At 40.4% G+C, this 62,406-nt stretch overlaps 4 protein-coding genes across 4 annotated transcripts; 1 reads left to right on the top strand and 3 right to left on the bottom strand.

Moving 5' to 3' along the window:
- Positions 1–29,170: 29,170 nt before the first annotated feature.
- Positions 29,171–31,605, bottom strand: org (oogenesis-related gene). The gene is made up of 6 exons (XM_042483915.1): positions 31,484–31,605; positions 31,296–31,367; positions 30,999–31,218; positions 29,838–30,001; positions 29,395–29,499; positions 29,171–29,301 (listed from the first exon to the last, which is right to left on the bottom strand). The coding sequence occupies exons 1-6, from the start codon at positions 31,538–31,540 to the stop codon at positions 29,254–29,256; spliced, it is 666 nt and encodes a 221-aa protein (XP_042339849.1). The 5' UTR covers positions 31,541–31,605; the 3' UTR covers positions 29,171–29,253.
- A 7,575-nt stretch (positions 31,606–39,180) lies between these two features.
- Positions 39,181–42,714, top strand: peak3 (PEAK family member 3). Its single transcript, XM_042512272.1, has 4 exons — positions 39,181–39,288; positions 39,495–39,643; positions 39,975–40,516; positions 41,248–42,714. The coding sequence occupies exons 1-4, from the start codon at positions 39,224–39,226 to the stop codon at positions 42,331–42,333; spliced, it is 1,842 nt and encodes a 613-aa protein (XP_042368206.1). The 5' UTR covers positions 39,181–39,223; the 3' UTR covers positions 42,334–42,714.
- Positions 42,715–44,330: 1,616 nt separating this feature from the next.
- On the bottom strand, positions 44,331–52,549 carry oaz1a (ornithine decarboxylase antizyme 1a). The gene is given in 7 exon segments (XM_042481961.1): positions 44,331–44,415; positions 44,417–44,472; positions 46,500–46,585; positions 46,984–47,159; positions 48,055–48,141; positions 48,143–48,209; positions 52,358–52,549. Coding segments are annotated over 7 exon segments (666 nt in total). The 5' UTR covers positions 52,477–52,549; the 3' UTR covers positions 44,331–44,340.
- A 4,444-nt stretch (positions 52,550–56,993) lies between these two features.
- On the bottom strand, positions 56,994–61,232 carry amh (anti-Mullerian hormone). Its single transcript, XM_042482243.1, is given in 8 exon segments — positions 56,994–57,400; positions 58,012–58,421; positions 59,179–59,278; positions 59,351–59,462; positions 60,411–60,460; positions 60,463–60,579; positions 60,692–60,946; positions 61,112–61,232. Coding segments are annotated over 8 exon segments (1,572 nt in total).
- Between the last annotated feature and the right edge of the window lie 1,174 nt (positions 61,233–62,406).

The raw sequence follows: 62,406 nt of genomic DNA, 5'->3' as shown, positions 1-62,406 counted from the left end.
ACACAGCCTCAAAAACTATCATCACTTCAACACAAACTGAAAAACAAAGCTCCACAAAAGTTTTTCACTGCAGCATCATCGCTCCAAGCATCTACAGCCACCTCGACTGAAGGCCATTAGCAAAGATTTACCAAACCCCTCTGCCAGTTTTATATCTCTAAGACTCACCCACTCGTACACACAAACAACAAGCTAATGGCCTCGGGCAACTTAAAGAGGTTTTGCCCATCAATGCACACCCACTCACTCAAAACAAAACACATCACAAAGAGGAAAAGTGCAGATTTGAGTGAATGGAGGACAAAGAGGAGCACAGCAGTGGGATGTGGCACATGCCTACTTTACATTTCCTGAAAAGTAATTCTACCAGAGCTCAGAAAGCGAGTGGGTGAGTGAGGAAGTTTGAAAGTATTAGGGGAAGAAAAAAAAAGCATCTGAATGCAATTCTATTGTTGTTGTTTTTGTTGCTTTTTTGTGTAAATCACACTAAAAAAATCAAGATATGTGAGTGGTTCTGATCCTTTTTTTACTCGGCCTTTTTAAATGAAGCAATGCCTCCTCACACAATGACAAAGTGGGTTTCTGTTAAACCTTACATTGCACGAATTGAAATTGCAAATTTAAAATGTACCTAATGGAAACACGTCAATAAAAAAAAAAAAAAAACTATTTATAGCAAAAAAGTTTTTACGCTTGCATGAGGTGGAATTTGATGAAAGTATGAGTATGAGTAAAGTACTTCAATCTGGCCAAATAGGGGGTCACCCAGCAGCTTTTGTCATGCTGATGTCACAAAGAAAATTATCTTCGTTTGCTGGTTTTCCAAGCAGTTCTCTAAACTGCTACAAATGGTACCATAAGTGATCTTTCATCCAAAGCTGACTTCGAGAACTGAACAAACTTTGACCTGATGATGGCACAAGAGGAAAAGTCAGAGGCTCACCAAAGTTATCAAAATTTATCCTGAGGGAGAAATAAACGTGTGTACCAAATGATGTGGCAATCCATCCTACAGTTGTTGAGGTACTTTAGAATAAACCAAAGAAATAGACCATTTAACTGGCATTGCCACTAGCAGGGCTGAAAATAAAGATTAGACAAAAGCCAAAAATAAAAAATTAACATAATTTGTTCCCCCTATCATGTTAATCATCTTGCAACGGCTCAAATTCAACTTTTAACTCCTCCAGGGAGTCATTTCCTCACTTAGTGGCAACATAATGAAACACTGGAAATCACGAATAATACCTTTGAAACGGCACATTATAATAAAACAATAATAATCTGTGATGCACTTGTAAAAGCCAGTGTTGTGAAGTGCTTTCACATTAAGATAGAGGAATAAAATTAGAACATAAGCACACAAGTTGGTAAATGGATGTGGATGAAGCATCACTTTTTTGTGCATCCATGTGTGTCACACCTGCTTTGCATGCACACCAGTGTGTGTTCAGAAGTGTGTCCTGCAGCCTTACACTGAGTGCCGTGCTGAGCCCATCTGGCCTTTGGCTGCTGTTGGACTGGCCAGACCGCTGCAGCTGTGAACCACCGACAAGAAGAGCAACTACTTACAGAAGCTCTCAATGTGTGTGTGTCAGTGTGAAGGCGTGCTAGCAGAGTGTTAGATCTTCACTGCAGCCGTGAAAAAGGCTGCGTGAGTAATCGTTGCTGCTCAGCTCGTCTCCCTGCTCTGGACTGCCCGCGGGTGAGGCGAGCTCAGAGGTGGCACATGTACTTCACCAGCAGAGCAGACATACTCAGGCAGCAAGTACATTCATCACACCACAAGCACGGATGTACACAAACACATACAAAGTGGGCTCAAGTAGCATCTGCCTCTGCTCGTGTGGCGAGCTGCTGATTTCTCCTCTGTGCTGTCTCAGGCACGATTAGGAGGACGTGTCATGAGGACAGAAATTAAAGGGATACGTCACCGATTTTAAACCACTCAAAACAATGTGGTTAGTATCTGTAGTTGAACAATGGAAACCTTATCTCCATCTAACCAGAACCCAGATATTCCTCCTCTACCCCCGGCATAAATTACGTCATTTAGGCATTCGGCAGAGCTGATCAAACATAAATCAAGATTGTTACTGCACTGCTTCTTCTTCTCCTGAAATGTTTTCAGAAACATATTTTAATGCCGTGTTTGTCTTTTTGCCGTGGCAAGAGTTTGTGAACAGGAAGCAGGCACCGCACTAAGCATTCAGCATTACATCTGAATGCTGAAGGGGCGTCTGGTAAGGCGCAATACATTCTGGTAGTTGTAGGTTTTCTACCTCTTGAGCAAAAGTGCCTGTTTTCTCTGGTCTCGTAGCACCATTTTCGAAAGAATTTTCGTCTTTCTGCTGCAGAGACGGCCTACTTTTATGTGAGCACTCACTTTATATCTGTGAAACAATTCTTTAAATGAGAATGCTGCATGTAAGACGCAGGATTCATCAGAAAACGATCCAAAATGAGACATGAAAGAAATTTCGCGCGCAAACTAGAAACACGATGCAATCAAATACAGTGGATACAAACAAATCGTTAAAGTCTATATTTAACCTTCATGTCGTGTAGCTCCAGCTTGTGACTCAGCGTCCTCATCACTGCAATGTCTCCTCGATTCCATGGCTCTGTGTGTGTGATGTGTGTGAGCGTGCTTTTTAAACTTTCCTTCTTAATATGATGTGATGACTTGAAGTGAGGATTTCCATGCTGTAGCCAGGCAGAGGCAGGATGAGTAATAAGCTGGTGCTTCAGTGTTTGTGTGACAAATAGTGTGTATGTGTGCGTGTGTGTATGTGTGTGTTTGTGTGTGTGTGTGTGTGTGTGTGTGTAGGCTGGACAGTCCCACACCCGCCGGCTTGGACAAAGGTTGGTGACTCACCAGAGCTCTGCCGAAGCAGGAAGAAAAACAAAGTGATACAGAGAAGGCAAGGGACTGGATTAGTGGTGGCTCAGAGGAGAGGAGAAGATGGAGGGATGGAGGTCTTCAGGGAGCCCAGAGACCCAAAGGGAGAGGAGAAATGTGTGAGCAGAGAGGAGAAGGAGGAAGAGGCAAAGAGGGGACGTCTGCTTCCCCCTGAAGACTGATCTGTGGGGAGTGAGAGATGGACGGAGAGTGAAGTAAATAAACAGAGGGAGAGACCAAAAGGGGACGCTAAGCAGCACCCACTGGGACTCTGAAGGAAGGAGGAAGAGGAGAGGAGACAGCTTGGAGGAACTCTGGAGACAAAAGACACACAATTTCTTTTGTATGTGGGCAGGAGACCATATTTGCTCGAGTAAATACATAGACTGTGTCTCTGTGTATGTGTGTGTGAGTGTGTGTGAGTGTGTGTGTGTGTGTGCATGCGATTACACACTTGCTTTTCTTACGACTGTGTTTACATAAACAGGAACCACAGACTGCAGTGGCTGCGGGCCTCGAGCAGCTTCTGACTTCTCGCATTATGTCAGCCTGCTTTGCAAATCAGCGCAGCCAGAGCTGGAGAGGTACGTTAACTGTTTCCACCGGGACTAACTGTGATGATTAAACAGACTTCTTCTTACTTTCTGTGCTGCGGAGCCTGAACATCATCTTAAAGGTACCCTCCGGTGTTTCGACCTTGAGTGGTGCTTTACATGTAAAGCAGAGTTTTGGTGAGTGGATCTCTGAGGCGAGTTGTAAATAACAACAGTCGGTGGTTGTTTCTTAAAAGAAGAAAGATCAAAGGCCAATGGAGAAAAAAAAATGAACAAAATACATAAAAATAGTAAAGTACTAATTGAATTCAATGTGTAACGTACCAGTCAAACCAAACCTACATCTAAGAACCAGCGGCGACAGAGGCTGACTGTTGATTTAACGTGCTGCATCCGCCAATTAAAAGCCAAAAAGGGCCGACTTGTGCCAATGGTGCCATATGGACCATCATACATTACATTAAATGTAATATATTTAAAACTGAGATAGAACAGTACATTACAATTGTATGGCCGATTTCTAATGATTATTTTTCCAAAGGCACTTCAATATTTTATTAGTGGTGTACTCAAATGACAAAAATAGCTCATTTCAAACTTAAAAAAAAACATAAATATGCTTCTTTTCAACTCTGCCACAAATAATAATGCAATGACGTGTTGGAAAACCTATTAAAATGTTTTGTCTTTATAGAAACCTTCAGTCCCTCTTGGTAGCCATAGAAATGGACTTCTCTAAGTTAGCGTCTCTTTTGCTTAATTTTATTTGAGTTGGGCAGCTATGAATAACCAAACCTCTATTAGTGATAATACTATTTTAGTGATAGCTTTAGAAACACACTGAGCATGGATATCTGTCTAACTCACTTTCACATTTTCTGTCACATCACACGTCACAGCTGCAGTCTAGCCTGCAGGGATGGAAAAACCAAAATGTTCAACCCCTCAAGGATGAAATCTGAACTATCCACACTTTCCTTACTACAACACACACACACACACACACACACACACACACACACACACACACACAATAGTGAAGTAAAACAGGCTGCAAGCTGCATGTTTCTGGGTCAATGTCAGCCGTGTTACAGTGAGAGGTTGGCGCTGCACTTGAGAGACGGTCCCTAGCCTTCAGTGTTGAGGGTCAATGCCTCCCAAAAGAGATGTGGAATATTCTCTCCAACTCTGCACACATCACTGCGTCACATGAATAACCCCGGCAGCTTCCTGCCAATGTCAGGGACACACAGGGCATATAAACACCCACAGCGACAGCAGGGACGGGAACCAAGAGCGACATGAGGACACATTTATGACACATCTCTGATTAGACACAGACGTACAAATATAGTGTTTGATTTTTTTCCCCCTATGTTAGTCTGTGGAGCTGACAGGGGAACGGTGAGCTGAGGACCACAGATCCGGAGCCATGTAGGCAGCTTATATGAGATGTTAAATAATTGATTGTCGCCTGCCAATAAAAATATAGCAGGTGTGAATGCTGCTGATGGTATATGAGTGGCTTAGGCAGCGTATGGATTTTGTAATTAAGTCAAAGCTTCAGGACCAAAGCAAACCTTGTAAATTCCCCAGCTAGGTTTGCTAATTAAATCACAGCAATAATTTATGAAACAGACATAGTTAAGTTAAATAAATGTTTAATTTTAAACCAAATGTAGGGATGAGTGTGTGGATGTAAGAGAAGGCGAGGGAAAGATGTAGTGTTAGAGAAAACAGATGAGAATTTGTTATCACACTAAAGAGAAAGAAAACAAAAGGTTGTGCTGTTGTGGAAAACATATATATAATGTAAAAAAAAAAAAAAAAAGTAGACAAAACACGACTGCAACTCAAGGATAATACACAACAGCTGAGATTATCCATCATATAAAGCTTTTAGCCCCGAACAAGCTGAGGCAGCAAATGAAGGTGCAGGTGAAAATCGGTCACGGATTTGTGCCTCAATAAAGCTGAGGTTGGCAAAATGAAGTGAGCGAGGTAAACGGCAGTGAAGGAGGTGGAGGGAGCAATATACAGTAAACTACAGGAATGTTAAAATCATGGAAGCAACAAAATAAACAGCCCGAGTAAAGAGAAAACCAAATTATGTTTACCTATACAATGCCGTGTCAAAAACTATTTGTTCAAGGCTTTTAACAGACTGACAGCTCCGGGTCATCATCATCCTTGTGTGTGTGTGTCTCTCTCTCTCTCTCACACACACACACACACACACACACACACACACACACGTGCGCATGCACAAGTCTAAGCAGACAGCCATGGCATTTTGTGTTTTAAAAACGGCTCTGATTATTGCACAGCTATGACTGTAAACAAACAGGATGCTTTATCTGCATCACGCTGACTTCAGATACATCATGCCAACAATGCACAGCTGGATGTTTATTTCCAAGCCACATGAAATCATGGATCATATCAAATCAAAAAGGGTAGAGCGTTTATTTTAATCTCACAGGTCTGGAGCTCTGGGATCCGAAAGCTGCACAGAGAGGATGGCGTGTGGCAGGGGAAGTGATTATTTGGTTTAAATGCGGTATAGTCGCAGTCCGGGAGTCGCCTTTAATTGCTTCTTTCTTTATTTGACACGCACATTTAAAGTGTGAGCATGACACAATGGTTATTTTGCCCGTGGCAACATAAGACTCTCTTATTATTAAAGCAACAAGCTTGACATTCTGCTACACGGGACTCTTGGCGGTGCAGTCTCCATTTCTCGCTGCCTGCAGTGATTGAATGTTAAAAGTTGACAGGAAGGAAAGGAAATTAGCCGTTCACAATAATGGCAAATCATGTGTTAGTTAGAGATTTGTCTTTTTCCACATGTTCATTTCACCTCCTGTACATCTGGCTTTGTTTTTTTTAATTAAGTGAAGTTGAGATGCTTGTTCTCAGCCAACACAAATTCGTCTATTGTGCTTTTTGCACCATCCGCTCCGACTGATGCACAAGGCAATCAGGCCTTCCACTCTGCAGTAAAATACACACTTCTGTCCCAACAACAGACTCTCTGTGCATTTCAGTACCCATTTTACCACAGTATTTAGTATGTCAGAAGAAGATTTATTATGTTCCAATATATATGTCAAAGACAGAATGCCAAAAATACCAGTATGTCCAATTGTATCCAGTCATATTTTGCAGTGTGTTAAACCAGTATGCATGTCTGGCTATCCTGACCCACAATCCTCTGCACAGCAGATAGTGCGTCACATTGACTGAGCTGCAGACAGATGACAACTCATCGACAACCGACAGCAGCCGTTATGACTACAATCAATCAATTACAAACAATCTACAATGTAAATGGACCTGCACTTGAATGGCGCCTTTTTAGTCCTTCCAACTACTCAGAGCACTTTTACCCCACATGTGACACTCACCCATTCACAGACCGGTGGCCGAGGCTACCATACAAGGTGCAACCTGCTAGTCAGCTTTAACATTCACACTCACACTGTGTGAGCAACAGAGAGCAATTTAGGGTTCAGCCCGAGAAAACTGGCTCCTTCTCAAAACGCTGATCTTCTGATTAGTGGACAACCTGCTCTACCTCCTGAGCCACATCTGACCATATGTATGCGCACAATAATCATCTAAAAGTTAAAACTACATACATTGCAAAGTAATTACAGCAGAGCCCTCAGAGTCTCTGACGAGCTTGGTGTATGGTGTTTTGTTGTTTCCCCAATGTAACGTTAATAGTAACGTAAAAATCTGCTTCTGACTTCAAATTTTGCACTGCGGGCCCGGGGTATATATATTAGCAGGACGGTCAAAGTTCAAGGCATGAGCTTATGATGAAGTGGTATGTCCAAATTGCATCCATACTCTCTTTAACAGTACATACTTTCTGGTGCATGTTGTTTAAGAAATTGCAATACCACTGCCCCAATACCAGTATCCTTAAAGTGTCACCGATATCAACAGTGTATTTTATCGTTGCATTTTGTGTCTACTTCATTCAGTACCCATCATGTGAGTTGAAACATTCATTTGTGCTATGTCAAATATGGCATGCTCGACTTGGGTTGTAGCTGCTGAAGTACCAAGCCAATCACACATCAAATTAAATCGAAAAACGTGTTTAAGTGTTTGGTCAGCAAAACCACGCAAAATTTTTTTCAAGATGTGGGTACAAAAAAGATCAAATATCAGATCAGGTCATCATTTCTCTGGAGAAGTTTCAATACAGCTTGGTACCAGTTTATTTCAGTTGGTACCTTAAAGATTGTGCATAAAAATACCTATCCCTCCTACTTTGAGCTACTAAAGTACACAGTGAAAGTAAAAAGACACAGAATGTGATTATGAATGCAGCGTTTGTGTCCATCCTACCTGCTGTTGAGAAAATTTTATCTTCTTAATAGTTTTAAATTAACAATATTTGTATGTCTGTACATGTTTTTCTTGTTATATATTTTGTTATGTTTGGTTCTTCCTTGTTATTTAATAATTTAATTATTTATTTTCTTGTCAATTTGTGTGCTTTACTTTTATCATTTGTATTATGCTTTTTTACTTGATTCTTGCAAATGTATTGTTTTTTGATGTTTTGTATGTGTTCGGTTAGTCAAAAAAAAAAAAGTTAAAAATTAAGAAGCTGGATTCTTCTTTGCATACAGCATTATTTCTAGTTTGGACATGAGACTTGGACTAGTTATTGTCCAATCTGTCTCTCCAATCCTCTATTTAAACCTGCTTATACAAATAGCTTATTCCCTATCTAATCTTTTGGAAACATTTCTTTTTCCATTTTTGTTCTATTTTTATGTGTATTCTGTGGATCCACTGATTATTGAGAGCAATAAGGAGATGCAGGCACACTTGCAGAGGAGGACTCTTGCGGCCCATTTGGGCCCGAGCACTGGTTCCCATGTTCATCTCTGTTTGCTGGCCCGTGTGCCACTGGGGCGGCTAATGAGCAATGTGAAGTCCAGCCAAGCGCTCGATCTGCTGCCCACAACATCATGGTAGAGCAAGTCTAGGCACCGAGCCAGGACTCAAACAAAGTGCCTGGCTGTCACGGCCACCCTGTGTATATGCTCTGGCTGCAGGCTATAGGTGAGTTCTCTGTCATCTCTTTAAGAGCGAGGATGTGAACAGACACGGGCGACATTTGTGTGTGTGCGCGAGTTTAAGCTTGAATGTGTGTGTTTGGAGTGTACCGAGACAATCTGTTACTCAGTGAGTAAACAACAGGGAGGGAGATATTGATTACTTTTTTTTTGCTCAATTTTGGATCTAGATGTCGATGCCCTTTGTGTGTTGCTGTGTGTATGTGTGTATATGTAAGTGAGTGAGTGAGTGAGTGCGTGAATGTGTGTGTGTTCAGACAGAGCCATCTGTTCCAGTCTATAGATTTAATGTATTATCCACTCTCTCTGTCAACCCCTGAGTCTACAAGTTGAATTATGTGCAGCCGTGCCAGTAAAACTAACTAGATAAATTTAAAACAGGGCCGCAAACTCATCAGGGGTGAAAGAGGAGAATAATATACAGGGGGGTGGCTGGTATCAAGAAGGAGGCTACAAATGTATGTGTTTTTCGCTCTTTGCAGCCACTGAAATTGCTTTTTGGTCAATCAATAACCAGGGTTTAGATATGATGTTTATAAATTGATTTCACAACAGCTACAACTGAAAAAAAACAACTGTTACAAGGTCATTTCAATTCAACCTCTAATTTTCAGCAAGCCTGGCAATTGCCCCCCTTTTACACTTTTTCTATTGTTTAGTCACGTCATGGTTTTGATAGTATTAGCCCTGCAGATAATATCTTCATATAAATACAATGAAACAATCAAGGGGCTAAGTGGTGCCAATGGGCGCAAAAAGACTTTTTCCTATAGACTAACATTTTCTGTAAATCAGTGAATAAATGTTTCTGAGTTGTTTCACTATTGGGATTTAATCCATTCAGTCCGATAAGATTTCAAAAGTCTAGCAGAGCTGCAAAACTAAATCATTTCATCCCCTCTGAAGTTAGCGGTGTGCTAAACAAAAAGTAAGCCGCTTGGACAGGGAGGTCTCTAGTGTACTCCATGGGCTCAATGCTGCAAAGGATTCAGGTAATTTTACACCCAGAAAGTCAAACTTTTGTGGATTCATGCACCACTGAGCAATTTTTATAGAAATGAACAGTACCCCGCCTCCAATGCTGTATCTAGTTCTCTTTTTACATACATGACCTTAACAGATGTTGGAATCATTAGCAAAATGTTAAGAACATTAAGGTCAACTTTATTGTTAATTCTGCCATATGTACAGGACATAGACAGGATTAAAATGTCATTTATCCCAGATGCCCGGTGTGAACATGTAAGGCACACAAACAAAACAATAGAAAAAGTACAAAAACTGGTATACTACAGTAGCCATGTATACTACATGGCACACTGACTAGCAAAAAAACCCCAAAACAATGACAAATTTGAAGTAATCTCAGTCCAACTGATGATTTGAATCTCCAACTTTTAGTGGGCAGCCCTAAAAATATGCTGTTCCTGTTTCATTGGATCTACAGAAGTCACACAAGCAATCAATTCTGGATTCAAAATGGTGATTTTTCACCTAAAAGCGACAAGTTTGTACCCCTGCAGAAGGTTGAAGTGAGACTGAATGTGTCGATTTAAGCCAACTTTTCTACAGTGACTCTTAAAAACCCATGTGTGCTTCCTCCTGGAGGTAATCCTCAGATAAATCTACATCGCTGAAGTGGAGAGAACAGAGAAGGAGGTTCAGACAAACAGCCTATATTTCCTCGCCAGGCAGGAGCCTTTGCTCCCATCTTATCAGACAGTAATGACAGAACTGTCTGTAGCTGTCACCCAGAGAAACACACTGGCCTTGATTAATCCACCTCTTCCCTTTCTCTGTTCTCCTAATCCAATCTCAACTCCACTCTGTCCTCTTTTTTCCCTCCAGTCTTAACAAATGGACTGTCCAATCCAGAGAGAGAGACAAAGCGAGAGAGCAAGGCTGGAGGGTTCGCAGAAAACAAAAACAATGCCAGGGTCGGCTATTGATGAATCCCCGAAGGAAGCGAGCAAGCGTGGACTGCAGGGAGATGGGGAGAAAGAGAGATATCAGGGGAGAGACAAGAGGGGGGAAAAAAACTCAGCCCACTGTGTAAGGCTAGTCTCTAAAAGTGAGCGTGGCTGAGGAACAGTGTGGAAAATGTGATCACAGTTTCAATTTGAAGCTGTCAGGAGTAAATAAGGAGTGTGTGGCGGGAAGGCACAGAGGGCAGGATTACTGAGCCCCGCTCTGCTGCAGTTCATTTCCACCTTTACTACAAAAACACCCAAAGAGTGAGAGACTTTAAACTGCTTAATGCCAGCAGGAGGAAGGATAAGCCAACAAAAATATATGGATCCTCTGCTGCATAAAATTCAAAATGATCACGGTGCAAACTCATGAGCTAAATGTGGATTATTATGGAGGAAAATCCTGCGTCTTTTATGGGCTTGTGAATCTGCATTTCCTTTTTGGAGAATCAGCTGCAGATGTGATGTGATGTCACACTCTGCAACCTCTTAACCAAGACAAAAATAACTCCAACTCGGGTGTAAAATATGCAGCCTGTGGAACGTGTCAGAGGGGATTATGGGAGCTTGGTCAAAGCGATATTGAGCAGTAAGTTAAAAATCATCTTAGCGAGGGGGGAAAAAATGGGGAAAGTTGCAGTAATTTTGTCACAACTTTGGACTTTCCTCTTAGCATTTTTCCAAGCTCATACTTGAATCTGTGAGGTCAAGCGTTATACTTAGATGCACATCCAAATTCAGACATGAACGCAGAGTCTGCACGCAGCTGGAGGCATGATTGTTCATAAAGACTCCTCTGAGCTTTCTATCACTTTCGGCTTGTTGTGAAAAACATGCTGCGTCAAAAAAAAGCGAGCACAAACATATTCCCCGTGTGTATTAGTGTATTACAATGCATCATCATTTTAAGAGTATCTTCAGCCTCTGGCCATATTTGCTTCACATGTGCAATAACAACAAAAGCTTTTTATTATCCTGTTTGTTGGGAAACATTTTACTGCAGAAATACCCAGAGAACAATGAAGTGCAAGCACTTAAAACACACTGTCAGTCATACAAAAACATGCAACACAGTAGAAATCTCTTCCTGCACTTCATTTGGGGCCGCTTTTGGTAGCCTTTATTGGATGATAATGTGTGTGAGGTGTGTGTGTGTGCCCGTATTTCATGTGGCATCAGATCAGTGAGTTCACACAATAGCCTCCCACATCGTATGCAGATCGCAGCCGAGCAGAGGATAGTGGGTGGATTAGAGAGCTCTGGGGTTATGTTTCTCTTTACTGCGGTTTCCAGCCGGTTTTAACAGCTCAGACAAGAGGAATCCAAATCGCTGCACATGATACAAGCGAATGAACCACGTAAGATACAATAAAAACCAATTAGATCAACACAAAAGGAGATATTTTCCATGCTGCGGCTTTGCTGAAGTGAAAAAAAAAAACGTTATCAGTAAGTGTACATTTCAGAAATTGGATTTTTAAAATTACTTTAAGGGATTTGAGAGATCATGTCCTCCTTTCGGCCTCTGATGTTTCAGTCATCACTTACACAATGTATGGCTGTTATGTATACGGCAATATCTATATGCAGCATGTCTGCAATAGGAATAGAATTCACAAGAGAGGACGTGCGGACTCTCATCTGCATGCCACACACACATTATAGCACCAGTGGTCAACTGCAGGGTGAAAATATCCGTGACGGGCTGATTTTTCTTGCTGACCACTGCTCTGTTTTTGCTTTAAGCTCGTTAACGCTCAGGCCAGGAGAGCAGATTAGGATGGGTGGCCAGTGGAGTTAAGCTGAGCGCAGTGATGCACACAAACATCCCCACAAATGACAGGAAGTGATGGGGGAGAGTGCAGGGGGATTACAGAGGGGAAAAAAGATGGTAAGTCCACCTTTATAAACCAAAGACGTGGGTTTTAGTTTAATATTGGTGAGGATGCATATCAAGCAAGGATCTGGGGGTCGGCTCACAGGAAACTTTGTGTCAAACACTTCATCTCCTGCATTCTAGTGAAGTTTTATGCATCAATTTAAAGTGAAAAAAGTCTATTTGTATGTTAAGAAAAACAAAAAATCTGGCACCATGGTGACAACTGAAAATAAATGTCGGAAAGTTATTCACCAAGGCTCTCACACATTCTGCATTGCTTTCAAAAATATATTCTCCTGCAGGCTGTTTTCACAAAATGTTTTCCTATTAAATGTAATGCAACCAAATTTAAAAATACCCCACGTATTTTGAAAGGCTGCGATCACGTGACCAACGCGCTGAAGGTAGCTAACAACAAAGCGGTCCCCAGCGGTCTCATAAGGAGGCAGGTTGAGGTGGTGGAAGGGTCAGAAAAACCATGTTTCATTGCCTAAACCTAACCTCAGTAAGTTTATATTAATTACGTTACTGCACGTTAAGGACATGACATCATTCCTGGGTGCTAACTTGTAGGATATAATGTGAACTGTATACATATATTTACATACATGTTTCTCATAAATTGTTAGGTTTTAAATCTTAGCACTCTTGCATGATTTTTTGGGGGGCTTTTTGCCTTTATTAGACAGAACAGCTATAGCGTGAACAGGGAGACAGAGAGAGGGGGGATGACATGCAGCAATGCGCCAAGGTTGAAATCAAACCTGCAGCTACTGCAACAAGTGAAGCTGTTTCATTGTTAGTCTGGTTTTTAGGGGCTGGTCTCTGATGTTAGCTGCTGCTGCTGTTAGCTTGAGACAACCGGGCAGACATTGACCTGACTGAGGCAGAGAGAAGGGGGGATGAAACACTAAACGAAAATACAGTCTGAATGTTATGAGAATGAAGTCATAACCTTTCCAGAAAAAATCTACCTGCCTTATAGTCCGCTGTGCATTATGTAATTGCTCTGTTGATGTGGTAGTTTCCCTTCAGACTGTCTGACAGACACAAAACTATTTTGGTACTCTCTCTGGATGAGATTAAGTTAAAGCAGCAGTGTGCTGCTCTTCATCAGAGGGGGAGTACCCAAAGTAACTGAAGCACTATTGATCAGCCTTAATACATGACTGTCCTTTATTTAAAGAAATGTACTCAGTGGGATGTCCAGATTATTTTTTCCAGACATGGCTGAAGTGGGGCACTGACTTGGGGTGGCATGATGTGCGAGTGCAGCTGCGGGCACATGCATCGGCTTTAGCTTTAATTTACCATTTTTGTCTCCATTACCCATACCTACTTTAATTACTAACACTGCAGTGTCTTAAACTTCTGTTTATAGTTTAAAAGATAAACAGACCTACAAATCACAACACAACAGAGTGATACCACACAAGTGTAAAATAACACTTCCATACTTTATGAAAGAAAATGTGCCAATAACACTTAAGTGCCAAAAAAAATTTAAAAATAAAAAAAACTAATTTCATGACACTACTCTGGCACATCACTCCCTCTAAGGTTTAAGACTAAATTGCACCAATAAATTAAAACTCAAACAGTTCAAACTAAGTGGGCAGACAGCCAATAATTGTTTTTTTTAAGATTATTTTTATGGCATTTTTGCCTTTATTAGATTGGACAGAGTGATAGCGTAAATGGGGGAGAGAGAGGGGATGACATACAGCTGGAATCAAACCCACGGCCACTGCAGCATGGACACTGCCTGCATATAGCATAAAGCATCTCCAGCACCTGCTTTATCCACTGAGCCACCGGACGCCCCCAGATAGCCAATCATAATGGGGTGGTATCTAGGGTGGCCAATCAGATTTCAAGGGTGGCCCATGCAACCTCAGGCCACTCCCTAGTCACGCCCCTGAATGCACGGCACCTTACTGAATTAATGTAAGACGTGGTTGGTCATATTTTTGTGCACAGAGCTGTAAGAATGAGGACAATATCAATGGGTTCACTGGCAGGGACAATTCTGTCCAGATGCAAACCCACTCCCCTGCTATAAATCAAAAGCTGTGCAATCACTAAAGGTACAATAGACGGCGTCACAGCAGGGCGCCGTGACAAACTAAAATCAGCTCGATGAGTCAACCAGAGATTATTTCCAGCTACTATCAAAGCCGCACAAAAGACTACTGTTGGCCCCTGAGCACCCGTCCTAGAGATGGGAAAAAAGGTGCACCCATTGTGCTCCCACTCACTCTCTTTGTCACCACGTTGTTCTCATCTCCCGCTTATTTTTAGACCTGCCAAGTGGCCGCTGCTTTGGTGCATCCAGGTATCAGAGGAGCTCTCCGTGCCCAGCAGTTCATCAGTCCTGCTCGCATGCCTCTGGCTACTCTCCTCCTGCTTTTTATGTTATGTAAGGAGGCCGGAGCCAAGTAGCACATCTACAGTTGCCAGATTATGTTCCTGCTACTAATGCTACAAAGCTACTCTGACGCCACTCTCCATCGCTACATCGCTCTCTCTCTACGAGCCAGTTTTTAAAAAGCGTGCAGAGCCCGACAAGTCTCTGCTCGCTCTGGATGCTTTAGTCTTTTAGTGTGTCATGCCTCACTTCTGTCCTCAATTTAAATTCAAATAACAAACTCTCTTTTCTAAAGCTCCATCAGTGTGGCTGCAAAGGAAATAAAGAGGCCAAACAGGCCATTGCCCTTCATGGCCTTTCGCAGTTAAATCAATCACACAGCTGAAAAACCTTTTGAAGGATCGGAGGTATAAACTCACTGTGGCCAATAACCAGTAGCCAGACAGCCAAGGTGAGAAGAAACGAAAACCTATTAAACGCTGGGGTCTCCAGACAGCAGAGTTTCCAAAGAAATACGTCACACACACACACACACACACACAAAAAAAGTCAGTCTGGAAATGTTATTTTCTGTAGCCTAAGGCCCTTCGAGTTGTCTCAACCTTGAAGTGCTGTTGAGGCTATGAGGTGTTACCTCCCTGGTTTAATTTCCCGTCAGCTCACCAATCACAGATATCATCAACGCCGACAGGAGCCTGTGGGGATCTGAGGGAAACATTAATATACCACTTAAATCAATAACACACAGGGAGCATGTACCTGAACCTTTCTGTCTACACATCACCATCTATTACTGAGACAGAAAATCAAGGCTGTGCTGTCTCGTGTCACTGTTTGCTCTGCACTCACGAGAGAAATTCATATTTAAACCTTGAATTACTGCCTTGCTGATGTAAACCTCGTGTACCAGTCAAGTTGTACTTAAAGTTTACATCTATGTCCGTGCATATGTGGATGCTTCACACACATCTTCCCCTCAGCAGCACAGAAGATCTGTACAATCAGCTCACCAAAGATATGAGTTACCGATTTAGCATCTGACCAAAGGTCTCCCCTTCTGTTTCAGATTTATAATGGCCAGAAAGTGAAACTGACTTTGGACCTTTTAAATACTAAAAGTCACCACTTCATTATATCTTATTAGACATTTGTATGAAATTTTGTCATCATTAGCACATTAATTCTTGAATTTTGTGAAGTCATTGTGACCTTGACCTTTGACTTTCAACAAATCAGTTTATTCTTGAGCAAGTTGAAGAAACTCCCTCAGGGCCTTCTTTAGACACTAAAACGGATGCAAGGTCACAGTGACCTTGAATTCTGAATGCCTAAATCTAATTTCAGTTCAAGTGAACATTTGTGACAAATTTGAAATAATTCTGTAAAGGTGTTTTGAGACTTCACGTTCATGAGAATGTGACAGATGAGGTCACAATGACCTGCTTAGTTCATCCTTGACCAAAAGTGAATTTTTGTGCCAAATTTAAAGAAAATCCCTCAAGGTGTTTTTGAGATATTGTCTTCACAAGACAGAGACGGAGGCAAGTTCACAGTGACCTTGACCTTTGAGCACCAAATTCTAAACAATTCAACCTTAACTCAAGGTGGACCTTTGTGCCAAATTTAAATGAAATCCCCTTAACGTCAATGAGATGCTGTGTTTACAAGAATGGGATGGACAACCTGAAAACATAATGCATCCCATTAAGAACAGTTCATTCTTATAGCTACAATTCTACAATTCCACAATTTCATTTAGCAGACGCTTTTATCCAAAGCGACGTACAACACAAGCAAGAATTTAGACTTAAGGAAAAAACCCTTAGTAAGTGCAAAAAGTGCTTCAGGTGTGATTGGTCACAGGTATTGCCGTCTAGTGGCAGAAGAAGTGCCACACAGCCGCCCCCCTCCCCTTTTTTTTTTTTTTTTGGAAACCAAAGTAATAACCAGTTGCCATCTCAGCATCTGAGATTCAACAATCTCAGTTTCACTACTTACGATGACAATCAACATACAACATCACACAACTTTGTCAGTGCTAGATAAGCTGAGGGGGACGTTTGTGCCAATTTGAGGAAACTCTCTCAATTTGAGGAAACTATCTCCTTCTTGAGATATTGCATGCATGAGAATGAGGCTGACCAAGGGTCACAGTGACCTTGACCTTCAACCACCAAATTCTAATCAGTTCATTCTTGACTCAAAGTCGACGTTTGTGCCAAATTTGAAAAAAACATTCTCATATTCTTGAGATATTGCCTTTACAAGAATGGGACAGATGGAAGGTCACAGGAACCTTGACCTTTGGCCAATAAAAACCTTTTCAGTTAATTCAGAGAAGACGTTTGTGCCAATTATAAAGAATTTCCCTCAAGGGGAGCCAGGTGAGCTGTCATCCCCTCTCTATCCCCTTTCACGTTTAAGCTGCCCCAGCCAATAAAGGCAAAAGCCACAAAAATAACCTTTTTTTTTTTAAAAAAAAGAAGAAATTCCCTCAAGGCATTCTTGATATATTGCGTTCACAAGAATGGGACGGACATATGGACGGACAACAGGACAACATAATAAATCTGGCAACTGCAATCACCGGAGTGGACGCATAAAGAGCTGAATCACTGAAAGGAAGTCATCAAACAAGCTACAGTTACTCAAGCTGCAGCCAGGAAACATGTTCTTTTACCTCCTGCGTGTGTGTGTGTGCGTGTGTGTGTGAGAGAGAGAAAGATAGAGAGTGTGTGAGTGCATGTGGGGATACACGTAAACACTGAACAAGGACTGTTATTCTGTCGCAAAAGATGACAAATCTCATTAGTGCCAGTGGGCACATCAAAGATGCAGGTTTAGGATGTGACTCTCTCGCTGTGTTCGTGTGTGTGTGTGTGTGTGTGTGTGTGTGTGTGTGTGCGTGTGTGCGTGCGCAAGCTCTCCCTGTGACTAAGAGGAAGCTTAACATTCACTCTGCATGTTATCACTACTGTCACTCAGCTGTGCTTGGCACATTCTCAAAAAGCGAAGGACTACACAAAGCTGCGGGGAAAAACATAATGACAAACAAAACGACAGCAGACAGTGAACCACAGAGAACATATCGAAACAACCTCGGCGTCTGGGAGATGCAGAGCTACATAAAAATGTGTAATTTCTGCCTGATACATCAGGTTATCTCGCCGCAAAATAAATACTGTTTTCATAAGACAGAAAATCTGAAGCTACAGTAAAATCCCCTGCAGTGGATGTTGGACCATCACAGCCCCCCATCCTTTTATTTCTGTCCTACATTCTGAAACCAGCAACACAAATTCCACACATGTAACAGAAACGGTTTCTCCATAACAACAAGGAACAGAAAAAAAGATATGGGTTAATTGGACAGCTGGTAATTGGAGCGTATTAGTCTCTCTGCTGCCACAGACAGTAATCAGTGGGAACAGAAAAGCGGGGGATTTGGGAGAATCTCAATGGCCTAAAAAGCCTCTGGTGTGATGTAAAATATGTAAGAAGTGTGGCCTTTAAAAATGAGACTGGAATATCACAATCCAAAATAATCACATCAAAGAACCAGCTGGTCCCACACACTACAATTTCACTGTCAAACTGATTTAAACATCAGAGACAACAGGGATCAACATTGTTTTTCGCACCTCTCTCTCTGAATGAAATACGTTTTTCCAGTGTCCCAGGATCCTGCAATTTACTATGTTCATTATGTTAAGAGTGTTTACAGAAAAATGTAATAAAAATGGTTTAATTCAATATAAAATTAATCATTTACAGCAGCATTTGTTTTATCACCCAAAAGCTTCTCTGCTTTTGTCAGTGCCCAAAATCCTTATTATTGTTATTATTTTTTAATATTATTTTCCACTCTGTTGTCTCTCACTGCATGCATTTTGAGTGGTCGGCTTTCTAGGTTTTCAGCAATATATACAGTATTTCCTGTTTCCATCAGTGCTGTATCTTGATCAGCTGCATCATTTAAATGTTACTTGTACTTCTACTTTAATGCTTCAGTAGTTACAAATTAATATGTTACAAAATAACACTGTCACATTTGTGTTATTTACTTTTACTTGAATAATATTTGGACAGCAGGACTATTTTTACACTTTTGTATTTATACGTTGTATGTGGCAGGCAACCTCTGAGGCTGAAAAATGAAGCAAATGCGAGAAGTGCTAAAAAAAGATTTTTTAAAATTAAAACGTTTCTCCAGCAGCCACTTGAGGCTCGTTCCGAAACATGTTTAAATGCCCAACTTTACCGCATAAATAAACATGTTTACCACTTTGTACAAAAAATGGTTTTGGTCTCTATAGCTCTTTTTTTTCCATGACAACTGTATGGGCACAAATTTGGAAAACAATGAGATTCGGGAGCTCATCACCCTCCGAGCAGAGGACGAGATCAGCCTCAGTATAACAAGGACAGTAAATGATTGTTGTTCCATATTATGTTTTTGTTGTAATTTCAAATTTGCTGCTCATGCATATGTTTTATGTTACACTAGAGGCAGACAGTGCTGTGTTAAACATCACGCCCGTCACGACTGTTTTGCTTCCATGTTATTTAATATCACACACTGGAGCGGCATGATGCCGCCATCGTTGGGTTCTGTAAAAATGCAAAGGCAGCATAAAGAAGAGTCAGATCCCCCCTCGCTCCTCCACAGCTCCAGCCTTTTATTCAAATATGATGCCAAATGCCAAACTTGAGGCTTTAAAACAGGAGTCCACAAACCAGGAGGTGACGTCACGATAGCTACCTCCATTATTTCAAACGGTCTATGTACTTTTACTTCAGGAGATCACCTGAATACTTTCACCACCACTGCCTTCCTGCGAACAACAGATGCAATGTGGATAGAAAATTTAAGTCAGGATTTATTGAGTCATCTGTTCCTTCAACGCTTTCCATTCCCAGTTCACTCAGACTCGTATATCATCACAACATAATCTGCAGTGCTGGTAAAGACAGGTATTTAGAGACTGTAAATCTGTCACACCAGACATCTGTTCCTGCAAACTATCACAGCAGAATGATTTTCTGTAATCTGTAGGTTACTTATTATCTCAGTAAACTCATACAATACACATAAACCTCTACACATGCTGTATATTACAAATGAACAAAGAATAACAAGTACTGCATAATGTTTTCAGTAATTCGATGCATTCACACGTTCTGAAAAGCAAAGCAGTACATTTGAATGACAGATACACTAATCTCGCCATTTGTTTTATGTTGGTGAATGATCAAACCAATTGCCAGGATAAATGTTGGCACATACAATCCTGCAATCCACAGATATGTTACATTTGTATGTCATTAAGCATCGGATACATTAAAACAGAACACCTTTTTAAGTTTCAACAGTGCTGTGGTTAACATGTGGTTATGTTTAGGTAAAAAAACACCTTGTTATGATTTGGAAAAGATCATATTTTGGCTAAAAATGCAAAGTTTAGATGGCACAATCTCTGCTGGAAAGGCAGCTTTTGCCACTTTTGTGGCACTCCTGACAGAAAACATAGCAGTGGCTCTGTAAAAACAACTGCTCTAACTCTCACACCATCCCTGCTAAAAATACAGTGATGGGTCACTAAAAAACAACCGCTTTTGGTGACTAAAAAGTCACTGGAAACACAGCAGTGACTCACCAAAAACCAACCGATGGTTGGTTGCTCTGTAACAGTCGTCTGCACCTTGGTAGCGTGTAGGTGACACACCATCTACCATCCTCTCCACCTCCCAGTGACAACATCTATGCATATATTATGTCACTTTAAATACTTTGATTTGATATGCATGAACCATACTGATGTAACATATTTGTGGTTTGTGAACACATGCAATGCCAGCATTATCTTCTGGCGACTGGGCTTGAATGGTCTGCGATGGGAAAATCACTGCAGTCCCATTAATCAAGCAGGAAGGGAAATCATCAGTTTGCGCAGTATGTGAACAGGTGTGGGCCCTGTGTGCGGGGTCACAGGAAGCAGCTGCCTTCCCATCGTCACTTGAGGAACATAAAGACATTGATATGTTTGACTGAGAGGGACACTAGTCACTGCAGACACTGCATAACTGTGACCCGAGTGGCCAAAGACGGTCCACTCTTCACTGCACCGAAACATCAAATTAAACTGAAATTTGTAGCCTATGTTTTTGCTTTAAATAAGGAACATCTGAGTGTGAACTGATGAAAAGACAAAAAGCTGAAATCTCTTCTCTCTTCATGAAACTACAGTGTGTTACTAAGCAAAACGAGCTGGTGAAGTGATTGTTTGGGATTAAAACTTGCTGACGCGTGGATATTTAGAAGCTGAGAGCACATATGCAGCACGACCTCTGCTGCAGCTGAAGATAAACTCCAAGTGGAAAGTGCCAAAGTGTCTTTATTCAAGAGCTGCACCGACTGTCAGTTTTGTCATTTTACAGTTTTGAGGTGCTGTCACTTCACACTTTATTTTTTCAAGTAGAAGATTTTATTCTTTTCAAGCTTTGACTTTAAGAGTTTTTCTTACTCTTACCTGTGACGTGTTTTGCATTTTTTTTATACTTTAAAGTCCTTGACAGTGCAGTTTAAGGCGTGTTGAGACCATCTATGTCAAAATATCTGACATTATTGTATCAATATATTTATCAATAGTTTTGATAAACATATTTAGTTAATACTTCTATACTATTTTTTTGTATATTCTTACCACAAAGAGAACTCTGTCTATAAAACATTTTTAATCTATTTTAAATCACAAATATTTTTAAGTAAAAAAAAACACAAAAACTAAATGTACCCTAAAGAGTGACTAAGAAAGGCTTATGAATCTTGCATATCTAAAAACTACAGAATAATAAACTTCACAAAACTTCATGAAAAAAAGCATCTGCTGTCTAGAAGTGTTCAATATAAATTCAGATATTAAGTTTTTTACATTTGCAGCATCTGTCAGACGTTTTCATCCAAAGCAGCTTACAGTGATTCTGCTCAGTATTCATGATTAAGACACCAACAGATTAAATGAGTCATCCCTGTTGATCAGTGTGCTTTAAGAGAAAAAGCTACTTACGGAGTAAAACTTGTGTGCTGGCGACTTATAAGCTTCAAGTAAGATCTTTAGTGTAAATTTCCATTTCAATTTAATGTTTTTACCCCACTTTTATTTTTTAAATTGCAGGATTATGTCTGGTACCAAATGCTAGTCTGTATGATGGAGTATATCTGCTATTATGAAATATTGTTTAGTTTGTCACATTGCATCGGTCTAATACAGCCTGTCCAAAAAAAAAAAGCCTCATTTATGGAAGTGCGTGTTTCGCACCATGTCTGCATTTGCAAACATTTAAATTAGCACAAATCCAGCAAAGTTCACCTGATAATCAGATTGAACTTTACTGGAGTTCTTGTGGTGGGGAAGTATGAGTATTTAGATCCTTGATGTAAATAAAAATAATAATAATGCAATGTGAAAATACTCTGTTACAAGCAAAAGTCCTGCATTGATAATGCTACTTAAGTAAAAGTATGTAGGCATTATCAGGAAAATGTACTTAAAGTACTAAAAATAAAAGTAGGTAAGACAGAAAAAATGATCCTGTTACTACTACGCTCTTATATTTGACATGATTACACCATTATTGCTCAGCGAGTTAGAAATGATCAGAGGTTCTCTTAACCAAACACTTAACAATGTTTTTTTATCAAACCAATAAAATAAACTTCAAATTATTAGAGATAAATTAAAGTTACTACAAGAGACAATCTTGTGATGAGATCACTCCAGCTACAATACAGCAATTCGCAGCTTAAAGCGAATGTAGAGCAGGGTTGTAAAGCGGAGGTCCTTTCCTACTCTCAGCCTCCTTGATCAGACCACACTCATCGCTGATCTTGGCCTCATTTTGTTCTCAACTACACACCTGTAAAGTTTTGAAACGGCATCTCTAATGCAGTGACAAAATCTTTCCATAGGCAGACAGATTGAAGTATAAACATCTGGCAAAAACCCAAAACCACTTCTTTGGTGGTTTCTGCTATAACTGGCATCACCTCGACCACATGATGCTGTCCGGCCACATTGGACACAGAAGGTGGCTTTGGGTGTCATACTCATACGCCGCAAGTATAGAAAGACGCAGAGCTATTCGATGAGTTTGGAGTGAGAGGGGGCTGTAATGATGCAATACTAGCCGTTGAAATGTCATTTCAGCTGGTAAAATTAATTACAGCAATTTCTCACAATATAAAGCTGGAACCATTAAATGTAGCAATGAAAACATGTTAAAAAAAATTAGTAAAATACAAAATAATTTTCATAAGCTTTTTGTATGTTTTGTGTTCAAGGATCTTAATTTGTAAAATAACTAAAAGTGTCAAATAACTGTAGTGAAGTAAAAAGTAAATACTTCCCTCTGAAATGTAGTAGAGAAGAAAAATGAAGTAGCATGAAAAAAAGCCAAAGTAAAGTACAAGTACCTCTAATTCATACTTAAGTACTTAATTATATTCCACCACTGTGGAGCGCAGAGCTCGTTCAAAGAAACAACATGCTTTGAAACAAAACCTCCACATCACCACCAGAGGGCAACAATACGCAAAAATTTTAATATTTCAGCTTGAAAAAATTTTGAATTAGTGGACTATAAAAACAATGTAATAAAAAAAACACAATATATACCCAGTTTGCAGAGGAACAGCAGAATTACAGTTTAAAACAGACAAACAAATGATCTATCAAAGTCAGACATTACCTGAGGAAATTTAAAATAGTAAATAGGTGGCATATTCCCAAATCTAACATAAGTAAATGCTCCACCTCTGTCTCCTCTCTGGAGCAACATTTCCCATATAATTTCAGAAATTATTGAATCGAAAATTGAGCCTAAGCCACAAACTATTATTTTTTAATATTTCTAAGACATCAGAAAACTACACGTTGACTCAATGAGGACTTGCAGCTGAAGAGGAAAAGATATATTAGCAATGAGCAGGTGAAATTGTTTGATGCCATCTGACAACATTTTATTCAATATTTGGGGGAAAAAAAACAACAGTGTAGTACCATTTGATCATTTTTGCTACGAACTGAATGTGGGATTCTTTAAATTGGGTGTCTAGGTTGGGTGGGTTATGTTTTGTTTTGTTGTTTCTTTTTTGTATATATATGTTTTCTTTCCCTTTTATTTTCTATTGTCTTATTGTTTTAGTTTTTATTTTAACAATCCTGTTGAAGAGCGGTGTCGTAAATGCACTAATTCTTTTCATGCTGCATTTGTTTGTGTATCAATAATTTCTATATTTGTGTATATTTGCTACAAAATTGAGCAAATTGACCCCTCTAAATAAAATGCTTTAAAGAATGCTTTAAAAAAAAAAAAAAAAAACACATGACAAAAACGTGAAGTTATACCCTACAGTTTTTTTCTGTCGAGACATTCATGATTGACATTTGACCCCTCTGAGTCAGTCACATTCACACTGACTTGTGAACACAAAGTGGCAGACTTCCTCCAGCTGGTGCAAACAAACTGAACAAGAAAGAGTCAAAGGGGAAAGAAATCAGATGCTCCTGATTGCGAAAAAAACTAACAAGCTGCCTGACTTCCTGAACTTTTCCCGCCGGTCTCGGGGCCGGCGTCTCAGAATAGCATCATAAATGTGTGAATGGATTTGCTGACTTCACACACTTTGAGAGCCCCGCACAGTTTGCTGTGAGTCAGAGGTGTTGGCGACCTTCGCGCAGACAAGGACGATCACAATCACAGATAGCTTCGCAAAGCCTTTAAATCCTGCTGGATTGATCAAGGAGCGCGGTGAGACGTAAAATACACTCATCCAGATGAGAAGCCGAGGTGATGCTGCCGGGTAGCTCACAGGGGGACTTTTGAGGATAAGCTGGCCTGTGATCGTTCAGGGCATCAGATCATCATATAAAAACTATTTGAAGGGATGAAACCAACATTAAGGAAATGAAAAGCCGTGTCAAATTATCTCTAAAAAAATGTACTCTTTTCTGTCTTGTTCTGACAACTTGATTTGATTTTAAGAGACAGTGCCCTGAGGTAGCGGTTACTCATCCGCCAACAGTTGAATCAACATCGATTACACGAGATCTGACTTCCACGCAGGTTTTTGAAACTTTCCTCGCTACTGTCCTCAGCATCAAAGTGTCCGACCAACTGAAGGCCCCATCTGTCTGCTTCATTTTTCATGCCTCTTTTCTTGCTCTACTTCTCTGAAGATGATGGATGCTGTTGAAATCTACGGGGACAGCTGGTCGTTAGGCTGGAGGTAAAGAGAAACACGCTGACTGTGTTGAGAGGGTTGTGGAGAAAAAGCGAGAGGCAGGGGGGGGTGAGTTTGAGCGTTTCTGTTGGCTGACATTACACAGCCACATTGTAATGCGGCAGATAATAGCCCGCAGGTCAGACCGGGGGCCTAGGGGAGCAGCCGGCACCTGCTGCCATTCATTCAAGGTGACAATAAGCCGATGTCAAGCCCTAGTTGTGGCTCCGCGGTGTGTCCAGCCGCTGGGTGAGTGGTGTGTGAGAGGTTTTATAACAACCTGTGCTGCATCAGAGCAGCTCACATGAAATCAGATAAAAATGTGATAAAAGCTGTGACATATTATGAAAGCCCCCGCTGCCTGCAACATAACCACCCTGCATCTAAACTGATCACCTCAACAAATCACTCCGCATGCAGCCGTCCATTACAGAACAACAAGACCTCCACAACATCCTCCGCATGAGCCAGGCAGCCTTTTGTTCTGCAGCTCACCTGGGACGGTGCATGAAATATAAACCCTCCCCCCCACCTCCAGATGCTGTGTTTTCACCTTGCTTATTGAAAGGCAAAGACAGAGCTTTCTGGGTTTAAAAGCAGTCTCCAGCTGGCTACAAACACCCAGAGATAGAGGTCGATGCTCTCTATATCTGCCTCCACTGAGCAGTCTACCCTTCAAACGTTCAGACAGCCATGAGAGCCCCCAGAGACCATCAGTTCCTGTTCTGTATCCAGCTCTCACTGCTGCCCTTCCCACAAACACACACACACACACACACATCAAGCATTTAATTCATACCAATGTGCTGCTTCAGTAAGGTGGCGGCTGCCTTTTCACCTGAGCGCCAGGAGGTGAAAAACATCTGAGAGCCAAAGAAATAAACAGACGCAAAGTTCACTGTCAAAACAACTTCGAGCGTTTTCAGGAATTAACTGAATTGAAGGCGGTTGGATGTTGGTGTCAACAACTGAATGACCTCCGATAAATACTGGATCTGGTCTCTTTTGAACTGTAAGCCCACAAATAAACAGAGTGGATAAATTAACTCAGACGCCATACAGCACGATTCAGTTTACTGAAGGTCTAAATGTTGAATGCTTGTCGAGATCATCCGGGAAGTTAACTTTTTAAATTTTTTTTATGACACTTTGCCATGTTATACAATTTTGCAGCCATTCTAATTGACATGACAATTCAGGCACACCTCCTGCATACACACAGAGAGGTGTAAGACATGCCATTCAGGCACAAGTATTTATAAAAAAGCTGTTTCACAAATCACTGCACAAAAATATTATATATATAAGTATGGCATATTTTAGATCTTCAAAACTACACCCACCAGCGATATCACAGTGCAGAAGGAGCGTGCATTTACTCATGGACGGCAGCCTCGTGCTTGTAACAATGCAAGGCGTAAACACTAACATGTCCGTTGTTATGTATGTATGTAATGCTGTGGTTAACATGTGGTTATGACACAAAAAACTCTTAAGAGATCATGTTTTGCCTTAAAGTACCCACTTTTGGTGGATAGAAAGTGACTGAAAACGCAGCATGTATCGCTGAAAAATGACTTTTTGTGGCACAATATTGGTGTATATACAGCTCACAAAAAACAAACAAGATTTATGGCTGAAAAAAAGCTGAAAGATGCAACAATAACTACCTAAAAAAAACAGGTTTTGTCTTTGTTGGTCTTTGACACTGATCTGCAGCTTGGCATGTGACATACATGCACCATCCCCTCCAACCCCCAGCAACAAAGTCAGCTCATATACGTTATTTTAGTAATGCTGATATGTTATCAGCTCCAAAGCTGTAGCAGGCTCAAGGACAACTGTAATCTCAAGATTAATAAATCACCCTTTTGCCTTCTAATTTCTTCTACCTATATGTATGAAACACAAATGTAACGCATCTGATGTTTGGAGAAACATACGATGCCGATATTTACTTCTGGTGACTGGCTGATGTTTTCACAGACTGAATCCTCCTCATGACAAACAAACTCACATTTATGTGTAAAATCAGTTCTCCCTCTAACTTCCTAGATTATAACAGCTCAACACAATGTTAGTTTGCTGAGTGCTTCCTCTCTCACTTTCATCCTCAAGTGTACAATTTGCATCTAAACCAGATAAACAAAAAAAGCAGCAGCTTGTACAGAGGAAAGAAAAGGCCAGCATTAGCTCATCTCCACCCGTGATCTTCTCTGCTCCATCCACAGAGAGAGAGAGAGTGGGTGCTGATTGCTGGACAAGGACAAGCACTGGTTCAGTCCTTTTCAAGAGGTTCGCGGGGCTCTTCACTGCAGTCTGCCACCTACTCCCATAAACACAGCTCTCACTCAGCGGTGAGCAGAGACGCTGCGTGTGTGCAGGTGGACAGAAAAAGGTACAACTCTGTGGGCAGCACAAAATTACACTCCTCATCCTCTCCTGATGCCAGTCATCAGAGAGCCACATGGCAGCAGCTTAGCCCTCACCTGCAGCACAGAGCCGGTGGGAGGGTGAGCGCTGCGATAACACTCGTTTTCTGCTTGGATGAACTCGGGCCAAAACCCAAAAGTCACATGCTTTAAGTCAAAAATAGCACCAGTTCATCCCCTGTCACAGGTTTAAAGTCAGCAGAGCTTACATCTTTAGCCATCCATATCCACCATCAGCCACCCAAACATTTGAATGCAGCACTGCTCTCTGAAGCCAAATACGCATTCTTGCTAAAACAAGATTGTTTTGTTGGCACATCAAAAATGCAACACTGCCGAGCAAAAACAAGGTCCAAATCATTTGGCGAGTTTACCAGCTTGTGGATTTTTGTACCTAAGAAACATCTCTCCTCTGATGATTAACTCCTAAGCCTGTATGACACAGTTTTTGATGTACACTCAGTCAGTCTCAGCACACACAGTTTTCAGAGGCCAACTGCTTTGACTTTCCCTCAGTCTCATCATGGCTTCTTTGGTCTAAAATGCACAGTTCAAAATTCTGTTTCCAACAGTACAGTTACGTATCAAAGTTAAAACTTGAAGCTGAAGAAACTCGCTCAAAGTGTTCTTGAGATATTGCTTTCACAAGTATGAGATGAATATACAAGGTCAGTGTGGAGGAAATGAAACCTATGGTCACAACAGTCACTGACATCGGGTGTATAATACTTTTGAATTTAAAAATATATATTCAAAAATATGATTAATAAACAAAACCAACTTGTGAACACTGGTGTATATAAAGTTTTATTAGAAACTTTTGGGAATATATAATTTACATTTTGTTTTTCTCATTTACTTTATAAATCTAAGGGGAACAATACAAAACTATTTAAAACTGGTATATGCAATAAACCCAGGCTCAACTTTTCAGTCAGCATGAACTTGCTTTTTTTTCTTGTGCATCTGAGTTGTTTGAATTGAAAAGTTGCCAAAAAAAAACTTCCAACAGTAAATTAGTGAAGACAACAACTCCATTCTTCTGGGGACCCCAAGGAACTCCCTCAGGGACCCTGCCTTATATTTTATTGGTGTTGAGTATAACAATTACATGCTCCGATGGTTCAGTAAATTCTGCTGCTTGTATTAATTACAGCCAAATATACTGAAATAAAGTCTGCATCTTACCAAAAACCTGATCAACATTTAAATACTTAAACACATTTAGCAATTTGTGATTTGTAATTATAATGTGAAGACCTCCACGATTACATCTTAGTCATTTCTGACGAAGTGGCAGAGATCACATGCAAAGACAGCATGACTGCACTGCAACACTAAAGCTGAAGTTTATTGCAATTTCACAACTGGAAAGGAAATTACCATTAACTTTTTAAAAAGCTGACAGCACCTGTAATTAGATGCAACATTATCCTTTCAATCACATAACCAAGGGGTCCAAGCTGTACAAATCCACTAACATTTTAGAGTAACTGCTAACAGGTGCCACATTAAGCAGTAAGAGGAAAATTGCAATATCTGCTGACAAAAGTTTAAAAAATGAACTGATTAGTATCAACTGCATTCAAAATAAATACTGATGTGCATCAACATTTCCTCACTTTGGCTCGTTGTTTAACGCTGAATCATTACTGTCATCTAGTGGAAGGCCATGGCAATGTCAAGGCAAGAGACAATATTTTATTGAATCAATATATAAACATACAAAAACACTGGAACAATACATTTTGTCAATATGACACATTAAACAGCAGGGCAAGAGACTTCAGATGGAGTTGACAGCTCAATATCCTATAAATAAAAGCAAAAAGTCAAGTTAGTGCATTACTCGCGTCTTCATTATTGACACATATCATTTTTTGTAAGCGTGTCCATGGTTCTTACCATTTTCACATCCTCAATGACGACGCCTTTGCCTTCAACTTCAATGTCGCTTTCTGTGCTGTTGTGCGAGCGGTACTCTTCGCTCTCAGTCTCAACAGTACTGGGCTGAGAGATTGTCAGTATTCAGATAACGACGTCTCCATCCATTATCGCATTTCGTATTGCGCGTTTTCAAATGTAATGGTTTTGTATTATTGCTGCCATTTCTCAGATGTGTACCTTATGTTTCCTCTAGAGTACGAAACAAATATACTCATGCATCCATAGACCAAAGAAATAACCGTCAGGCACTTTTGAGCAGACATTTATACACCGTCATTTCCCTTCAGGTTAGAGACAAGGGACAATCTTTCCTTACACCTTTTGCATTTCCAAAAAAATTAATTCCCAGCACAAAAATGCCAACAGCAGCAGATATGTGCTGCCTGAACCCAAGCACTAACCTCATAGTCGGGATCCTCCTCTGGGCCTTCGTCTTCAGCAAGCTCCTGAGTGAGCGCCTCCACCCAGGTCTGACTCTCCTCTTGCTCCTCCTCATCCTCGTCCAACTCATCCTGCTTTCTCTTGCTGCCCTTTCCACAAGGTTTAGTAGGAGAGACTCTGATTTCTGTTGGAAACAAGCTTATATTTTAGGAAGTGGTACCCTCGTGCTTTGATACAGAAAAACATTGCATTAAAAGGTCAAACAGTAAATTATACTTCTGCAAACACGATTGTTATGCACTGTTAGAAAAACATTTGGGCATCTTAAATTAATACCTTCAGTTTTGTTTGGCCCTGTTTGATAACAGGAAAACCGAGTTGACAGAATAAATTGCCAACTTACCCCATGGAGCCTCAGAACAAAGGAGGCATTTTCCAGTCAGAAGCTACTGCATTTGGCAGTGTACACAAATCTGGCACCAGTTCCAAATTTTTGACTATATTTTGATGTAGATTATGCTCATAAACATTTTCTAGTACCAGGTATTAATTGGGGATTGTCCAACCTTTAAAAAAGGTAGGTTAAAGGTCTAGCGGAAATTTTAAGTGGCATCTAGTAGCTGAGGTTGAACGCAAGGGCCCCATTTACAATCCCAAATTATCAGATTATCAGAGCAAGTGGTGAGCACACATAAGCAGGTGACGGGCTAGCAGCCCATCTCCAACATGCCAAACAGCATTTGAGAAATACCAGTTTAAAGTAAAACTGCTTTGTCCAGCTTTTTACCACATTAAATCACAGGGTCAGTTTGGTTTTTTGAGTAGAAGAGACCTCGGTGGATAATTCAGCTCCAAGTAAAAACCTAAAAAACTGAAGGATTCCTAAATGGAAGTTCAGGTTTGGCACATGTAGTTTGGTACTTGGGAAAAGTTTCAGCTGGTTGCAATCTTTAATCCTCAATGCTAGAGATCCCACAAAAACGTATTAATCTTACACACTGCTCCTTTATACGGTCTGAAAACTGGTTTAAAAAGGACAATTAGAATATATCAGTTGATATCTGAAAAACAGATGCTGGTGTGTGGTTTTCATGTGCTGCAAACACTGAGTGGAAAAAAAACACACACAGAAAGCACCACTTGTCTTAGAAAAAGCTGAATAAAAAAATTCATATCCATACCTGGTGAGAGGCAGCGCCCAATGCTGCTGGACACCGGGTAGCCCATGGCGCCCTGCACCCAGCGGGGCAGGATGGACAGCAGCAGCCGGGTGACCCGGTGGAGGCGCTTGCGGCCGGCGAGGCTCTGGCGTGCGGGACTGGAGACCGCGGGGCTCACGAAGGCTTTCTCCTGTGGCTGCCGATAACCCAACACCCACCAAAACCCGCGGTACACGCGCACCTGTAGAGGAGAGCCGTGTTAGGTCGTGTGTGGAGCTAACAGGTGAAAGTCTAACAGATTTTAGCTGCAGCTCGTACCACGATGCCGAAGGGCCAGAGGAGGCCGCGCAGCACGGAGCGAAACACACCGCCGTTCTTCACAACCGTGCCCTGCAGAGGAGGAGGAAAAGCAGGAAAAACAATTCATCACTTTATGTTGATGTAAGTCTTCTCTAACAGTTAGACAGAATGAAACGGCCACAGACCACTTCGCTGTGCAGCATTACCTCGGTGTTTTCGGCCTGCTCCGGCTCCACGGCGTCTCTGTGTGTTTCCGGTGCCATCCTGCTGCGGGTCAAAGCCTGCTGGATCTGCCGGCCTGAGGTGAGGAGGAGAAGCTAAAAGACTATCGTGAGAACGAGATTTGGAGGGTAAAATGTACCCCGAAGTTGCCACTGTGCAGCCAATCGACAGGGACAGTCGCACCTGGCGCAATCACAGCGGACCAATCGACAACTCCCGCCAATTGACCTGCAACAGGCTGACGCATGGTGGTCACGTGACCGGTTTGGGCATGAAAATAGGTCAAATAGTATTTTATCAACAATATGCAAACGCTGCTGCTTCTGTGCTTCTGTGTGGTATTGTAATTTAACTGCAAATAATCTGCGTTTGTATGTAATGCATAAAATCTAGATTTTGCATGCTTATTTCCTTGTACATACAATATAAATGTAATAAAAACATAAAATGTTTACACCATTAATTGATGCAGAAAAGGTACGATTTGGTGCATACGTTTTCACCAGAATGTAGGAAATTAAATGTTTGGTGCACTATTGCATCAGACTACTTGATTTGCATTTACTTCATAACTGTCATTTTTTTCTCTTTTACTGTGAAAATGAATGTGTTTTTATCTCTTTATATGTATATTAGCACTCTACTGTTATTTTTATTTGTACTACGTGCTCAGAGAGATGCTCTGCCATTTCATTGTTTTTATGTAATGGCAATAACGATTATTCTATTCTAAAATTTTCAGACTCAAACCTCTCGTCTCATTTGTCCCCACCACCATAAGGCAAACACTTGAGCGACCTACACAGCTAAGTCCGAGTGGGTCCCTTTCCTACAGCATAGAGCAAGTGAATTTTAACATCTTTTATAGTGTGGATATAATTTATACACATGATATAAAAAACGAAAAGTGTCACAATCTCTGTCAAGCTGTCTGAGGCACATCAAAGTCTCCCTCACCTGACGCTGAAGCTGTCAGGGGTTAGGATCCCAGGTTCTCTTTAAGAAGACGCAGAGCACACAGTAATATTTGTTACCACTCCTGCAGTGTCTCCCACATCTGTGGTGTAGCCTTTTCTTGTTGATCACTTTCTTTACAATTAGGTCGGCCTGTTTATTCCTCGTCGACCCCACTGTTGCCCCCTTAATTTTCCCAATTGGCTATGATGTCTATAACAAATAAAACTTTGGACCAGCAAAGAATTTTTTCATATTTGTTTTATTTTTACATCACTATTGGCTCTGACAATGCATCATATCATTATGTAACTGTTGTAGGCCTGTTCAGACTGCACCCCCCCTTCACCCCATGTAGGCTGTGGTTGTATATTTTAAGGATGAGTACAAGTGTGCAGATTTGCTGCTTTATTTTGTCTTAAGTGATGGTTAGTAAATACTGTCTGTGCTGAATATCTTCGGACTGTTGGACCCACTAAACCAATCATTTTAAGACATTACTTTGGGCTTTAGGAGGGTGCAATGAAACCATCAAACAATGAAAAGTTTATTAACTGCTCTGAGAGATGCTGCACCTCTGTCTGCTCTTTAGCATATGAAAGAGTTTAAGAGGGAGGCCCATCACTATGCTTCCATTCATGACAAGCTCCTTATGTGGTAACCATTTCCACCTCTGGCTGTCGTCACATTTACGCATCTGTTGCTGCATTTGGTGGAGGACAAAATGTGGGAACCGGAGATGTATAAAAGCTGCCTCTCACCCATCGTCTTTCCAATCTACAACCAAGCCAGTGTGCAACAAAAGGTAAAGACACCCAGTGATGGACAAGAACTCAGTCACACGGACGTTCAGCATTGGAGCTATCTGCAGTGGAAACAAAGCTTCAGATGATTTCTTCACGTCACGCAGACATAGCAGCGCAGGGATCCGGGCTTTCTTGTGGGCTACCAGCAGTGCAAGGTCCATCGGGTGCTCTCTGGGATCTGACTTCGAGACAAGCCGGGAGAACATTTATCCAAATATCCTGACGCCTGACAGCATCCCACAGTTCACTATACCAAGTCTGTCTGTGCGGGTAGGTGTAAGATCATTGGACAAAGAGACAGAAGAGGACGATGCAGAGGCAGATGGAGGTTTAGGGAGTTCGAGGACCGAGCTGGAGTCGTCTATATCTGCTGCTCTGGCCTGCTCCATGCTGTCATCATCTTCATCCTCCTCAAACTTCAGTTTGTCAGACCGCAAGGCTGAGCGGAGTGTCTCGGACCCCTTTACCCAAAGGAGATCTCTTCTGCAAAGGGAGGTGTCCTCCCTCTGCTCTTTCACTGACTCTCAGCACTGCCTGGACCCCGCCAGCAGAGCCGCCCTCTCCCTGCCACATCTCGCTAAAGTCACCACGCCATACGGCTTCATCACCTTGAGTCAGAGCCCGAAAATGGCAAGTGAGGAGGCACTTCTCTGCCAAGCTGCACGGCGTTTAAACAAGAATGAGGAGACTGCATTCTCTCTCAGCAAAGCTCCAGTGACAAGGACAGTGGACTCCTCTCACCTGCCAGGAGACAAGAAGAGGCTTTCAAAAGACTTAACTGACTCCCAGAACAAAGAAAGATCAGTAAAGGAAGAGATAAAAGCTTCTTCTGCCATCAGCGCAACTGTTTCATCTTCAGACGGCAAGCACAAACGGCGCTTCTGTGAAACGATAAGGAAACACTTCACTTCCCGCCAAAAGGAATGACATCGTAGCACTGATTAGTAGTGATGCAAGATGATTTGATACGACTTCACTTGGTTTAAAATGTGAATTTATTCATGTAACAAATGTGCTGCTTTCAATTTCCTCATGAAATTGTTTTTGTCTTGTGTCAGAACAAGACAATGTCAGATTAAGCTGTGGAAAGTGAAAAATGTGCCCACTGTCATTAAAAAATAAAAATAAAAATAAACCAACATAATCAGACAGCTGTGATATTGTGTGCATTAATCATTTAACCGCTGAGAATATCACAATCAGAAATATTTTATTGATCCGCGAGGAGAAATTGTGGTTCATTACAGTTGCTCTGATGCCAATCATAAAGAAATATCAAATAATCAAATAATTTGTCAATTTTCTTAAACGTGGTTTAAGAAGAAATGAAATTAAAGCTGTCCCTAAATCCTACTACGTCTTTTATTTTTAAAAAATTATTTAGGTGCATGAATTAATCTACTCCTTACTGATGAGTAGCTGAGAAGCGGTAGGAAATAATGAGTTTATATTCGTCTTATATTCTACTTTTCAAACATGTAAGAACACATTTTGTTGTTTATTAGAATCTATTCATTGAGTTGTGCATAGATTATCATCCATTTCAGTTATAGTTATTTTGTTTTATTTCTATCTGTTTGTGTTTTGACTGTTTTTGTCTATATGTTCAAGATAAATACAAGTCAAATGGGATTTTGATAGAAATCTAAGGTGTGTGGTTAAGACAAGCTGAAAAGACTTTTGGGTTCTGTTCTACGACAAAAAGCATAAATTGGTAATTGAATAACCCACTCATAAACCTTAAAGCTTTTATATGTCTTCAAAAATTTGGTTTCAAATTACTGGCTCTTACAGTGCTGTTGTGGTGTAGTTTATTTATCGCGAAATGTTACCGTTACTTATGGAGACTGTCCTGCTGAACAAGTAATATAATAAAACAGAAGTCAAGACACTTACGTCACAAAAACATTCAAATTTTACCACCTATAAAAGGAAACCACTTCGAAATTTGGTGCTCTTAAGCTCACTGAGGTGGTGGAGTGGCAAACCAAAAGGAAAGGCGTCTTGTATTTCATGTCTTTTTAATTTTTTTTAATTTTATGGCATATCAAAAATAAAACTAATCAAAAGTGACTATTTTGAATCTTTCATAATCGTATTTTATTTAAGTTCCTATTTGAGGAGAATATGAGTCACCTTCAAGACTTTCACAACAGGAAGACTGAATTTATGGTTAACGAATTCCTCCTCCTTTCAGGATCCTTTCAGATCTTAAATGTCACTCGCTCTCAAGCCTTCTGCTTCTATTCAGCCCTTGTTGAATACGTCTGCATGGTTTCCACAGTTAGCCAGAACTGCGAACTTGCATGAATGTGTGCTGGTTCGTCCCTCAAACAGAGAAATGAAGCAGTCCTTGCTCCTTAGCATAAGAAGAGCTTCAATGAAGACGCCCTTAATGATGCTAAACTAATGCACCCTCATAGCCTGCGTCCTCATTCGCTCCCACGCACTGAAATTTAGTGGGTAAATATCATTATGATGCAGAGTGCTCTGCTCTAAGTGGAGGGCGCTGAAAATACAAGAATGGATTAAGGTGATTTAAATTTATAATTGCTCCCTGTGTTGTTTGTTTATGGGCATGACATAAGAGATTTTACAATAATGCCTTAAGCCAAATAAGGTTTTCCGCTCTCATTCAGCTCCCTAATGTCTCAGTCACTAAAAAGTATTCTTTAAAAAGAGATGAGTAATTTAATTTAGAGAACGCACATACGCAGCAATGTGCAGAACAGTGCAGTGTTGTACCGAGGGGAGTTTTCAGTATTAAGTTACCTTAAGTGACTGTGTTATGAATAAAAAACACAAATTTACACAGAACGTGATCTTAATGAGGGGGGAATTATTTCCAGGACTTTCATGAGACTGCATTAGTTTTAACTACTTTAATAAAACAGCAACTGGCGAGTGAATATTTCCACTGCCTGATGCACTGTGTATAAAATAATAATAAATCAGTAGTTTCTAAACCTTTACTGTCATGCCACTTTTTGGAAGCTAAAATGTTTCTCCTGTTATATTGATAAATAACTAAAAAAAACTATTATAGACTTCTTTATAATTTGGATTTGATTGACATGCTTCCTGAATGAGCAACACCTATTTTTTTTCTCCCCTGTAAAATATGTATATCTAGTGCCTAAAGGGACAGTTCAACCTCACATCAAAATACATATTTTTCCTCTTACCTGTAGTGATATTTATTAATCTTGATTGTTTTGGTTAGAGTTGCAGTGTGTTCGAGATGTCAGCCTTCTCTCCAGTACAATAGAATTAGATGTCATTCGGCTTGTGGTGCTCAAAGCACCAAAATAAATAAATAAAATAAAATAAATTGAAAATTTTAGAAAAATAAAAAATAAAAAAACTCAAGATCAGTGTCTCTTTTAGAAATCATGACCCAGTTACTCAGCTAGCAGTCGATACATGCTTCCTTATGTGCAGTGATAGGGTTTGGCAGGTGTAGCTCGGTGGAAAGAAAATAGTTCCTACATGAAACACTGACAACAAGGTCTGTGGATAATCTTGAGTAAGTGGGTCATGATTTCTGGAAAGAGACATTTCTGTTGAGTTTTTCCACAAGCTGAGTGCCGTCTAGTTCCATTATAGTGGAGAAAAGGCAGACCTCTCTACGGCCGATCTCCAACACTCAGAAACTCACACCAAAACAATCAAAATTGATAAACAGCACTACAGATATAAGGGACAATATGTGTGACTTGAGGGCAAACCGTCCCTTTAATATTCTTTATTATTTCAGAATGAATCAGATTCATACTGCAACACATTTTTATTTATAGCAGCAAAAATATTTAACACTGAAGTTCTGATTAATCACAATATGCAGATTTTTTTTTGGACAAAATTTTCAGCTCCTTATTAGGCTTTTTAGATTTGGTAATATACTGAGGTCTGCGTCATTGCAGTCATGTTTACACATTGTCATCATGTTTTTCAATGAAACAGTGACTGCTTTGTTAGTAAAGATAGCAGAGGTGATAGTGAAAAACTGAGAAATAACACCTCTTTGACCCAGATGACGTGAGTCACTCTGGGATGGAAGTGCTTCAGCAGCTAACGCTCCGCCTCAACACTCCACTTAGCACAACAGCACAGATAATGACTGCACTTGGATATTTAATTATTGTATGTATATCACTGACATCACACAGGTGTCATCACACTTATCAAGATATCTAAAATTGGTCACTAGAGTCTGTTAATGTGGCCGTCTCACCCAGGTTATAAGTGGCATCATGGTGTGAGACTTAATTTCTTTGTTGATTATGAATACTAATGCTCATTTTAATTCATTTTTATTTCAAGATGCTTTGTGGGCTCTATTTCTATGCATATTTACCATTTATGATAGCAAGCTAGCAGCGCTCCAGGGGTGGAAATGTTGATCTGTTGATCCATCAGTCCACCACTTTGGTTCACACTGCAAATCCCAAACAATTAGGGGATTAATTTCTGTGAATTTTGTACAAACATTCATGTTTTATCATCTGGCCCAATCATTGGGTCAAATTTGTCCAATCAAATAGCCTGCAACCAAAAAACTACAACATTCACATCAGCCTCAGCTTTAGTTTGTGCTCAGCATATCAGCAAATATTAGCATGCTAATACATACAACATGGTAAACAATACACCTGCTAAATATCAGCATGTTAGCATTGTCATCATGATCATGTCAGCATGCTGATGTTAGCATTTAGCTCAAAGAAGTACAGCCTCACAGATCAGCTAGCGTAGCTGTAGACTTAGTTAACTTGCTTCTTCTGATTTTGCTGTTCAGATTTTAGGCCTAAATCTGACCGCTGTGCTTATCCAAAAATTAAAAAAACATCATCATATTTTTAGTTCCATAGACAGATAACATTAAACTGCCAACAACAAGGTCAGTGGATTATCTTGAGTAACCGGGTCATGATATCCGGAAAGAGACATTGCTGTTGAGATTTCTTTTTCTTTTTTCGCTTTCAACACCACGAGTCGAGTGTGATCTAGTTTCGCTACATTGAAGGGAAAGCAGACATCTCTGTGGCTGATATCTCTAACACATGGTGATTCACGTCAAAACAGTCTAGCAATCGAACCGGAAAAATCTGTAGTTTTGATTTTGGGGTGAACTGTCACTTAAATCCTGATTATCCTAACTTTTGGTATTAAAATTATTCTAATACTGACAAAAGAAGAATGCCTTGTTGGAGTGTCTCAGAGCAAGACTGACTGATATTGATGCAGTGTTGTTTCAACTTCAAAACACACTGCACAGCGTTAGCCACAAGTTAATGGCTTTAATATAGTTCATAGTGTTTAATGCTCCCTATAAGCGTTCCTTCCATATCATCATTTATAGGACATACAGATATAAATTGCCTAAACATAAATACTTGTCCAAAATCACCCAGTTGTGCAAGACATGGACATGATGAATCATCTCAGCCTTTATCTGCTTCAATATTTAACCTTCCCTTTAAAGTTAGTGAAAGCATATACTCCTGCGTGCAAGCAGAGGGCACTGCATGTGTAAAACCTCAAACTGCATCATCCGAAAGAGAAGTTCATGCTGAGGCTGCACATGGCGAATGTAGATCAACTGAGAAAGAAAGAGGGCAAGAGTGCAAATTGAAGGGCTTTGCTGTAACTGCTCTTCCCCATTCTGTCACGTTGAGGTTAGCTCAGAGAACAGAGTTTTGCCCCCTCAGAACACAAACTGCTTTTCCGTTACCGACCTCAAGCTCAGACCGATTAAAAGATAACAAGAGCAGAAAATTCATGCAACTACACTGACGGGTGAGAAAGAGGCAGAGACACAAGTGACGCAGGGAGTTGCTGAGATAAACGGGAAGTGTCTCAGCGAGGACTTAGCCACCTGTGAGCTTCACACACGCTGCATTCAGTGACAGCAGCGGAGAGCGAAAGAGGTGGAGGAGCAGGTTAGGTGTTTGTAGATTCCTGATGGCGTCTGGTTCTGGCAGCAGAGCGGAGGAACAGCCACCAGCGCTGCCTGTCAAACAGCGCAGGTAAGACCAAACTGATTAAAAGTTTATTCTTCACAGCCTCAAATTTGGTTTCCATCAGGTCAAATTCATAGTCCTCATCAAATGATCCTAACTTATTGGGATAAAAGTAGATTGCACTAATATTTCATGCATATATCCTTTATTTTTTAATGTCAAGTATCCTTCAGTGAATGCACGTTGATGGTTTTGTGCATCTTTCTGCACAGGAGTCATTCCTCCAGACACTCCAGTGTGGAGTCTGACTGCGTCATGCTCAGCCCTGCTGGACTCCAGCATCAAAACCTCACCTACAACGACGTCTTCCAAGAGCCCACTGATTGTAACGCAGCTCAGTGCCCCATACACCAGCGTTATGGTGGGTTCACAAAATGATGAAGTGAGTTTAGGTGACTGAAAGTGTTTACATGTCCTAAATGTCATGCATCATTTACGGTTGTGTCCTTCCCCAATTGTGAAAACACAGCTCAGAGTGATGGGAAAAGACGCAGCTTACTATAAAGTGTGATTCAGTCTCAGATGAGCTTTTCGTGAGAACTGAAAGAGAGGAAGTAACCATCTGAAACTTTTACTTTCAATAACATGCATGTGATGTTCACATAGATTACGGTGGCTTGCAGAGTCGACCAATCTGTTGCATTGCTCTTGCTCACAAGTCTGACCTGAATCCCCCTCAATGTGTGTCTCAGATCCCTCCAGACACCAGGTGAGATTTTTCTCCGATGGCACTCCGCCGCCTGTTCCAAAGAAGAGGTTAGCTCGCACCTTCTCCCTCCCAGTGGCACCTCAGTACTCCCCTCTGTCTCCGCTCTATCCACTGCAAAAGCACCCTCTAAACTTTGACAACCCCATCTACATGCTGGTACCCATACCTGACACCTGTTTACACGAGGAGGAGGCGGAAGAATTTAAACCAGTCCCCTTGCCATCTTTCTCCCAGCTGACCTTTGACACCCCAGACGAACATCTGTCCTGCCTCTTCAGCAGCTTTGGCGACCAGAGGGTTGTTTTTCAGGGGATTCAGCACCGCCACCTCCTCTTTCTGAGGAGCATGGCGCAAAGTGTGGAGGCTGGGATCCTGCTGCAGGGAAAGGCCGCAGAGAGGGACGTCATCTCATACCAGCCTCAGGATTTCCTGCTGTGTGACGGCGGAGGGCCAAAGGAGATCGGAGACACGGTTTACTACAGCCTGCGCAGCCCCAAGCTCCCAGGGAGGATGCTTGGTTTAAGGGTAATGTTAAAAGTCTTTTACTCTCTCCACATACAGTATGTTCTGTGTGATAATGCCTGATGTTAAAATGTTCAAGACCAGTGATACTAAACTTACAGCAACCGGGCCAAATCTGGCCCCCAAACCATTTTCTAATTCACAATTTAAAAAAAGTCATTTACACTGTTTTTGTACTGTTAGTATACACAAGGTGCCAGAGTGCAAAGAATAATATCAAAATGGAGTTTATCAAAATAGGTGGCATTGGAGGATCGCCCGCACCCCAAACAGAGATCCTAGAGCTAAGCCCCTTATGTGTTAAAATTCAGGAAATGTCCTAAAATCTGGGAAACATCCTAAAATCCTAGAAATGTGCTAAAATCTGAGAAATGTCCTAAAATCCAAAAAATGTCCAGAAATCCTAGAAACATCCTAAAATCCTAGAAACATGTATGGGGCTGCTGCGACTTGCCCCTAGCCTTGTGTCTCTTTGCAAAAGTTTCCACCAAATGAAGCACACTGGGTATTTCTGTTCACTTGCAGCCACACTGACATAGCAACCAGCCATACAAACATGATCTTTATCGAGACTGGCATCTGTCACACTGTCTTGCGGTCCCACAAACACTTCCTCTAAACTGTCATCAGGTGTCACAACTGCAACAGGAAGGCCAGGGGTGATATCTTTTTTACACAGTGTAAGTCTTGAGTATAACTTTAGTTGTACGACTATGTTCTGTCTTTCTGTGCAGGCACACAAACAGACTGATGAAACACAAACCAAACACCAGTCATCCCATGTCAACGTGCAAGACGTTATTGCTCATTTCCAAGCACGCAATGCCTCAAAGGATGAATTCAGCATATTGCAAAATCAAGGTCCCTCTCATTCTGTCAAGTCAGACTGCACTGCTGCTAAATCACCAGATAGAGGCAGCACTGAGTGTGCAGCAGCTCATGTGAACATGAATCTGTCCTCTTTCCTCCAGAAAGGCCTCTCAGTGAGCGTGGAGAGAGACCTGCCTCACGCCACTCTAGAGGACTTTGTTCAGGGCTCCCTGCAGAGCACAGATTGTTTGGATTACGACAGACAGGTTTGCGCTCTGTTGCTGCAGGTATTAATGGGCACACAACATCTGTACAACATCAGCGCCACTGCAGCTGAGCTCAGACCACAGGGGATCTTTTTAGTGTGGCCCAGCAGGGAGGATGAAGAGGGAGAAAAGAAGCTTGAGACTGATGCTTCTGAAACAAAAACAGGTTTCAAGACCAGCAGATGGAAAGAAGGAATGGAGTGGGGAAAGAAAAAAAGACCAATCCAGATGTTATGGAGGACATACGGTTCCCCTCGTGTGGTGTTAACTCCGCTGTCATCTGCTCTGTCTGCACCTCACCCTCTCACCTACATCAAATCCCAGATTGGAGCACTAATTCAATACTGCCTCCATTCACAAGAGAGCCAAACACCTCTGGGCTCAGTTCCAGCCGTGTCCTCACACCGACAGGGTCTTCTCTATCTGGCCTCTCTGCTCCACTCTGGGAGCAGCGGAGCACAGATGGCGGACATGGTGGCCACGCTTCAGGTGCTCCTCTGGGGGCCACGTGTCCCATTCATCAGTCACAGAGGCTCTCTGACCGCCGCTGTACACAACTGGCTGACTGTCAAGCGAGCCCTGCTGGTGATGAAGCTGGCAGAGAGAGGGCTGATCCAGGATCAGTCTGCTCTGGACTGGGAGGACTGTATGTGTCTGCAGTACTTGTCGTTTACAGACCCGGAGACAGTTGTGAGCGTGACCAGTCAACTATGGCTCTCTCTGAACATGGACAGTCCATCTTGAAATGCAATCATTGATGTGATGACTCCTGCTGCGTAATTTGTAAACTGTCACTCTGCAATATATCAACGGTCAAAAATACACTAAGAATGTGCATTTGATTTGACTAAAAGCCATTTCCATCCTCCTCCTTTTATAATTAAGATATTCATACACTGCTGTTCACTATGTAAAATGTATGCGATAAAATGCTGCACTTTGAACATTTGTTGCTGTAATATTACTCTTTATCGGCCCTAAAAATGTATTTCCTAAAAGCAAACTATTTTCTGACAAGTTAGAACAGTTTTAGGCTTTTTGTTGTTTTTTTAACCAGAGATTTCTGTTTTTCTCTGTGCTTTAAAGGGCTTTAAGACACCACACGATTAAAACAATTGTGCTGTATTTGTTTTGTCCTCACTGACTTCATTGTATCATCATTGTTCATACATCATAACAGTGCCACTAAAAGGGCTCTGTTTGTGTCAAAAGAAGTGCTTTTTGGACTAATAAGCAGCATCTGAAAACCTCTCTCTAACATCAGAATTATTTTTTTATCTGAATAAGACAAATATGCCCATTTTCAGAGCAGATTAATGGGACTGCAGGTGTGAGGTGTGTAGGGCTGTACCTTATTTCCTTTTCTGTTCATTTATGTTTTACTTTTTAACATAAGAGGCTCTTATTGAGGTTTTCCAATGAAACTTTGAATGTCAGTCATTATATTTTCTAACGTCATCACCCTAAAATACACTTGCTACATCTTTTTAAAGAATATAATTCATCAGTTCTGTCAACATGAGTACAGAGAGACAGCTGGCTAATCCAATAAGAGCATGAAATAATGATGAAATAATAATCCTGCCCTGAGGCTTATAGCAACCACATACAACAGAAATGGCAAAGAAACTGGGCAGAGCATTGTTTCTTACTCAAAATCTGAGCAGTCTGCTGCAGACATTTGGAGCAAGGGACACTTGTGCTGAAGACAGAGAGGCTCTTACCTCAGTAAAATCACAAAATGAGAACTTAAATTTTTTGGAATATAGTGAAAATGTTGTTTTTAAGAGGCTAAAAGCCAACAAACATGGTTTGAAGAATAAATAGTTAAATAAATATCTGTTATGACTGAAATCTATTTTCTCCTTACATGCACTTTACAATACTCGAGTTACTGGAAATCTTTAGATCACACAAATAAAAATATAATTATATAAATAATAGTAATAATATTAGTGTAACCTAATCTTTATCTGCCACTGTGCAGAAAAACTGGGATTAAAACAGAATTATTAGACATGCATAAAAGGCATTCACATGTTGATTCAGAATTTGAATGCCTATGTTAGGAACGAAGCTTTGAACTGTTCGGTACAGACAAAGGAAGTAAGAACATTCATTACACAACACTTTTTTTGTCATTGTCATTGTCATTGTCATTTGTTCGCGAGATCGGACGACGCTTAAGTTTGTCCTCGTTCCCATTGAGCATTCTCACATCACACACGACCCACAAACGCCACTCTCTTAGGTGAGCACTTTTATTTAGTAGTTACAACATGCAGATTTCTATCAAGTGAATCAAAGCAACAAATGAAAATCATGCACACATTTTAAAAAAATCAATATAAACAGGAGAATCAACTGATACTATGAAAACATACCTACTTACATGAGTAAGATGAATTGAAATTTTTCTCATAAATATTACACAGTGGGGATGATCGTCAGGTGTTCAGGGGGGAGAATAGGGAAGTCAGAAACTACACATCATGGAAAGTAATACAGTGGCGAGGACACACTGCCCGGATATTATGTGGGCGCTTGCTTTACATTCCTGGTATATTAACATCTTACCCCTAGTGCAAATATCATTGAAACACAGCACATGGTAGTAAAGCTAAAACAAATAAAAAGTAAAACCTCGACCAGACTGAACTTGGATAATATATTCATTTCCCAAAAATCATAAAAGACGTGGGTATGGATTGAAATAAGAACAACAAACATTTGTAAACTGCTCAGCGTCATTTAATCGTCATCAGAGGAGTCTCGCTCGATGCTGTAAGCCATGAAGAAAGCGTCAGGGCGGGAGGGGACGAGGGGAATGACCTGGTCTCACAATCTCAAAGCCCAGGAAACTGAATGTTCGCAGCAGGGATGCTGAGGAGAGACGAGATGTTAACAGATGTAAAATCTCCAAGCCCTGATTTCTGGCCATGAGCTACAAACTAAACCTTCGAAAAAAAAAAAACTTTAGAAGGGAAACTTTGCCAGTTTTGAACCAGCTCTTTGCCAATCTTCTATCAGCTCTTTTCTTTGCTGATTATCAGTCCACTCTTTGCCGATGTTTAACCAGCTCTACGTCTTCACGGTGTGGGCAGTGTGTGTAGATGACTGCTGTTTGGCTTCGTGCAGAACTTGCTGCTCAACTGCCAGTAGAGATCCGCCCGGTGACTCCAAATGTATCATCGATGACACATTTGACGTCAAACAGCAGACACTGGTTTAAAATCAGCAAAGCTTCACTTTAACCCAGTCAAAACCTCCAGTCTCTAGAAGTACCTCAGAGCTAGTGAACGTAGCATATTATAGCTTTGAGTTTATATCGACAAATAATATAACACAGGAAAGCATTTAAGTTTAAGGGTCACAGATTCAGAAAATAACTATCTATATCTGAAACATCACTAATTATGAATCTATTGAGGCATTCGTAAAAAAGAAAAATATTTCATAAAAGCAGCAATTGTTTGTGCTGCACTAATTAAAGGGTATCTGCATAGACAACACGTTAACATTTTATTTATAATTTAGTGAAGTCATATATATTCTTATTACTGCTGCTAAGTAGATTGCGTATCCTGTATACACTAAATAAGGACATATTAGAAAAAAGGAAGCATCACGTTCCATTTATTACAGCTTTGGAAAACAGCTTGCAACAACTACAGAACATTATATTCAGACTACAGCCAAACGCAACCAAAATCAGATTTTTTTCCTCATATGTGACTCAGATTTGTTTTTTTCATGGTGTGCAACATACAAATCAGGTGGAATGTGATGTTTCCGATTCTGACTAAGCCGCTTTCATTCTGGTGCTAAATCAGACAAAGATCTGATTTTAGCAATGTGACCTCAGTCTGAACAGAAGTCAGAATTAACCTTTGCATCACTTGCTATAAAATGAGTGTCTTGCCACATCTTGTTGACAAGACCCGACTGAAGTAGTTAACAGTAGCCCTTGCATCGACATCCAGAAATTTTGAATGAACATCCACACACACCTCGGCACAGATGTAGCCACCATTTCTCCAGAAAAAAGCCTTAATTAAAAACGTGGCTCTCCTTCTCCTCGTCCTCGTTATCATCTGCTCACAGTTCGCTGGTATCCTCTGCACATCAGCATGAATGAAACTGTACACGCTGACCTTAGATGCCTTCATATGTTTAAACCCATACAGCATGCTGCGTGTGGCGTCTTTGTATTTGTATTTTTTTTTTTTGCGCGTGCATCCAGGTCAGTTCAGGGCTGTGCCCAGTTCACCTTGAAATCTGATTTGGGCCACATTTTAAAAAATGTGAACGGCCAAACCAAAAAGAATGGATATGAGCAATAAATGTGATTTGAGCGCGAAGGTGTGCCATGTAAACGTAGCCTTATCCAGCGCGAGAACACAGGAACATCCAGCCTGTACATTTGCGGGTACAAAGTGAGCATCATATCTGCCAATTTAAAGTTCATAGGAATCATAAAATATTTATTTTTAACCTAATACATGAAAAATACATTCATGAAAGGTGGCATGAGAAATTGTCATTAACACAGTATTTGTTTTTTGCCCTAACTATCTAAAATATATAAAATAAGTAGTGACATAGTCTAAAATCTACTAGTTTTATCCATCGTACATTTCAGCCACGTCTGTGTTTAAGTGTTGAAGTAGTACCTGCTTCATCTGCCTCACTCGAGGTGCCACTTTATGTTTAGGTTCAGGTTTACCTCCAAAAATATCCCAAATGCCTTTCTCTGAAATGTGTTATTTTTTTTTTAATGTCAGTTTCACATATGCTTAACTATTGATTTAACTGTTCAAATGGTTGAAGTTTAAATTAGAGATGCTATACCAGAGATTTTATATTAAGAGGTTAACAGTGTAAGAAACCCAGACAAAAACAAGTCTCACCTCTATCGTCACGATTCTTGTGAAAACAGATGAACACATGATCAACCTGCAGCTTCTCCTCTGCAAATTCCAGCAGAAGGGCAAAACTGTAAAAACAAAAAACAGTGTTAATGTATCATAGGAGGGTGTTAATGAATTTCAGAGGAAAATAATTATCTATCTTTACCACCCATACCACAGCATAAAGGGAGATACTAAAAATAAGATTACCCAAAGGCTTGAGAATTAAAACTTGACTTAAATCACTTTTTAGTCAGGGCTTACACACCTTTTTTTTTTTTTTAAAGGCTTTTCTACTGTAGAAATGTGGATGGGGGCCTTCATTTACTTTGGTAAAAACTTGAAATTATTGTTATATTTTTAAAATTAATCAATTTTTCACCTTTTAATTCCATTCAATTTTTTTAAAAAAATGAATAAAACTTGAATTGTTGAAACAAAAGTTTTTTCCTTGAAATGCTGAAAAACAAGTTTGCCCTCTGACCTGTCTTTGCTGCCCTCGGGCAAAGCTCCAGGAGGGATTTCAACATACAGGTTCCCTCCTTTCAGCGCTGCCCTCCAGACACAGTGCTTGCCCTCAGAGCGACGTGGCTCAAAGAGCAAGAATCGCACTCGGCCGTTGGCAGGGGCAGGCTCCTCAAGAACCACCAACTGAGTATCCTAAAGGGCGGAGAGGAAGAGCGTGACCACACATTCATTTCAGATGACGTCAAAAATAAAGAATGCTGGGAGAAATACAGTTATGATTCTGAAAAGCCATCTGTGACTGCTCAAATAACTGATTATTGAAAAGGAAATGATGACAATTACAAAAACAATTCAGAGCTGTCCGGGTCTTAATTTTGATCCAGACTGTGTGACAAACAACTGCAGCTGTGTCAAATGCCTGAGCACGCGAAGCAGTAAAGACAAAAAAAAAGAGTGTATCAAGTTCAGCAGCATTGACATGTGTGCTTTTAACAGAAGGGACGGACCTTAGGTCAAGTGCACACGATGTAACAGCGTGTTTCTGGGAGTTAGCACATGACATGTTAAGTGCAAAATTATCAATCAGTTAGAATGACCCTTAAAGGAATGAAAGAAATGTTTTTTTTATTTTATTTGAACATTTTATCACTACAATTAAAACTTCAGACAATTTCTTTAAAATAAAAGTCTGTGTAACAAGTCTCCCTTTTAAAAATAACTCATATAAAAGGTGAGAATCTCTGTCCGGTTGCATTTTTTTTCAATACAGTAGAAAAACAAACATACACGGTGTGCTAACCGTTAATTTTCATGCCTTGAAAAGGTCTATCACTGCAACCCTAGTTGGAGAAGTTTAACATCTTAAAAAAAAACCCAATTACATCAATTGCTTCACTGAAGTCAAAGAGTGATAAGATTCAAAAGTGCCAAAATGCAAATAACTGCCTTTGTGTTTGTCTCTCTCCCTATTGATAAACTTTCTGCGCCGCTAGCCCGAAGGTCCAAACTGCATTTCTCCGTCCCTGATCAAATACACACCTCTACTTCAGGACAAAAACTGCACAGATACATTTTTGGTTTAACTTACAGAGTAGAATAGCTTAGCTGAAAGATTGCGATCCCGCTGGTCATTCCCTCGCCCACCTGGGATCTTCAGGGGTGGGAGAGGGGCATCAGGAGCACCACAGAGGCCCCGGACACGGGTTACTGCAACAGCGGGAGCACCTCCTAGGACTGGAGATACTGGAGTGCGAAACAAACACACACACAGACGGAGCCATTATAAGTGGAGTGTTCACTGAAGGTTCTGCTACTTACCAAAAAACAAACTTGCAATATAAACAGAGGGCTTAGCCCACGTCACACTGTTGAGTGACTCATCTGTGAAACTACAGTAAAACAGTTGCTCAAGTTGCTCAAAAAGAAAAATAGGAAGAAAAACAAGGCTTATGGGCACAGTTCAATCAGTAACTGCCCTCATCTTGAGGATATGCTTATATATTGTGTTGACTTGTGCAGATTACTTATCCCCTTGAAGCCTGAGCATTTTATTAAGAAATGTGGGAAGTGGGCAATAATCAACAAAAGAAGCAATTACCAAAAATATGCAAGAAATTAGTACAGGAAAAATACCTGACATTTAAAATTTCTTGCAATTTGTGCATCATTCCTTACCAACTTGCTCATTGCCTTTTCCCCATGTTTTAAATGAAACCCCACCAACTGCTCACGTTTCAAAGGGTTTAACACTTGTAAAAGGCGTCTGAAAGCACATCAAGAAAAGTGATGTCGCTCCAGGTTTCAACAGGTTAACAAACAGGAAGCAGGAGCAGTTTATGTTTCACTACCATCTCTGCGATGGCCCACTGAAATCTACTGTCAGCTTTCAGTTAAATATTCACTACAACCCCTGAAGGAAAATGTTGCTTTCATCTCAAAGTCACAATCGTCATCATCGGTGTACCATGTGGAAATTTATTTGGCTCATAAAGAAGACTGATGACTTGCTTCCTAAAACTAATTTGTCAGCCTGTGGGGTAACTTTAAGCTGGTCACATGATTCTTAGAGGCAGGCTGTCCGAGGATCAGGCTATGTTTGTCTAACCATTAGCCTACTTTAGTCCTGCCGCACTGACCATGTCGCTCCAGTTAACGACATCAGTTTAGTGAGTGAGCTCAGCCATTTCAATTCAGATGCGAGTCAAAGTGCTCTATACAATTAGCCAGGCTTACACGCAGGATGTCTGTGTGTGCGGCTGCATACATTAACAGTGCCGCGACCAGGCCTGTTCTCTGAGCTCATATCAGGAAGGGAACACAGCCCATTAGCAGGAGCAGCGCTGCCACAGCGATACAAACGCTCTCAGACACACAGATGCTCTCTTACGCAAATGCCACGGCTGTGCTATATGTGGAGCAGATGTGTGAAAACCAAATGAGAACTACTGTCACTCCCATAACTCCAACTGAAAAAGCAGATAAGCAACATTCAACCTACTGCCTGATTTTGCAAGGCATTGGAGATTGAAATTCTCTCTAAATCCATTATCGGATTATGTAAAACAGCCAATTACCAACTTAACATAAAACCTTCAATCTTACACACAGCGTAAGGCATTCAATCATCGTGTCCATTCAGTTTACAGCATTCTTTGAAATCCCCATGCCTACAGCAGGCAGCAACACACACTCACACCCCAGGGTCGTCCCGGCAAAGACAGCTGCTCTGGTCACATGAATGATGAGTCCCTCAAGCTTGTGCTTGCATAAGAGCACCTATGCAATGTACGAATATCGTGTAAAATACCACTTATCTCTGGGGGGGATATCAAATTGGAAGTATTAGGAGAAAGTGTTTCTGCTTCAGATGGACAACAGAATCAAAAAGAAGATATTAGAATAAAAAACAAAACAAATACAATGACTGTCCAGCTTACATATTGTAGAAGTCCATGGCAGAGGATGCCAGTCTAAAAGGCAGTACTATCACCAACACCTGGGGCCAGATGCATGAACAATGTATACACAAATAACATCTAAGCCTTTTCCACAGCATTAACTGGTATTTAATAAAGGAGGAATGTGCAGTGATGATTTGTGCACCTCATGCGTTCTTCTGGATAGGTGTACACAAAGTTTTAGCTGAGATAACTGCAGGTAATTTTTTTTTAATTTTTTTTTTAATTTTTTTTTTTTTTTTACAGCTGGCACTGTGTTCAGTAAAATGACAACCAAAGGCTAATTTAAAAGGATGATCTTAAATTATTTATGAGTGATATATTTCAGGATACTTTTTATTTACATTCATCTCCCTGTCATTTAATTTTAACATGTGTAGCATTTTGTTAAGTTATTTTCCACATGAGCGCTTTCAATGAATCACTGTCATTATTATTAAACGTCAGGAGGATGATCAATCGAGATTTCACTACGACAATGATTTGCAGAAATGTGATGAATTAGTGGTCAGCTACAAATGTCCACAGCTGTGCGTAATGACGGCTGCTCTGGTTGGAGAACCTCACCAATGTAACACAGTCTGTAAAATTGCACTCTCTTTACTCCATTGTCAGTGACTTGTGTAGTCAATGGTGAAGGGGCACACATGTCAATATGCAACAGGTGTTTCAGGGTGTTTCTATGTCCATTTGTTAAAACTGTTGGTGTGGAAATAAGGCTCGTGCCCATGCGGCCAGCACCTGTGACTGAGATTTACAAAACTGAATCATACACAGTTTTAGTTGTAAATCTGCACATTGTTTACGCATCTGGAGCCAGTGAAGCCCTCCTATGTTTTTACTTTTTGCACGAAAAAGGCAAAACTTTGCCTGTGGTTTGTTTGTGCAAAATTTGTTATCAAAAAGGGTGCATTAAAAAAAACATGCTGTTTTACCAGCCTAGGCTTAAAGAAGACAACTGGGTCAATAGCTGTGAGTGAATCAGTTTAAATTTGCATCTGCTGGTATCTTAAAAAGCTATTGCTCGAACAGGTAAGACAACACATTTTACAGTGTTGTTAGACAATCTATCATTTGAGTGTAAAATACCAGCATCCTTGCTGTTGTTTCCATAAATGCCAAAAATCGAACTGGTAAACAGGGTCTGAAAACAATTATACACCTACTGAACAAGGAAAAGCCTCTGTGTACAACATGTCATCACTGGACTCAAATTTGCCCATGCCACCCCCCTTCGCAGTGCAGTGGAAATTTCCTATGAGTCTTTCACTACACTATAGAGCTACACAAACAGCCTCGACACAAATCTTGTCAGGACACGACTGAGGTAAAAACACCCCGAGGCTAATCGCTCGCAAGTAGTGCAAATGTATGAAAAACACGTGCAGGCGCCAAAACCCCCCACTGTGTTCTCTTTTCCAGCCAATAAATTGGAAATAAACCAGCAAACAAGCCGTATCATGATTTACTGGCACAATGGTTAATATCATACTACGTTGGATTGCATATCGCAAATGATGTTAGTGTTGATTAACCACCTCGACTGGTTTCCCCAATGTAAAACATATTGGTTCAACTAATACCTTTCGTCGATTCAAAATGTCAACGCTAGCTAGCACCTGAGCCCGAAGGCGAAAATGGAAAAAAATAAACCATAAAGCCACAAATGATCAATTCAGACATCATGTCAACTAACGATACGTTGGTTAGCAACAGGCTAACTTTACATAACGTTAAGGGAAAATGCACCGTGTATTCTTACATAACCGAAGTTGAATTCAATGTGGAATACAATCAAAATATTGCGGTGTTACTGTCAGATTATATTCACAACAACGCAGAAAGTATGAAAACATCCGTAATAGCTACAGCGCTAGCCACTAGCTAACGCAGCTAGCAATTCCCTTACACTGACATTCATGACAGCATTATACCAATTCTTATAAAATAACCACAAATATTGCAATTATTTGACATTTTTCCACAAGATATTCTGAAACATACAATTAGCCCATCGTCTAACTTGGAAACGTTAATGTTTGCTAACAAACGCACTTCTGTGGCGTTTGAAATATTAGTATTAGCTTAGCTTAGCTTAGACATGGATATAGTCATATCGATATTGCCAATGATTTCGTCTATTTGCTGAATGTTAAAAAAAAAAAAAAAACAAAAAACAAATGTCATACACTCTGGATACGATTCTGCAATTTAGTAGAGACGTTTAATAAAGACCTATCAAGCCAAATGCGACTGACGATGTATTTTGGAGACGTCAACAGGAATAAAATGGTGCTGTTATGTAAACAAGGAACACGGGGATTAGCACTAGCCACTCCAGGAAATATACCGTACCTCGTTGCTAGGCCGCGGTTTTTAAATTTAGCCTAGCTTGTTAGCTTGTAACAATTTAATACGGTTACAACAACATACCTTTCACTTTCGGGTTTATTACTGGATTGCTCAATGACAGGCATCTCGGATAAGTTTCTCTCTTTTTCTCTAACAAAACAATGACTATTCAAAATCGTCTGTAGGTTAGATTTAACCATCCGGCCAGCGTCCACACCAGCGGCTCGCTCTGTCCTCTCTCCTCCGCAGCTGGGCTCCGTCAGAGCGGGCAGGCTGCAGTATTTCAGCGGGGCGTGTCCTGTTCACAGTGACGTATTAATGTCAAAATATGACGCACTTAAAATAAGAAACTATGCTTTAAAGTTATACATTTAATTTATCCTTTAAACTAGGTAATAATAGATTTCATTTGTGTTGCTCTTTGCATTTGGGACAAATGTCAAAGTGCTATAAGATAAAAGCATTGGCATAAAAAAACAGGTAAAATGAACCAAAATAAAAGCATGAAGCATAAAAATTAGACATTGCACTGAAATATCACATGGATTGAGGAATAGTAAATCAATGAAAACAGAAATTTGTATGGATTGAATTTGATACAAGAAAAATAAAATTGAAAAAAAATCATTATGGTATGGTATGGTGTAGCATGATATGAAACTATGATGATTTTTATCTTACTAAAAAAAATCAAATTTAAAGTTATTGCACATTTTAATGAGTAGCAATATCTGTCTCTGAACAATTGATTTAATGATTAGCCTAGGCGACTCCACCTTAATGTAGGGATGCAACACCAATGTAAAAGTATATAGACTAATTTAGTAACAAATTATTAAACCTAAAAGTACTCAATAGAGAAAAAATAAATATTTTATAATTCAATTTTTATTAATCTTGCATTGACGTGTATGCAGAATTTTATAGTTGGTGCAGATGGAGCTCATTTAGCTCTTTCAAATACTGTTGGGCAATTTAATTGAATCATTGCATTCGTTTTTATAAAGTAAAATCTTAATTTGTAAACTGGTAATTAACTCTAGCTTTCAAATAGCCAGTGAAGTAGCCTACAGCATTTCCTCCTTAAATGTCATGGAGCAGTAGCACAAAATGGAATTACTTACATAAGTGTAGCTCAAATTTGTATATAAGTACATTACATGAGTAAATGCACTTACTTACTTTCTACTTTTGGTACCATACATACTGGTAAGTTGTGAAAGAGTAGCCTTATTTTGTCGTTTCTCAACTGGAACAGATTAATAGTTTCATTATTTCATCCAATCTGGCATCTATTTTTTCTAATAAGTCAGTTATTGGCTAATGCTGGTAACACTTGTCCACCTGTAGCCGAACGGCTGGTAATAATCTCAGCAGCCTCAGTGCACACTGTAAACGTTGTTTTCCTTTTTTCAATGTCTCTCATCTGTGCCTGTCAGTCAAAGAGCAAAGGAGCATGGAGCAGGGAGTGTTTGTATAACACCGTCTCTGGTGCCTGAGGAACAGAAATCACCAACACCACCACATTAAACTACACTTCAGAGGTGAGACGAAACTGAAGTGTCAAAATAGGTAAGTTTAATTTCTCCTCTTAGAGGCTGATATAAAACTAAACTGATTTATTTAAATCACGTTTGTCTTTTTTAGCTTTGCTGCAGGTGCCTATTTTAAGCTGTCTTATATTAGTCTATGACACACAGTAAAGTCTGCAAGACCAATAGCACAGGCACACAGACTTTTACAAAAAAAAAAAGTAATTTAATATATGGAAAAACTGAATTTCTCATCTTAACTTACAGCTTCGTTTTGGATCCAGCTTTATATTTAAACGTCAGCCTGCAGGACTTCAGGAGCTAGAGCTGGAACATCTGAAAGTATCATAAGTAAGACATACGTCCACCCTGAAAAATCAGTAGAGTAAATTCTACGGCAACTAGCGCCTGACTCATTTGTCTGTCCACAGTGTCGTACGACCGGATTCTGTCCATCGAAAATTTGAGTGATGTCTCTAATCCATGGAAGGGATTCACTATGAACCGCTGTCTGGTGCTGGCACTGGTCGTAGTGCTGGTGAGCTCAGGGGTCAATGAACTGCATGGTGAGTACTGTCATCATGTCTCAGAAAGTTTGTCTCTTTTCTACATTTTTGCACTAATATGCATCATAGTATACAGATAATGTACTTCATTGTACTATTCTACCACACTCAGCTGCTGTGTAATCCTATTCTTTCTCCTCTGTTGAAGTTAGCAGGCCGTCAGTATTTTTTTAATATATTTTTGTTTCCAGATGCGATGGATTCTTTTGTTGAAGAGACGGGTATCAGGTCTTTCATTGGAAGTGTGCAGGATGGTTCGATAGTTGGATCAATAACTCAGGTAATGTGTGTTTCTGAAAACGCAGGTAGCGGCAGCTTGTTGGTTTCTATGTGGAGTCATTTAAACAATTACTTGGATTTTGTTAAGGTTAGTTTTGGAGTTCTGTTGTTTTTTGAGCTTGTGTGACCTTAACTTTTTCGAATCATGCTCACAGATGTTTAGACAAAATCTAACCAAAATATAAAAATTAACAGAGCCAGTTGTTTGGCTGAGAATTTACAAATGCTTACTTATAACCAGCTCTGAAATCTGAATGAACAGCAGGGACCGGAGCGGATGAGGGTGCTGAAAGATATTTATTCTCCAAGTCAGAACTATTGCTGAGCTTTTTTCAGGGCCCCCAAAATCTCTCACAGTGCATCTGATTACAAATTAAGCCCTGTAACTGCGTTATAATGTTAAAAAAACAGTAAAAATAAATTGCTAGTCAGAAATGATCTTTAGATAACATCACCACACTCCGTCTCTTTACTGTTTGGTTAAATGTCAGACATGAACAAATAACTGAAACACAAATTAAAACTGAATTATATAATGATATCACCCTACTTAAGATCAGATTTTTCCTTTTAGTACAACAGTAAAATGTAATCTGTATGATAAACAAGTACATTTATAAAAATATTTAAATCTATTTAAATCTTCTCAGTTTTCATTTTGTATAACTTGTGTATTTGAGTTGTCACCTTTTGATCCGTATTGTTGTTTCCTGCTGTCTGTTTCCAGTTTTCCGTATGGGACAATCTGATGTGGTGGTGGGGATCTGAAGAACTCGGAGTGATAAGAAGAAGAAAAAAGCCGATTGGCAGCAAAACAATCCTGAAACCCAAACCTAAAGTATGATTTGAGCACAAAAAAACAGATGTCATCAACTGGCCCAACAACAGGTTTATGAATAAAGAATACAAAGTCTTGTATATACTCTGTATTTAATAACACAAAATACAGAATGTCAGGGCATGCCTTATTCAGAAATGTTTAATGCTTTTAATACATACTTTAAATCTGTCGATTCTAATGTTTGGCATCACTGATTTAGAAATGTCACCACACTGCAACATAAACTTATATCAACAACAATTTGGTAGTTTTTAAGCAATATTTTCAATAATAACTGTAATCTTGAATAAAAGACAAAAAGTGGTCTTATCTTTTCAAACAGATCATAGTTAAACGGTGGCTTTTATTTCTGATAACATCTTAGTTAATAAAAAAAATACAATATTTATACAGAAAGATGATAATACTCATATTTGACTTTTTGGTTTGAATAATCTCCCTCTAAGTGTGAGAATAAAAATACTACGTTTTACATATGTGAAAGTTGCCTGTGTGAAAGAAAAAGTGCATTTACTATCATTTTATCAATATTGTGTGAATAAATAAATGACAGTTAAGTATCAATTAAAGCAACTAAAAGGAACTTTCATTTTGTGTTAATTTTGGCAGCACCAGTGGACAAAGGTAGTTGTGTTTCCCAGAATGAAACTTGAATTTCCCATAAATACCACCGCCTGGTGTCGTAGAGATCTTGATCCGGCATTTGTTTTGGAAGCAAAGCAAAAAAAAAAAGACACACAAGTCAGCTTTGTTTTAGCCACCAACGGAAAATCATATATTGATCTATAACCACGTCTTACGATGTGTTTTATAAATAAAACAGACATATTAAATACCTGTCTGGGAGGAAACGGGCCAAATCATGATCAGTTTTGAATCCTTTCAAATTCTGCAACTCTCTGCATCTGCTGGATGATTGACTGAGGTTGACTCATGTTTTTGTCTGTGATTTATCACTGTCGCTTTTAGTTTTTTCTTTTATGTTTGCTGTTTTTGCCCCAGTATCAGCCAAAACCCCAAAATATAATGTCAAAAATAAAGTTTTCTAAAAAAAGAAAAAAAATCTTCTGCTTCTTCCTTTCACATTTCACAAACACTGGCCCTTTCGGCCTAAATGCTATAAATATTTTAATCTGATATTGCGGGTAATCGGACGTGGGGACTTGAAGCCATGTAGAAATAGTCTATTTTGGGGCGCCCGGTGGCTCAGTGGATGGTGCGGACGCCCCATGTACAAAGACAATGTCCAGCTCATGGCCCTTTGCTACATGTCATTGTTACACCCTGTCCTGTCAAATAAAGGCAAAAATGCCAAAAAATAATCTAAAAAAAAAAAGAAAAAAAAGTGAAACAGCCCACCTTCGTGCTGATGGTCTGATAGTGTTGTTTGTATATGTAGGTCAGACATTAAAATGAGACTGTAAGATCAGTGAATGTCAAATCAGCGTCATTGTCAAATACCTTCTGTGTTACAACTTCACTCCAAGAAGAAAACAGAGTTAGCGGCACCCACACTCTTTCGCCACCATATCCGGTTTAATGGAGAGGTAAGTCCCATGTTCATTCAAGTCCACCACCTCCAGGGCTTCGTAGGCCACAGGCACACAGCACGGCGCCCGCTCGTTCGTGTTCTCGCTGTCAATGTGGAAGCTGAGCAGGACGGCGTGGTTGTTGGTGTTGACCATGGGGAAAGAACAAGAGCCGTGGCAGTTGTTGATGTTGGCAGTGTTTGGACCCACAACGCGCCTTTCGAGGGACACGGTGAGGCTCCTCAGCCCACATGTGTTGCCTCTTACTGGATTGTTGGGGCCAGCTCTGGTCGCCCGCAGTCCTCTCTGCACCTCATATGCCCGGGCCACCGTCTGCAGGGCCTTCAGCAGAAGAAACGCACGGTACTGGCTGCCTCCTGTTCTAGAGGTAACAGAAGCATCAGTTAAAAAGTGGCATTACAGGAGCTTGACATTAAAGAAATGTAAATAATAATGACTAATAATGCCAATACAGGTCTGCAGTGCTTTAGCGGTGAGTGATTCTCTTGTTCATGAGAAGATAATGAAGCTCCGTGGATTTTCTTAAGCAGGTAATGATTTCTGGAAAGACACACTGCTGTTGAGTTGCTTTGAACACCACAAACAAAGTGCCATCTAGATCAAATATATTCAAGAGAAGGCAGACATCTCTATGGCCGATATCTCCAACACTCAGCAACTCACACCAAAACTATCTAGACTGATAAAAAGCACTGCAGATAAGAGAAAAAATACGTATTATAAATTGGGTCTAAATCGTCCCTTTAAAGCAGCCAAAACATAGACAACCAACTGAAAAATAAATGTTGTAGCATCTATTTTATATCATTAATAATTAAATACAATCCCCTTTGAAATCGGTTTGGAAAATGATGGTAAATGTGAGTAAAAGGGTACTTGAGTTCATCTGACAGGGCTGTGGGGGAACATCTGAGTAAAAAAGTTTGGGATCAGCTGCTTTTGGAGGCAGTTTTCTTGTACACATCACCTGCTGTTGGTTCCATCTTCGGAAACGCACTAAGTTCTTTGAGTCTCGCCAGCCTCTCCGTGGCTCTGTGACCCAGCTCCTCCTCCCTTATCACCTCCATTATCTGCATCACAGTCTGCTCCAACCTCCGCTCGACCTCCTCCAGCAGAGCAGGAGACAACGCCAGCTCTCCGTAATGCACCTGAGACATGGAGCAACAGCCAGTGAAGGAGAAGATGGTGGGGGACGAGGAGTTAATCAGTCCTGCCAGCAGGGTCTCACTGGAGGATACGCCCAGTGTGAGGGGAGGCAGGGAGTGCAAGGAGTCCAGCTGGAGAGGAGGAGACGCAGGATGGTCCTGAGACAGGACGTCACCAAGGAAACGCTTTAGCTCACAGAGGTAGGAGGTCTGTGAGGAGGCCGGGGACGAAGTGTGTGTGTTATCTGAGACAGAGAGAGCAAAAAAAAAAAACAGATCAGAATCCGGTTTTATTACCAAGCACATTTTAAATATACAATGAATTTTGGTGCAAAACAAGAAATAAAGAATAAAAATAGTAAATTCAAATACAATAAGTTAAAAATATAGAAGCAATTTTGAATATAAAACGGAAAAAAAGAATAGAATAAAGAAAACAAAATGTATGTACAAAAGGTGCAATGTTGCTGAGCATCACTCTGACAATACTTGGGTAACATTTCAACCCTTTGAAACCTGGTAAAAGTGTCTGAATTTCTTTTAAAAACATGAAAGGAAGGCAATGAGCGACTTAAGAAAAGTACCTGAAAATGAGAAATTACCTCAAGAAAATGACCTGAAAATTAGCGAAAAAACAAACAAAAACAACCTGAAAAAAATGACCTAAAAACAGCTTAAAAATTATGAAAAAAATATTATGTAAAATAATTTTAAATATGTAATCATAATAATTAGAAATACATTTCTCTGGAAATTTTTCCCTTGTTCTTTTATAAATGTTTTCCCCCTAAATTAACTAATTTCTTGCAATTAACGGGATATTTCTTGCCAAGTTGCCCACTGCCTTTTTCCCCGTGTTTTTGAAAGACATTAAACCTTTTTGCTCAGTGTTCGAAGGTTTAAATCGATGTAAACGGCGCTGAACGCAGCACAATAAAAGCGATGTCGATACAGGTTTCAAAGGGTTAATGGGGAACATAAAAGACAACCTTGTATCAGTTCCTCTGTCCCCAGAGAAAAGCAGAAGTGGAGTCATGCTGATGTTACTTCCTGGTTTTCCACCAATGAGGATGTCTTTCAGGATTTGATCTGCAGAGAGAGGAAATGTGAGGAGAAAATACACAAAACAAGCAATAATATCTGACTCATATCTTCTCTTACTCATGTCAGGGAGTTTTGTCTCAACAGAAATCCTCCAGTTCTGCTGAACATCGCCTTCTGTTACTTGTCCTGTCAGCAGAATGTACCGAGTTTCTCCTGAAATGCACGCAGCCTAGAAAAGACAACGACAGGAAAACACAACTGACATATCTGCGACAAAATCCTAAAAACAGGAGCTGAATTCACAAACATGCTCATAACGATCACTGAGGTCTCTGAGGTCAGGACCTCGGGATTTTTTCCCGCGTGTATATGTATGTGTGTGTGTGTGTGCGCGTGCACTTGGGTGTTGAGGTGAATGGTCCTGTTGTCTCTATGCAATCTTTGGTAGACCTGGTGGTTTTGGGGTATTAGGGTGGTATGTGCAGTAAAGTAAGTAATGTAAGGAAATCTAGCAGGCAGAATTTAATGCAATCTTTGCGAAGCGAAACACTACAAGTGAGTTGAGGTGACGTAAAGTAAAATTAACTTATTACATGACGTCAGTAGATAAGTTACGGAAAGACAGCAGCGACTTGCTTGCAGGCTACCGAATTTCTTCTGATTTTATGTTATTAACTAAGATCCTTAGGGGAAATATTAAAGAGTAAAAGTACACATTTTATTTAGGAAATGTAGGGCAGGAAAAGTGAAAGTTGAAAGAAATACAAATATTCCAGTATAGAACAGATACTCCCAAAAATACCTAACTACTATAATGAAGTATTATTTACTTCACACCACTGGTCAATGTCACACACATATGAAAACAGATAATTTATGCTACACTGATGTGATTTTACAGTTACTGTTTTTATGTTACTGGCACTTTAAACTATATTTTAGTATATTTCTAGGATTTTAAGACATTTCTACAATTTTAGGACATTTGTAGGATTTTAGACATTTTAACTGGAGCTGAGAGAATCGAGACCTGCCCACATGTCTCCCCTGATGCAGCCCTGGTACTATTCTGTATTTGTTTTGTGCTACTTGAAGTTTCTGTTTCAAGGTTTTATCCTAAGACCCAAAGACAAAGAGATGATCCTTCATGCATCATTCACACGGGGCCTTTCTTTACCTGCGTGCTCGGATGTAGCGACTGACTTGTAAAAGTGACTTCGAGTTTTGTCCTGTGAGGGGACTTTCAAACGCCAAGAGCAGCACAGGGTTCAGCTTCAGCAAAGGAGCGTGTGAGAGGTCAAAGGTCAAAATGAGTGTTCCTGTTGCATCTTCCTCTGCCAAGAGCACTGAGGGAGAAGATGAAACATGCCGTAAGATACAAATAAAATAAAAAATGAAATAAAATATAATAAAGTAAAATTCAAACAAAAATGCATTGCAGTCAGAAAGCACTGATACCTCCAGCTGGATGCAAAACCTCTAATCCATTTCTGCTCGTTTCCTTAGCGAGCTGTAGTAAGACTGAACTTGATGAGCTGTCAGATCTGCTGCAGAGTCCAAACTGAGCCAAACTGCGGTTTGTGAGTTCCCCGCCGCTCCCAACACCTTCACGCAGCACTGCGAATATGTCATCCACAAAGCATGGAGCATTATGAGGGGCGCGATGAAAGCCTGTGGACGCTGATGAAGCCCCTGCTGATGGAGAGGTGTGCTCTGCATTAAAAAAAAAGAAAAAAATCAGAAAAAAAATCTAGCAGCAGGAGCCACATGCAAAAAAAGAAATCCAAAACACATCAATTGATAAAATAAAAAAAGAGCATAAAATAAAGCCATTGTACAGAACTGCATTAACATACATCCACAAACTCTGAGTCTGACCTGTCACAGTGGGGTCGTGCGTCGGGATGAGCTGCTGTTCATGTGAGACCTGCAGGGCCACACACAGCCCGCTGCAGCAGAGCATCAGCGCTCCAAAGCAAAACACGTCCACAAACAACATGCTTGACTGTCTGAACGCCTGGATTGCCTGTGTGGTCCGACCTTTCTCACTCGATTGTTTTGAATGGGTCAGCCTCATGAGGAAGGGAGAGTAAATCCTCCCACCTTCCCTTCTCACTAACTGGGAAACGCTCTGGAATATCGTGTGCCCTTGATGATTCAGACTGTGGATTGTATTTGAGTTGTTTGCTGCACAGAAGTGGCCTTTTTCACCGCAGGAAAGCAGGTTTAGGCCAGATAAGGCAACGGAGGTGAGGACATACACCAAGAGGGTTCAGTTTAGCCTACAGCGTGGACTTAGAACTTCCTCATGAGCCTTTCACTGTCCAAAACAAACAATGCTCCAGCTGGATACAGAGAGGTGTTTGAACCCTTTATGGCTGTATAGCAACGATCTATAGATACAGATCGTTCATACGAACAAATGCAATTAAAGATCTAATGGGAAATACACCAACTTGATCACTTTCCTGACTCTCATGTCTGTGTGTTACGGGTTTAGTTGCATTTAGCAGTGAAACTTCTCACTTGTGCCAGGCATGTAGGAGGACTACGCTGGATCACATGAAAAATGCGAAAATATAAATGCCCCTGCAGAGTGCCCCAGTAACGAGTCCTAAAACCCAGAAATGACTGTGCTTTTCAGCACTCCTGGTTCCCTCTTCTCAAAGTCAATGGGTTTTTTGGTCTGATGAGCGAAATAAGGTCTGTGATTATCACAAGATGAAGAGATTTTCATGTTTTGTTCAATGTCAGTAAATACCCCGCTTCTGAATTCTGAATCTTTTGTCTTAAAAAAGACTACAGAGCGTCATCATGGCGAGCTGCGCCGAACACGGCTTTATATAGCCTCGTTGTGGTGGCAATGTCAAAGTCATGCGACCGTAGAGCAGTGTCTGCTCATGTTTTGAACATCCATCGCCATGCTTCTTGGAATATTATCATGAGAGGAGAAGTCACATAACATCACTCAATGGAAATGCAGTACACACACAACTGTGTTTCCCTTTAACAGAAAGCCCTCACACTGAGGAGCAAACAGCACTCAGAGAGTCGTGAGAGCTGAAAGAAACAATATCCTTCTAAGAAGGTTATCCTAACAAATGTGTACTATTTATCTGCTCTCAGTCCTCCTAGAAGGAGTCAAACACATCCTGCTTCCAGAGAGGAGACGT

This window comes from Plectropomus leopardus, chromosome 3, assembly GCF_008729295.1.
Source record: "Plectropomus leopardus isolate mb chromosome 3, YSFRI_Pleo_2.0, whole genome shotgun sequence".
NCBI classification, from domain to species: domain Eukaryota; kingdom Metazoa; phylum Chordata; class Actinopteri; order Perciformes; family Serranidae; genus Plectropomus; species Plectropomus leopardus.
Note: the sequence above shows the minus strand (reverse complement) of the source record. Positions and strands in the feature narration are given on the sequence as shown.

Excerpts from the sequence above, each read along its gene's own strand:
- peak3 (XM_042512272.1), top strand. The coding sequence starts at position 39,224 with ATGGCGTCTGGTTCTGGCAGCAGAGCGGAGGAACAGCCACCAGCGCTG. Across the intron at positions 39,644-39,974 it reads CCCCATACACCAGCGTTATG|ATCCCTCCAGACACCAGGTG; the intron begins GTGGGTTCACAA and ends TGTGTGTCTCAG. Across the intron at positions 40,517-41,247 it reads GGAGGATGCTTGGTTTAAGG|GCACACAAACAGACTGATGA; the intron begins GTAATGTTAAAA and ends CTTTCTGTGCAG.
- org (XM_042483915.1), bottom strand. The coding sequence starts at position 31,540 with ATGGCACCGGAAACACACAGAGACGCCGTGGAGCCGGAGCAGGCCGAA. Across the intron at positions 31,368-31,483 it reads AGCAGGCCGAAAACACCGAG|GGCACGGTTGTGAAGAACGG; the intron begins GTAATGCTGCAC and ends CCTCCTCTGCAG. Across the intron at positions 29,302-29,394 it reads TCATTGAGGATGTGAAAATG|GATATTGAGCTGTCAACTCC; the intron begins GTAAGAACCATG and ends TTTTATTTATAG.